At 35.5% G+C, this 59,526-nt stretch overlaps 5 protein-coding genes and 1 long non-coding RNA gene across 11 annotated transcripts; 4 read left to right on the top strand and 2 right to left on the bottom strand.

Annotated features, from left to right (window-relative positions):
- Window positions 1–2,219: 2,219 nt before the first annotated feature.
- On the bottom strand, window positions 2,220–5,169 carry LOC147389916 (transcription factor CPC-like). Its single transcript, XM_086418623.1, has 3 exons — window positions 4,807–5,169; window positions 4,576–4,663; window positions 2,220–2,609 (listed from the first exon to the last, which is right to left on the bottom strand). Exons 1-3 carry the CDS (start codon window positions 4,856–4,858, stop codon window positions 2,345–2,347), a joined length of 405 nt encoding a protein of 134 aa, XP_086274749.1. The 5' UTR covers window positions 4,859–5,169; the 3' UTR covers window positions 2,220–2,344.
- Window positions 5,170–10,776: 5,607 nt separating this feature from the next.
- On the top strand, window positions 10,777–14,315 carry SWEET3 (Nodulin MtN3 family protein). 2 transcript variants are annotated; one of them, XM_086419938.1, is made up of 7 exons: window positions 10,777–10,895; window positions 10,988–11,063; window positions 11,171–11,207; window positions 11,318–11,540; window positions 12,787–12,948; window positions 13,704–13,823; window positions 13,927–14,315. In XM_086419938.1, the coding sequence occupies exons 2-7, from the start codon at window positions 11,027–11,029 to the stop codon at window positions 14,098–14,100; spliced, it is 753 nt and encodes a 250-aa protein (XP_086276064.1). In that variant the 5' UTR covers window positions 10,777–10,895; window positions 10,988–11,026; the 3' UTR covers window positions 14,101–14,315. The 2 variants fall into 2 exon arrangements, with proteins under 2 accessions (XP_086276064.1, XP_086276063.1); XM_086419937.1 differs by having other exon boundaries at window positions 10,830–10,904.
- A 3,013-nt stretch (window positions 14,316–17,328) lies between these two features.
- LOC147389918 (uncharacterized) lies at window positions 17,329–21,717 on the top strand. Its single transcript, XR_015170903.1, has 3 exons — window positions 17,329–17,777; window positions 20,742–20,993; window positions 21,257–21,717. It is a non-coding gene; the product is annotated as an uncharacterized LOC147389918 (long non-coding RNA).
- A 177-nt stretch (window positions 21,718–21,894) lies between these two features.
- On the bottom strand, window positions 21,895–24,546 carry LOC147389919 (putative inactive receptor kinase At5g58300). Its single transcript, XM_086419469.1, has 2 exons — window positions 23,957–24,546; window positions 21,895–22,551 (listed from the first exon to the last, which is right to left on the bottom strand). The coding sequence occupies exons 1-2, from the start codon at window positions 24,423–24,425 to the stop codon at window positions 21,977–21,979; spliced, it is 1,044 nt and encodes a 347-aa protein (XP_086275595.1). The 5' UTR covers window positions 24,426–24,546; the 3' UTR covers window positions 21,895–21,976.
- Window positions 24,547–33,979: 9,433 nt separating this feature from the next.
- LOC147389920 (alpha/beta-Hydrolases superfamily protein) lies at window positions 33,980–41,038 on the top strand. 2 transcript variants are annotated; one of them, XM_086418550.1, is made up of 7 exons: window positions 33,980–34,284; window positions 34,784–35,044; window positions 35,175–35,868; window positions 37,474–37,998; window positions 38,604–38,663; window positions 39,411–39,827; window positions 40,392–41,038. In XM_086418550.1, exons 3-7 carry the CDS (start codon window positions 35,233–35,235, stop codon window positions 40,824–40,826), a joined length of 2,073 nt encoding a protein of 690 aa, XP_086274676.1. In that variant the 5' UTR covers window positions 33,980–34,284; window positions 34,784–35,044; window positions 35,175–35,232; the 3' UTR covers window positions 40,827–41,038. The 2 variants fall into 2 exon arrangements, with proteins under 2 accessions (XP_086274676.1, XP_086274675.1); XM_086418549.1 differs by lacking the exon at window positions 34,784–35,044 and having other exon boundaries at window positions 33,981–34,284.
- Window positions 41,039–44,512: 3,474 nt separating this feature from the next.
- Window positions 44,513–57,590, top strand: LOC147389921 (nucleotidyltransferase). Of its 4 annotated transcripts, none has more exons than XM_086417628.1 (10): window positions 44,514–45,006; window positions 45,150–45,602; window positions 47,869–48,057; window positions 51,139–51,231; window positions 51,350–51,532; window positions 51,638–51,752; window positions 51,844–52,032; window positions 52,497–54,979; window positions 55,823–56,427; window positions 56,992–57,590. In XM_086417628.1, the coding sequence occupies exons 2-10, from the start codon at window positions 45,387–45,389 to the stop codon at window positions 57,134–57,136; spliced, it is 4,218 nt and encodes a 1,405-aa protein (XP_086273754.1). In that variant the 5' UTR covers window positions 44,514–45,006; window positions 45,150–45,386; the 3' UTR covers window positions 57,137–57,590. The 4 variants fall into 4 exon arrangements, with proteins under 4 accessions (XP_086273757.1, XP_086273754.1, XP_086273755.1 ...); XM_086417629.1 differs by having other exon boundaries at window positions 44,514–44,811; XM_086417631.1 differs by having other exon boundaries at window positions 44,513–45,602; window positions 56,970–57,132.
- Window positions 57,591–59,526: the final 1,936 nt, after the last annotated feature.

Here is a 59,526-nt window from a genome sequence, read left to right on the forward strand (position 1 = left end):
TTTAAAAGGTCAATTATTATTTCCAAATTTATTTAACTAAATTTTACCTTAAAAGAGAAAATCAACTACTCCACTGTTGTTTATAGTTCAGTTGTGATTCTTCCTTCCTTATCCATATTGCATTTCTTCTTACCTTGACTGGAATCATCGATCAATGTACATAGCTTGAGCCGAAATTAAAGCTCCAGCCAAACATACCCATAAACGATGATCATAGAAGCCATTAGAGACCTGATAGTGACACCATAATCTTTGCTTATCTTATGCATCCCTATCATTCGGGTGAGACTAACCCCATGGTCACACGCACCGCCCCCTCGGAAAGTCTTATGTGCAACTGGTTGAGCCAAGGGTCAACCGGACTTGAGGGTGGCCCCAAAGAATTCACTGCTTCGTGGGGGTTTTGAACACTTGACCTACACTTCCTGAGGAGCTTATCAAGACTCGGCTTGCCACTAAGCCAACCCCTTGGGGTTTCGATCCAAATACATCTTGTTTAAGCTCATGTTTGACACAACATCAAGATCCAAATATACATCTTGTTTAAGTTCATGTTAGAGATGACATCAATAATATAGTGATCGCCATGATAGTATTGTGATCTTCTAATAGTTTAGTAGTATTGATATTTGCAAATTACCCCAAAAATATATATACAAAATGACATTCGGATCAAAAGTTATGTAATATTTAAGTTTAAGTTTGATACAACCTAAAACTTGAGGCAATTGCTTAGATTTTAAATTATCTTTGAGCAAGAAACATAATTTATCATTATTTAAAAGATGAAAAGATTGAGGATAACTCGGGATTCGGGGGAGAAGTATGAAAAATCAAAGATTAAAATTTAGACCTTTTTAGAAAGAAAAAAATACTGCTATTGGCACCCCAACTTTTACTATTTACACCTTACTTAAAATAAAGAAAACAAGTGAATGGAAGAGAATAATAAAAGCTGGGGTGCTTATAAAAACTCTCTCTCTTTCTTTCTGTTTTTTTTTTTCCTAATTGTAAACAACTGTTGAAATTGTATGAATGTGTCACAATGCTTACTAATATTGAAACAATAACTCGAACCGAAACTTTTGTAATGTTTGAATGGTGTGTTATAATCTTCAATTATGGTGTGAAAAATAATTTAAATCCCCAAGGTGTAACAAGTAAAAGTTGGGTGTCAATAGCAGAAGTTTAAATTTTAAGGAAGAAAACCGAAAAATTAAGAAAGTTAGACTGGACCAAAAAGGGTTATCACTCCCAAGTGGTCTCGTTCCTATAACAAACTATGATGTCTACATGGGCAAATGTTTATTGGCAAACAAAGACAGTAAGCTGCTTACCATTTTTGCAAAACGGCTTGGTCAAATGTGTCTTAAACTCCTACTAAAACATGCCATCTAGACACCGTTGCAATGCTACAGGAACGAGACACCATTCTTACTAGAGTGACCTCAAGATTGGATATCCTGACGTGAAAGTGTGTGGGAACCATAGGAACAATCTTGAATAATGGACCACAAATACATTAGGTCAGTCTTACATGTTTAACCATAGGAACAGTAGAATCCAAAAATCCAAACATGAAGACAACAATTCCTCACATTGTACGAATGGCCAACCAACACATATATGAAGATGAACCATTCCATCAGCTGCCCACCTGCGTGTATGTATGAAAAACATGTGCTAAATTGGACAATTGGATCTAGCCAGCATGATTTTTGGGATATTTGATATCGTGAATGATGGACCACAAATTTGTGGTGAATCATGATAATATAACTACCTCACGTGGCAAACTCAATCGACTACCCTGATGAGACAAGTTTGGGAATTGTAGATATCCCACATCCTCCCCTCCCTCCCTCCCTCCTCCCTCCCTCCCTCTTATCATTTCTCAAGCTTCTTCTTCTCTGTCCCAAGTCTCTCTCTCTCATCTCATCTTCTTTCTCCTCCTCATCTTCTTCTTCCTCAGATATTTTTCTCATAATTTTATTAAAGTAAAATCAAATAATGGAATTTGATTTTTCAATCTTACCTATTTTTACCATTAGTTTTTCATGGATTTTAAATTCCATGGAAAGTCACTTTCCACGCAATCAAACAAACCTTTAAGATACATATCCTACTATAAAAGAAAGAGAGAGAGAGAGGGAGTTTTACACTCCATTAATGTCTAGAGGGCTTAATTATTCAACCACCAGCATGAAGAGGCTAACATGTAAACATTGAACGGTGGAAGGGAAGGAAAATACCAATTTGTACAAAGATTCTAAAAGAGAAAAAACAAAGGATAATACATCAAATAATAGAGATTTTTTGCTAATGGGAAAGTCAATACCAACAATTAACCAATTGTATGAAACTTAACATTGGTAGTTTTGTAAATTGGGGATGGCCTTAATGCATAAGGTTTCATGGGATTAATCAACCCAGGCTTCTGTGAAATTTCAGATTGCTTTTCATGTGAACAAAACAAATTTCCCAAAGAACCATATTGACTTTGAATCCCTTTTTTTCTCTCGGCCAACCCTTCAATATGTCTCATTATCCAAAATCTCTCTATTTCTTCAGGTTTTCGCCCCGGTACCCGCCCTGCTATTAGAGCCCACCTGAAAATAATAATGATAATAATAATTGAAAATTGTTATTGGCACCTCAACTTGTATTTTTTACACCCCAATTAAAAATAAAGAAAATAAGTAAATGATTGAGAATAAATAAAATTGGAGTGCCAATAGAAGCTTTCCTTTTTAATTTTTTTGCTAGATTCTTGGGTTTAAGATTTTATATGAGCCCAATCATAATTGTAAACAACTACTGAAATTGCTTGAACGAGTATTATAATGTTATGTAATGTTGAGATAATAAGAGTAGTAAGATTGAAATTGACCTTGGACATTGGTGTACATAGAACCATAGATACTTCTCACTCATATCTCGATGAAAAACATCTATGATTCTAAAGACACATCCACATCATCAATGTCCGAAACGATGTCAATTTCAATGTTTTCAACCTTTTCTAGACAATAATTTCAGCCAAACTTTTGAAATATTTGAACGGTGTGTTTTAATCTTTAATTAGGGTGTGATAAATAATTTAGGAAATTGAGATGTAATAAGTAAAAATTGGAATGCCAATAGTAGGTCTATAATAATTTTGTCTTCTATTGAAAAAGATATATATATATATATATACACTAAAAACATTATCAGGAGCAGGTGAGCATGAATGGTTCAGGCTCAAGGAAATATACTGTGGCCCCCACTGTCAATTCGTGCAACCGTACTATTGGAGTCTTCTACGTAATGGGACCTTCGACTTTTGTCTTTTTCATTCTTATTAGAATATTTGGGACCCATTAGTTTTAAGGTTCGAAACTTAAAGCCTTTCCGATGGTGGGACCATGTGAGACTTTGTGGTAATGGTTTTTTTTTTTTTTTTTTCCTAAATCAAATGGTTAAGATAAGGGAAAATTATTTAAAAGACCCTACAGAAGGGCATCTTTCTAAATAGTTCTTAAATTTTCAACGGTTGCTTAATAGGACCATTTAATGAATTTTTTGTTTCTAAACGATCCCTAGACTTCATCTCCCACATTTCTCACGATTGACTATCCTAACCATTCGAACTCATTATTTTCATTCAAAAATTAAATTTTTGATATTTCAATCGAATTTCAAAGATTTTATTAATTAAAAAGGATCTAAGAAAGAAGAAGAAGTCATTAATTTTCAAGATTTTTTTAAGTATTTTAAAATTTTATATAAAAAATTAAGATTTTTTCATTTTTTTTTCTTAGTTTTTGAATGAAAATTAATTAAGAATAGTTCTTTTGGGTTGAAATTATCTAAGTAAATCGTTATCTCAAATTTTTAGTTGATCTTTCCATGTATTTTAATTGAAAAAACTCGAAAATTGAACATGGGTGGATTTTATCAGTGTCGAGCTCATTGCTTTTTATTTAGTAAGTGATGAACTCGACAGTAATTAAAAAACGTTAAGTTAGACAAAAAAAATAAAAAGTAGGAAAGTCGACAATAAATAATGGTGAGTTCAACAATACGAGGGTCCATTTAGAAAGAAAAAATTTACTAAATGTCCTGTTAAGCAGCCGTGCAAAACTTAGAGACTATTTAGAAAGAAATCCTTCCATGAGGGTAGTTTAAGTAATTTTCCATAATGGCATGGTTTTTAAACTCGGTATCGCGTCTTGTCTCGTTCAGCTCCGAGACCGAGTCATCTCGGATGAGTTTTCTGATACGTTTGAGACGTCTCGTGAGATAACTCAAAAAATTAAACATGAGATGTAAAACTCGATCAAAAAAATGACTTTGTGAGTTGATCTCGTTCAACTCTGATACCGAGTTAACTCGGACGATACGTCTTGGTCCCGGACGAGTTTAAAAACCATGGATAATGGTGTATCAATGATCCAACCCATGGACTTAACTGTGCGACCCATTGATCCTAATTCCCAACCACAGTGCACTCAACAGTTTCAACCTCAAAACACACTGAAAAATGATAATAATAAAAAAATAAGTTTTAGAATTTTGGTTATCAGTTCTTACTTGTCTCCAACAAGCTTATGCATCCTATAGATGAGATCTTCCTCTTCTTCGGTCATATTTATGATTTTCCATTCAACACTTGTCACCTCTGCAAAAGCAACAAAAGTAAAACCAAAAAAAAACACAGTAGATATTTAACCCATCAGAACAAAACCCAATAATTAAAATAAAATAAAAAAAAGAAATTGATATAGAAGGCCAAAAAGCAAGAAAAGTGGAGAAAGACTTGACCTTCAAAGTCATTAGTGGTAGCCTTGGCTAGCTTCTGGTGACGTTTATCCATAATTTGTGATGATAGAAGATGGAGAGGCAAGAGAGAATGAAAATGGGATTAAAGAAGTCACATGGACAGCTGGGATTTTGACTTTTAAGAGCAATTTTAAGGAAAACGTGGGTTGAGGCTCTCCATCAAACAGACGGATGAGATGTTATAGAAGACAAATATGTGTTTTTTCTCTTATCTCAACCGTCTGACATAGAGTTCGTATAAAATTGTAGTCAGACTTTGGTTGACCGAGGCCTCAACCCTGAGCCTAACCCAACATTCAATTGGGCCCTGAAATCCCAGTCCACCAAAAATCAGACTGGTTGGTGAGTCTATCTGTTGGTTCTAATCCCTTTTCTTCTGGGATGATTTCCTGCCATTATATCTGAGCATGTTTAAGGATAGAATAATGCTGAAGTAACATTGTGAGGGACATCGTGGGGGAACATTGGTGTGCACAGAATCATAGATGCTTTCATCGAGATCTTACTCGTATCTCAATGAAAAGTATCTATGGTTCTAAGACACATCCACATCAGTCGATGTCTCCCACAATGTTACTTAAGCACGACTCTTAAGGATACTGTGATTCAATGGCCAAAAATACCAAATCAAGTTGATTTTTGGTGTGTAGGTCCACTATGAGGTGGGCCAAACATTTATCTATCAATGAGACCGAAAAAATAATGTAAATGTGGCATTTTATGGACGTCTACATCAAAAATGTGTTGAAATAGAAGATAGAATTTTATTTTATTTTATTTTTGACAATTGGTATCAATTCCCTATCTTATAAAGAACAAATTCCATTTTGTACCTGATGAAGCCGATTCAATGGTGGAGGCTATGGCAAGCCTCATGAAAAGCACCTATGGCTCATACATACCACGTCAGCAAATTGCGAAATGAGGTCACTTCAGCATTATTCTTAGTTGAAACTTGAAAGGGAGATTATTTCGCGCCTACCATCAGAATTAGGATCTTAAAAAGAATTGATTATTTTCTATTTTATTGTTTAAAATAGAATTTAGTTTATTGTTACAAGTAGCAGACTTAATAAGACATTAAAGTTAGCAAAATGGAATTAGTAAGGTAATAGAGATGGTAAGTTGTTAAAAACTCAATTTATTTAGAGTGAGTACATTAATAAATATACAAATTGATGTTTGGTATAGGTCAAGTTCGGCTGTCTACCAATTATATATATATATATATATGAGGGGTCCCGTTCGGCACCCAACCATTTACCCAACAATTTGCCCCACATGTTTTGTCTTACATGGGTTAGAAGTTTTGGAATAGACTGATTTTTGGTGAGGATGATCTCTATGATGAGGAGATCGTCCTCACCAAAAATCAGCCCATTCCAAAACTTCTAACACCATCACAAATGATTTACAAAAAATGGACGGTCCACGATTTTTCAACTTGTAAACATAGGGTTAGAAGTTTTGGAATGGGCTGATTTTTGGTAAGATCATTCTTACCAAAAATCAGCCCATTCTAAACTTACCAAAAATCAGCCTATTTCAAAACTTCTAACCCATGTAGGACAAAACATGTTGGGCAAATTGTTGGGTGTTGAACATTTCCCATATATGAGTTATCAACTCTTACTTAATTAAACCCGAGGGGTAGGCTTAGTAGCAATTTTTGGTTGATAAGTAGTTAATTCCTGTAGATCATGAGTTCGATATCTAGTATGACCATTAATTCCTCAAGGGCCACCCGCAAGGGTGAGAGTCACAACTATCTGAAGTTGGGCATTTCAAAAACATGGATATAACAGCTTCTATGAGTTACGAACTGTCAACCCCCAACTCTCGCCTTCCAAATAGGCTAAGTGTTTTATTTTTTATTTTTCTTTCTGTTGGTGTTATATCATTTGTTTTCGTCCTTACCATCCCAAAAGAATGTGATTTGAGTGGTTGCGATCATTCTCTTGGATTAAGATTTTGTTTTGAGAACGCCCTATGATAAAATTCTTACATGTCTCGATTTTATTTTCTTTATTATTAGTTTTTAAACTCAGATCAACATAGATGGAGATAAATTTATGAATCCATTTATTTGATTGGTATTTAGGAATTCATTTTCAACAAAAATAAGACCTAACTTTGGAATAAGTGGGATGAAAGAATATGATTCTTTTAGCTTTGGTAAACGTTTGGTAAGCTGATCTTACTCATGATAATACTTGAAATATATGGGTCTTGTTAACTTTAAAGTGCAATAATTAAGTACACTTTGAAAATTGGATTTTGTACTGAAAATACCCTTATTATATGTTTTTTTCTGAAAAAAAATCAAATCTGCTTGTCGATGTAATCAACTTTATCGACATGGCTAATCCAATTATTTATTTCAAATGATACATCTCATCCAAATTTATTAAAGTCTCCGATAGATATACTTAAGGATAAGATGGTAGTCCCTCTCAATTAAGATTTTTTAGGCTCCTGCTGAGAAAATAACATCTTTGATCAATCTGAATGACACATGGCACATATAACCAGCCCTTAATCTTTAAGAATATATGCGTGGGGGAAGATTGTGTTTCGGAGCTCTAGTGATAAAGACAACTGTAAGGAAAAAAAACGATTTTGTGTTTCATGCTAGAGTGACTTCAGCGGGAATACATGGGGGGACACTTTGATGTGGTGGCGTGCACATATCCATAGATGCATTTTACTCTTAACTTAGAGAAAACACATCTATGAGCATGTGGGAGCCACCACGTCAAGATGCCCCTCGTGTTCCCCCACTAAAGTCACTCCAGCATTAATCTTTTTTTTTTTCTTTTTTCATTAACGCTTATTTAGCTATAAATGACAATTTGTTTCTAGGGAAAAAAAATCAGTGAACAATGGGTTGTGGAATCCGAAGTTTCAGTGGGCCAGGTTGGTCCACAGCCCATTAAAGTAACTCCAGCATGAGTCTCATGTAAGATATGTTAATGATTATATTATGCTTTTTTTATACTGAAAATACTTTATTTAATTAAATACTTAATGGGTGGAGTAAAACTATGATTTCGGCAATGATTTGAAATTGAACTGATTAGTTGACCTAAACTTCAAATTGGTCCATTCAATTTGATTAGACTTATTTACATGTTTTTTTTAAATCCTAAAAATATTAGAAAAATTGGTAGTTCACTTACGCTGTGTTTGGATTGAGAGAGATGGAGAGAAGATAAAAGAAAATAAATGAGTTTCTCTCTATTTCTTTTGTTTGGATTGTTAATTTGGGAGAGAAGAAGAGAGAAAAAAATGTGAGTTTTCTTACACTCTAAAAATAAAAAGAAGAGAAGAGAAATTGAGATAAATCCTTTTAAAATATTTTATAATTCTAACTCTGTCCCTAGATCTCTTTTAAGATATTTTAAATTTTCAAAGTTATTCCAACTTCTCTCCTACCGATCCAAACATGGAGGAGAGAAATTGAATTTATGTTCCCTTCTCTTCTCTTCTCTCTACTTCTCTCAATTCAAACATGATCTTACTGATCAGATTTTATTTCAAAATCTGATTGTCTGATTTTCAAACACTGATTTTCGGTTCAGGAATCGTCTTCACTAGAGAAAATTAGGAATTTCGTATAATTGCTAACCAAGCACCTAAGCCTAGCTATGTTATTATGCTCTTATTATAACAGTAGGACCAAAATGAGTCTTGATTAAGACTTAGGGGGCAAATCACGGTAACGAGTTGGGAAATTTGGATATTTATTGATGTTGGATTGAAGTACGTGTTTTTTTTTTAAACTAATAGTCCTATAATCTTTAATTTATATATATCAACTTCAGTAGTTGAGTTAGATTTTTAAATATATTATTTATTATGATAGTTCAAATCATCTTTCTATTGTAAGTGGGATAGGTAATATACGTTGAACATATCCTATTATATCCTAATAGAACAGTGGATTGTCACTTTCTTGAATTTAGTAGAGTACTCCAGAGATGTGGTAGTCTGTTTCGATAAATTTTTCATCATCAAATATTGAATTTTTGTTATATTTCTCATGCTGTATTTTTTAATTTCTTTTTCTGTTGATGTAATTAACTGTGTGATCGATTATAGATAATGATCTTGATGAATCAACGACAACCTTAGATTCAGACCATCAACAGCTTACTGGGATAATAGTTTTGGATATACTCCATGTCTCCCAGAAAAGATAAAACCAAAGGAGCAATAAGACTTGGACTAAATTTTTGTCGAAAAAAAAGTTAAAAGTGTAAAATTAAAAAGAGGGTAAACTTTTGGTGAAGAAGCCTTTTGTCATCAAGGAAGCATGAGTAGAAAACACAATCTTATTATTAATTAATAAAAAGGAAAGTATATGTTGAAGTTAACTTTACCATACATAATTAACCTTACCAACCATTAACGTACACCTAGCCTGCCAATAATATCATTCGAGATGATTCAATATGCAGACCAAAATTTGGATGGATCACGATCCAATAGTCATTTGAGTCAGATAATTTTTACCATTTGTTTTCGTCGTAGTCAGGAATAAAGTTAAGATATAAGAATTTTTTTTTTCTTTTTTACTAGCTAGGCAAGCAAAAGGTCGGTAGGTAATGGTGGTGAAGGTGAGTTCAACGGGATTTGAATCTAGGCCATGGGATATGCTCCCCTCAAGCGTTTATCACTTAGTTAAGTGGCACCTTCAATATTTAAGACATTGGGTAATCATGGTTGTCTGATTTTGATTATTTTTAAGAAGATTTGTCATTGAAGGATGGCCCTACTGTTGTGTATGTGAACATTTTAATAAAACTCACTTAATAATTTGATCAAACACCTATTGGATATTTCACTAAATACGTCTTATGTTACACCTTCAAATATTTTGTTTGATAAGGATATTGAAGGATAAACTCCAACAATACCAACAAATGCAAAGAAAAATCAAAATCACATAATAAAAAAAGGAGTAAAGGTGCAATCCACAAGACAAAAAATTTACACGATTTATTCTTTTATAAATCTACCTCTTTAGTTTTCTCTCTTTCTCTATTCTTTCCAATAGAAAATACCCTAGACTTACAAAAGAAAACAAACAAATTTTAGAAACACCACATAAGTAGGCAAGTTACATAAGTTTTAAAACCTAACTCAAATTACTTTGGACCAGTCTAAATCCAAACATACTTGGACTGAACCCAATACGTTTTGAGTCATACTTCAACACTTAAAATTTAATGGTCTGTTCAATGAGCTAGTAGACTAATCGTTAGGTGGTTGTTGGAATTACATGTGATGCAGCCATCCCCATCATATAATTTAACATTATCAACAAGAATGATATTTGGAGAACATTAAGTACATTAACTGTGACAGAAGCATGAAGCATCAGAGCCTAAAAGTTGGTTTGATCACATAGTATTTGTGGCCAATGAAAGAAAGGAAGGATGAATGGAAGCCAGCAAGAACAAAAAAAAAAGGAGAATGTTGAGATCACCAACAGTGGAAATGGTATTCTTCATTAGAACCCTACTTTTCCTTTAAATCAGGCCCCACTAAGAGAGATGCCTACCTTTAAGATTTGAGATACTTTTGACTGGTAACAACGTAACTTCCCTAGTTGTTCTTAGTTTCTATTTTTTCTTCATATTTTCATCCTCATTTTTGTCTATAAAACCTTGAAGAAAATCACACATATAAAGAGTTAGCTACTAAGTTAGAATAGATTTCATTTTTGTCTGTCATTAGTGTAGACCACTATTTCTAAGCATATATTTTGATTCCAAATGGTGAATTTTCACCTTTTATTCCATGAACACTAGTCATGTTGAAAGAGAATATAGGATTACAATTCTTATCACGGAGATGTATTTCAAGTGGATAGACTTAGTGGAAGTCTTGTGAGATGTTCCACTCTCTAGAGAACCAAAATAGAAAAAAATAAAAGAGCTCCGCATGTTCTTAGCCTCTTCCATCTTATTCTGTCTTATTATTAAAACCTAACACTTGGGTTTATAAGTGGAGGCTTTAAACAAAAATATCACAACGTCCCTGACTTGGGCCAATTACTGCCACAGGTTTGGAAGGTCTCTCTCAACCCTTTGCATTATTTATATCCCCAAGTGGTGTTAAGCAGTTGAACACAACAATAATATTTAATCATTTTCAGGGGCTGTATTCTTTGGGACCATTTTCTTGTAGCAAAAACATGGGAGATACCTTGCGATTGGCGATCGGAATAATGGGTATAGTCTCAGTTATTTATTTAGTCCGTAGTCTTTCGATCATCTTCTTTGAACCACATAGGGTGTAACAAAAGAGCAAACTAACATAATAAGTGTTGCATGTGCAGGGAATGCAGCTTCTTTACTACTTTATGCAGCACCCATGTAATTAAAAGACTGGGTTTTAGTGCACTTGTTGTCGTGTTTAATTTGAAACATTTGATCTTTTTTAAATTAATCTAAAAATCTTGAACTTATTTCCTGTTTTCTAACAGATTAACTTTCAAAAGGGTCTTGAGAAAGAGAAGCACAGAAGAGTTTTCATGTATCCCATACATTGTGGCTCTATTGAACTGTCTCCTTTATACTTGGTATGGGTTGCCTATAGTTAGCCACAAATGGGAAAACTTCCCTGTGGTCACCATTAATGGCATAGGGATCCTTCTAGAGTCCTCCTTTATTCTCATATATTTTGGATTTGCTTCACCAAAGAATAAGGTAAGCATTTTTTATACTTATATTTGACATGTTAGTATAGTTTTGAGTAAATTTCATCTATGCTCATGGGTGCATGCACATCTCCATTTTATTCGGTTTATATATATATATATGTAAAGATGCATTTCATATCTGCATACATCTCTCAATGCATACGTGGTTCATGGACATGCACACTATGTGACCTCTTGTACCATGGACATGCACACATGCAAGTATGTGAAGTTTTCCTTCTAAATATATATGAGCCATATGTAAGAATTGACATATGCACGTACATCCTTAAGCATTTTATGACGCAAGGACAACAAAGTTTGATGAGTCAACTCGACGAATCCACTCATGAGTCAAAAGTAACTGCTTTCTCTTAGTTTTTTTCTTTTGTTTTTTTTTCTTTCAATAGTTAAGAAGGGGGCCAAAGGGGCCATCATTAATTTTTAATTTTCAATATTTTTTTTTTCAAATTTATAATGCACATAAAAATTATTGTTATAATTTTAGTGATTGGCCTAGTTAATTATAGTCAACTCGGATTTGTAGTTACCAAGACACGAAAATTTTGAGATTTCTCTTTTTTCTTTGTGGTTGGGTGATGTGTTTCTTAAACTTCCGTGTACATATATAGGGGATGTTATATTTAATTGTGCATCTTTCGCAGTGTGTGTTTATATCACAGGTTTAAAACTCAAGAACTAGATACGACCGGGCTCGAATGACCAAAGTGTCAAATCAAGTAAATAACTAATTAGTAGACTCTATGTGTCAAATGAAAATTTATTAAATTTAAGAGTATTAAATTTAAAATAAATACAAATATTATATCTTTCTATGTACAGCCTAGTTTCTGATCAGACTTGGTGCATTTTCATAATATAATTGTCTCCAATAAATTTTAAAACTATGGTTTGCATACCGATTAATGTACATAGATGAAATATTCGTTCATGCATATTTCATTTTCTTTCTTTCTTTCTTCATAGAGGATGTATATATATCGAGTCCAGATCGTATGAACACAAGATGGTGGAACTAAGTACTCCTCCCACACCTCAATACATGCCTTGTAGGACACAATTCAAGGAAATTTTAATTTGTGTGGCTTACGTGGCATGTATTGAGATGTTGGAGGAGAGTTCCAATCGTCCAACCTAGGTGCATAAGATCCAGACTAACATATATCATTTGGATCTCCTATAGAGATGTTTATAAAGAGATTATTAATATTCAAATTATTATGGGATTGCAGAAGATGGTATCATTGATAACAATATCAGTGATCATGGTATTTTGCATCACGGCGTTTGTCTCAACATTTGCATTACACAGTCACCATCAACGAAAAATCTTGGTTGGGAGCGTCGGATTAGTGGCCTCTGTAGCAATGTATGGTTCACCATTGGTTGTTGTGGTGAGTACTCTTTATTGTCATTAATTTCACATATTTTTTTTCCCTTTAATTATCCATCGGTCGAGTATCAGACCCAACTTAATGTATTTTTGAGCTGACTGGATCGAGTTGACCTTTTGATTTTCCAACTTGGCTTGATGAGTTGGTTCCATCTAGTTTCGGGATTCAGCCACCTCAAAAAAACATAATCCAGTCGACTCAACAAAGTTTCCTATTTCAAAAACTTTTCACTTTGGCAGTTGAATTTAAAACTATTATAACAGCTTTATTTAAAAAAAAAAAGATAATTTGTTAAAATAATACTATTATTTCATTAAATTGTTACCCCGGACAATTATTGACATAATTTGATTATGTGCATCAAAGACCAGAGAACATGCAGATTAAAGGTTCTAAAACAAGAGAAAAATAAAAATTAAAAGGACATGGACATGGATTAAGTCATTGAAAGTAGATTTGAAAGCACCTGAATTAGCAGAATATATGACTTTATAAATGGAGGAACAGAATTTATGCACTAGACCCCCTAATTTTTGGGACAAGACTCTAATGATGACACAGAATAATAACATATAAATATTAAGCTTGACTTTTTAAATTGATCCTTCAATATATATATTAAATTATATAAGTTTTACTAACGCCCTTAGATTTTCTGTTCTTTTATTTTATTTTCCACTCAAAGAAGGAAATATTTTTGATACAAGAATACATTACTATGAAGGGTAATCCATGTTTGTAATTTATAATTGCAGAAACAAGTGATACACACCAAAAGCGTGGAATACATGCCGTTCTACTTATCCTTCTTCTCTTTCCTAGCCAGTTTACTCTGGATGGCATATGGGCTATTGGGGCATGATTTGTTCCTCGCGGTTCGTTTAATGATCTTAACCAGTAAAATAATTGTTTTTTAAAAATTAAATCTGTGTTTAATTTTTGTTCTAATTAGCAAGACATGGAATCCTTTGCATGCAGTCTCCTAATCTGGTGGGCAGCCCCTTAGGGTTCTTCCAGCTTGTGTTGTATTGCATCTACAGGAAACGAGGGATTATTGAAGAACCAAACAAAACTGATTTAGAGAAAAGTGAAGATAGTTTCAAAGTTCAGCAGCAGCTACCAGTTGTCAGCTATGTTAATGGCAACAAGTGAAATATATAATAATTCATTGAGAATGTTAGGTAGGCATGCAATAGGTAGGACATATATATACATGTATTGCTCTGTTTGGCCTCTTAAGAGGGAATCAGAGAAAAATAAAGGTATTAAGAAGTTCCTATTTCATAGCAATTTAAGGTTGAAGGACTTGGATAAATGTAATAATATTCTTGTTCTGTGAGAAATGAAGATTGCTCCTCTTTTTCTCATTTTGTCTTGCAATTGCCATCATGATACAGTATTCAAATCATTTTATTTATTTATTTATTTATTACTATTATTATTATTTGGGGGGGGGGGGGGGGGTGTTCTTTTACCAAAACAGGTTTGGTATGTGGCATGTGCTAGAACCATAGATTTTCCTCAAGATACACAATTGCGCATATTTATGGGTATGTGCATTGGTGTATCCCAAGGAAAAATCTATGGCATATGCTACATCAGGAGAGTATGGGGGAGTATGTCTAAGGGAGAGTCCAAAAATTATGACTCTTTGGGATTTGGGTATGTTCTCATTTCTCAATGCACATGACGGTGATCGAGTCCAAATTCTCTAAAATCTCAATTGGCTTTTATGTGAGAAAATGATGGATTGCCTGCATTTGACATTGTGTTTAACACTAAACTCACGTGGCAATATATAGAGACTTGTTAATTTTTTAACTTGTATCTCGAGAAAATAAATCTATTATTATCTATGTGCTGCCAAGTCAGTGCAGTGTTGAAAGGAGTCATTTTTTTTGCTCAGACTCTTTGGTGTTTGTTATGTCAAACATACAAAGGTTGTTTTGTAAGTTTTGTAACTAACAAGGGTACTTTTGTAAATTAAGAATCTCATTCAATACATATGGGTAGATGTGATTGGTGGATCCCAGATTTTGTGAGTAAATGTTTTTTTTTCATATTGGACCCAGTGTCCAACGTAGGCAATGTCTCATATAATTACAAAATTCTCTGGATTATTCAAAAAAAATTGTAAAATTCTTTGAATTAAGGGTAAGCTTATTAGTTTGACTAATTAATCGACGATCCCTCAAATAATCATGGAATATTATAAAATTTTTACTTTTTCTACATTCAAACATCAAGAAGAAGATAAGATTTAGAAAGAGATTGAAGATGGTAGATTTTGATAATAAAGCAAATAAAATATTTTATATAATTTCCCGATCTTTTTATGAAACTTTCCAGAAGTTATCCATTCAACCCTCACCCAATGATTACCGAAGCCGAACTCTGTTATTACGATGCTTCACGATTCATGAAAGAAAAAAAAAATTTCTTCAGAACTCACAGAAATATGAGATCCACGAATCACATGTACCCACGTGTGTATTGAATGCAAACCTATTTTACAAAGAGTAATGCTGGGGTGACACAGCCTGGACACTGTGATTCTCACAGTTCTAACGTGGATACTAAGTCACGTCACCCACTTAATGAGTCAGCTGCCATGTCATGTGAAATTAAAAAAAAAACAGCCTCTTCTCCGGTTCTCCTCTTCTCTCCCTGTTAAGTATTCTCCGCTTCTCTCCAGTTCTCCTCTTCTCTCCCTGTTATGTCATCTCCTCTTCTTTCTCTGTTTGAATAGAGTCAAAATAAATTTCCACAATATTTTCATCATTTCTAATGAAGTTGTGTTATTTTCATATTTGTAGAAATATTTCACTATATTTTCAATTTGGGGATGCTCCAAAAGTAAATTGGAATCAACATTTAATAAATTGATGTTGCGAGGTAGAATCAAAACTACTTTATTCTCTAGTCCAACTTGTAAGATGTTGAAGGAAACTTTAATCTAGTTACAAGACTACCCTTGTATGCTTGACGTGGCAAGCACTGTGAACGGAAAAAAAAAAAAACACTCTTCATGAAGGAGCAACATCAGCAACTACGGGCCTGTTTGGATACTAGGAGCAGAACTACTCTTCCAAAGAACAGGAGCTGAAGTACTCTATGGAGGAGCTGGAAAAGTAATTATGTGCAGAAATGGCGTTTGGCAATCAACTCTATGAAGTACTGGCAGAAGTACTTTTGTGCTGGAAGTTTGTTTGGGAACCATACTGACTTCTCATGACTTCTAGAAAAAAGACTAGAATACCCTTATATTATACCAGTTACTGTTTTTTATCTTTTAGTGTCATAATATGCCTTCAAACTATATTGTTTTTGACATTTTAACTATAAATATTAATATAATATAATATAATAAATATTAATATAATATAATATAAGATTTAAATATTAAATATTAATATAATATGTTTAAATCCATTATACTTAAAATTTTAAAAAAAAATTTGACTGACTGTTTTTGACATAATATGACATAATATTAAAAAAAAAAATTGACAGACTGTCTTTTAGTGTCATAAGATGCCTTCAAACTATACTGTTTTTTACATTTTAACTATAAATATTAATATAATATAAATAATAAATATTAATATAATATAGTATAATATTTTAAATATTAAATATTAAATATTAATATAATGTGTTTAAATCCATTATACTCAAAATTAAAAAAAAATTGACAGACTGTCTTTTAGTGTCATAATATGCCTTCAAACTATATTGTTTTTGACATTTTAACTATAAATATTAAACTATAATATATAAATATTAATATAATATAATATAATATTTTAAATATTAATATAATGTGTTTAACTATAAATATTAATATAATATAATATAATAAATATTAATATAATATAATATAATATAATATTTTAAATATTAAATATTAATATAATGTGTTTAAATCCATTATACTCAAAATTAAAAAAAAAAATTAATATTAATAAATGTTTCTTTTGTTTGATTTAAGGGCAAATGAATTAGAAATATTTTCATAGAAAATTAATAAAGTTAGGGGTATTTTGGTAAAACGAACCGTTAGATTTTGACTCCCTGCAAGAAGAGTTTTGAGAAATAGGTTTTCTTGACTTCTTCATAAAGAGTAATTTCTTGTTCTTGCGCGGAGTAACTCTTCGAAAGAGTAGTTCATACAAACGCATCCAAACGACTTCTAACTCCCCGCAAGAGTCAGAAGTAGCCAAGGAGTCCTATCCAAACGCCTACTACGTTTCACACGCAGAAAAACCTTTCGCCACGTAGTGGACTAACTCACACAAAGTCTCGTGGAACCCCATGCACAAAGACACGTGTATCTCATCTTCATCTTCCTTCTAAGACGGTTCACACGCTTTTTAGTTTTTTCTCTAAAAAATTCCTGTAATTCCGTCTTACTTTAACAGGCAAACTCGTTATAATTTTGAAGGTTTTCAAATTGAAATTGAACAATGGTGAAGCTTGCATCTGCAAGGGAGAGCAGATTATACGGACCATGGCTGACCCGAAATCGATGGGAGTATATAAACGCGGGTCTGTATGTGTTTGCAACAGTACTCCTGTTTAGTGGATTTCTATGTCAGCTCTTTGGTTACAAAAGTGCGAAATCGGGTATGGTTGTGTTGCTTATAAGTTCAGCCATTATAACATTGGTGAATGTTCATGATCTCTTAGCCCATTTCGCTGGAATCGACTATCGGTTGTCGATATTACGGTATGATACACAGCTTTTGTTGGTGGAGTTTGCCGTTCCAATGATGCTGGCTTAGGGATGGCTTCTTTTTTTCTTGGGCATTCTCTTCTTTTTCATCCAGGTATATATATATATGGCTCATCAGTAGTACTTCTGCTTCTGTGTACATGATGAAAAGGTGAACTTTATTGAAGATTTCTAGCCATTGGATTTCATGATGGGTTTGAAATCCACTATCTTACCTTCACGTAAAGTCCATGATAGAAATAAAATGCCCAAATGAAGTGGCTAGAAATCTTCAATCAGGTTAATTTGGATGTGCCAGTTAGGTACAATTTTGGAAATATTATTATTGTAAGTTTTAGGAATAACTATTTAAGACAAGTTTTTGTTAACCAATTTTACTACTTAAAAAGGGCCCAACATATTGTAATTAGAGCAACAACTATGGTTGGAATTCCATAAATGCAAGAATATTTTCTAGGGAAATTTACCAAAACATGGTCAACTTTTTATGAAATTCTGATTCCGGCTTACTTCTCATTTTAGTACCCAAAACGTGAATGATGATAATTTCGGAGGTTTTAAAGTGATGACCTTGCAGGTTTAAAGTGACAATCTTGCAGGTTCGCTAATTTTAACGACAACCTCACTGTATAAACGAGCCAGATTGTTTAGAGGGGAAAAGAAAACAGCCCTACCTCAAGGCTATATAACATGACATGGCATTGATGTCAACTGGTCATTGTTTCATCTTAATGGTAATCAATAATTATTTCGCCAAATGGGTGGGTGGAAATTGTGAAAAAACAAAATAGCAAAAGAGACAAACAAACGCATAAGAATTTACCTGATTTAAGTCATATTATTTCATCTTAATGATAATTGTAGAGGCAAATTTGGGCTTACCTCGATCTACGCTATTACTACTCCAAAGATGTTTCTCGTTCCAATTAGCACCAGTGTGGTACGTGCTAATGATTCTTCGATAATCAAATTAGAATTTTAAAAAAAAGATGTTTCTCTTCCTCCAAATTTTCAGAAATCCAAAAAAAAAAAATTACCCGCCTCCCTCAATCCCACTTCTATTATATATCTCGTCCTCAAGATCAAGGTTTCCCTTCTATTCGGGATTTGATCTTGTAAGGTCTCATGATCATGGGGATCTTACTCCATAAATGAAACCTTCCTTAATGTATTCCACAAATCAAAGGATTCTTCCTAGAATTTCGAATCTTGGTGGGGGAGGTAAAGAATTGTACGGAAATCTAGATTCAAAGACTTTGATCCATTCTGCCTTGCTAATTAGGATAGACTTCAATCCATGCCCTGCTTTTCTAATGGGCAGAGTTAGACTATTGGTTCATCATGTGTACCACTTATTCTTCGAAATCTCATCTACCTTTCAATTCTTGTTCTCAGTGAGACACGTGTAAGGTTTTGATGAGTTATCGATTTTACCCTCTATAGTAATCAATGATTATTTTACTAAATGGGAAGAAATTGTGAAAAAACAAAATAGCAAAAAAGACTAACAAACACACAAGAATTTATGTGGTTCAGTGGTGTGCCTACATTCATGGAACAAAACAAGAACAATAACTATTTTCTTATAAGTTTTATAGCCCTAAAAAACTTTATTTACAACACTGGGAGATACCAAAACATGTAAAACTCCCTAAAACAGAAACCTCCAAAAATAGAAAACCCTTAGGTCATTTACACAACAGAAACTACAGTTAATACTAACGTTACAAAGGGACATTAAAAAGGGACCCTTTTCTTAAATTCTTGAAACATGGCATCATTTGTCCATATGACCTCCCAAATGTTGTTGTTTCCTACAATGCTTTAGACATCAAGAATAAGGAGATGAAAATTTTATACACAAACTTAAAGCTCAATCATCATACGTCAGTAGTCTTATGCAGGCCCAAAGAAAATGGAGTGTGGCAGCAACCAACAAGAACGATAAGAGATCATTGAAAAAATTATGTTTAAGAAGGGGCAACCTATATTCTCTGCCTTATGGTATGAAAGATGTGTTCCCTAGATTATTGTTCCTTGTTACGGATTGATAACTACACTAAAGAAGAATTTCCCAAGTATACTATGAAAGGGTTGAGTTGAGGGTACGTATTCCAACCATGTAACTTTGTTCTCAAGAAGATACTCCCAAACTAATAAGATCCTAGAGGAAATTTATGGTCCAGTTACAAATGAAGTGCAAGTAACATAGTTTTGAAGAACTTCTAAAAAAGAAAGAAAAAAAAAAAAATTCTTTATAAGAGTGGGAGAAACCAAAGCACGTGAATGGCTAGTAAGGTTTAAGGGGGGGAAGGCGAAGACATGAGGTAAGACCATGCCTCAGGAAGCGAGGTCTTGTGTTCGAATCCCCCCTTAGGGGCCACCCTCAGGGATTAGCTGGGTGCTCTAAGAGACCCGGATACCTTGGTACTTAAAGAAATGTCTGAGAGTGTTGAGACCGTGACATAGGTTCAAAACCTTAACCTACTATTTACTAACCAATAAGCCGCTTGCTTATAAAAAGAAGTGTAAAAAATGTCCATAGAATTATGAAAATGCCCTCAACTACTGCATAGAGATTTGAGATACTAAAATAGCGTATTAATAATTGGGATCAGGACTGTTTTGGAAAAATGTGATTAAAAAATGGCAGTCGCAAAGAGTGCACTCTTGTTATCATCTAGAGAACCTTTGTCTCCTTTCTAATTTATTTTTTATAAGTAACCTTTTCTTCTATTATTTTTACTATACTTGGTGTAACTGATAAACTGATGTGTTCCCTATACCTGTTTTGAGCTGGAATCAATTATTCTATTTCCTGAACTATCTATTTCAATTCCGAAATCAAATAGGAACTAGTACCTCGATGACCAAATCAGATTCCACCCATTGGCATCCCTACTTTATAATCAAATTTAATTTATTTTTGTATTCATAGGTGAGCAGCAAAAATGTAAGCTTGATTTAGCAATTCAAACCACATGATCTAAGTTATGGTTATTGGAGTTTTACTTCATATGTTTGTTGTTACTAAATGTACTTTTGTGATGAATTGCAGGCAGAAAAAGGTCATGATTACTTTAGTCAGGAAAAACATGCTTTGAACATGCTTATTGCAGGGCCAATTTTATGGGTCATTGGTTCAATTCATAATGCGTGCCAAATTTACGAGAGAGCTGAGGGTCATGCTCAATTCTTGCAACAGTGTGTCCTCATTCCATTCTTAATAGGAAGCTTCATGTTCTTCGTGGGCGTGATTGTCAATATCCGTGAACATATTGGACTGGTCCAACATGGCTTAATGTTATTGGTAATTAGATCTTCAAACATAAAACCACTAGTCATTGGTACTCAACCTCCCACATGATATGAACAGATTAGGAAAGTTTACCACCATTTTGGGCACATTACATGTGGCAAACTTGCTTGATCGGGCATGTTCCCTCTAACGACGAGTGCAACGAGCTCTCAAATACCAAAACCAACATGATTGATACTCTTCATCAGAGTCAGTTATAGTTTTCGGGGAAAAAAATTAATTTTCTAAAGTAATTTCTTCATTCTTATGTGCAGGGGAATAGTTGGGCTTGGTTTGGAATATTTGGAAGTTTATTATTTTTATTTGGGGGATTGATGAATTTGGTGAAGGTTTTCAAGTTACAGAAAATGCATGGAATCAGACTCGAGAAACTGCGAGGAGGTGCTCAGGAGCAACTTATTCTGGTAAGGGAAGGCCAGGTTCCCCTTATACTAGAAGAGCAGAGTAGACGAAGGAAGCAGATGGAAGATCCGAGATCCCTACCCATTCCCATAACTCAGGCCTGATGCATAACATGGTAATAATCATGGTTGTTTAGTTAATTTCCTTGTAAAAGCTAGGAAGTTTTCTTCCTTCTCATTAACATGTGCATGTTAGAGACTTAGTTCATAAAACGTTGTCAATACTTCGACTTGTTTAGAGACATCAATCTTCTATTACAAATAACATTGGTTGAAGTTTGTTGTTAAAAAAAAAAAAAAACTTTTATTATGAACTTCATCTTCAAGTCTTTTTATAACAAAATAATAATAATAGTAAATATATTATCTTATTCATACAAGATTTGAATAATACAAAATGAGAGTTTTGTTTAGATTCGTGATGAATGCTCACGGTCTTGGTATGCAGCTGATGTGGCAAGGGCATAGAATTATAGATCGTTTTCATCAGGATACACAGGAAAAAGATGTGCGGTTGTGTGCCCTTGCCATGTCAGCCGTGTACTAAGACCGCGTGCATTCATCATTATTCTTTTATTTATTATTCAAAACATCTTCAAGAAATAACAATATCTTGTCAATTGGAGGTCTAGCCTCAGGAGACCTGTTTGTACAAGCCAAGGCTATGTCCAACACCTGCAAGGCTTGCTTCCTCTCTTTTCCCTCCACATGGAACTCAAAAAACTCAATCTCACCATCTTTTATCACTTCTTTCCTTTCCACTATACAGTGTATCTGAGGTGGAGCTTGGGGTCCCCCTAGTAAATCCAACACCATTAATCCAAAGCTGTATATGTCATTCTTTTGCGACAACTTCTCGGGCATGTTTATCATTTCTTGTGGTAGTTTCTGCTGCCATACACCGAGAGCTTCCGCTGGTTCTGCCAATTGAATGAAGCCGTATTCAGACAAGCATGCCGAGAAATCGATCTTTATTAAGACATTGGAAGCTTTGATGTTTCCATGAACGTTCAATTGGAGATTCTTCTCATGATGATGTGGAGAACACGAAGATTGTGCATGAATGAAAGTGATTGCTTTCGCGACATGGATAACTATTTTGAGCCTTTGAATCCAATCAAGAGGGGTGTGACCAAGGTCCCTAGCACCTGGAATAAAGATGTTAGATAACCATTTCATGATATTTGATTTAAATTGTTGTTGATCAAAACTTATCAGCACCAACTAAGTGTAGACCTGTAAAGAACAGAGTATAACAGAGTAGAGACAGACTAATAAAGAGTAAACTAAAAATTAATTGAATAGAACTGACTTGATACATAAACAACGAAACTGATCCTATTATATAGGATCTGATACAGACTCCTACTGTAACAAAACAGCTACAATTGTGACTAAAGATTACCACGTTATTCAAACGTTACTAGACTAGTTCAACTAGGACTCCTACTGACTTGTTATTCATGAATACTAGCTCAGCGACTCTAACAACTGAATACCATTCTAATACTAAGGTGTCAATTGAACCTGTTAACCCGGTTTAGCCGGCCTTGATCTTGAGCCCACAAAGGTAAGGTTGGGCTCAAATTATTTTTCAACGTGTTATATCCAGGTCAAGATTATGGCATAACAATACCCGACCCTACATGTATGGATGTATTTTTATTTAACAAAAAAAGAAAAACTAAGACATATTATAATAAAAAGTTTAATTTCTAAAAAAAAAATCAATTGGGATAGAGATATAGGACACCTATTATAATGGAAAAATACCAAATGTCTTCAAATGATTTTAAAAATATGCATGAATTTATTTTTATTTTTTTAACTAAATCAATCAGAGCCCGAGCCCATCAGAATTGGGTTCGAGGATGGCTAACTAAAAATTAAAAAAAAAGTATAATAATAAAAAATCTTTAATATTTACTTTTGCCTTTCAATTCACTAATAGTTAGAGCGATGTCAATGGGTACCCATCTAACCCAAATGATAGAATCGATAGGGTGGTTCTAGGTCCCTCTCTATTAAATTGATTAGAATCGGATGTCTTGGAATCAAAATTGATAGGAATCAATAGAAACCAAGAATTGGAATTGGTTTTTTTTTTTTTAAGATAACCGGCTATCCCTGTAGACAGTAGAACGGGCCTGTTTCTGGGCTTTCACGGTCCATAGACCATGGTCTTGTCCAAGACTAGTCCCGGGGCACGTGTTTATGATTCCCATTTTGATTCCATCGATTTGAGATTGGAGAATCCAAATTGATAGAAATCAAAAATCATAAAAATAATTAATGATCCTTATTTTGATTCTAATTCCTATTGGAATTGAATAGGAAACGACCCATTAACACGTATTAACATCCCTTGATGTGTGCACAACCCTCCCATCACCGTCCGTTCATCGGACCAATTCATATATCCTCGAGATATGTCAATATAATTCACATATCTCTAGAAAATATTTTCGGGCAGCAGTGATGATTATAGGTGGGGTGGCCAACAAGCAGCCATCCTGCAGCCCGTTGTAACTTAACTACATTACTTGCACTCACCAGCAAGCAAGTCAGCGAGACTTCCCATGGGATAGTAATCACAGAGAACGATTTTGATTCGTTTGGCGTATAAATAAGCTCTGACACTTGCAAGATACTCGCTTCCCTTGCTAACCTGCGTCAGACGATCAATTCTCCTCCCAAATTCTCTCTTACTTACCGTCAACTTTCGAAACCGCTTTGCCGCGAAAACCAATCCATCCAACAAAACCACCTTCTCAGAAATCCCTAAACCACTCTCACCCATAACTTGTACGGACGCCAACAAAACCTCTCTCAAACACAAACCCAGACCACCCCTAGTTACGTGGACCCCACCATCAACACCATCACAGAAGTTGAGAGGTAGATCTCCCATGAGACCCACAATGCATTCTTCGTCCTCGTGATGGGATTGTGATCTACTGTTACCTTCTTCATTTTTGGGACTCTTCTTTGTTTTTCTTCCATTAAAGGCTCTTGATAACATCTCAGAGCGGTTTTTTCAATGAAGAACTAGAGATAGTTTGCGAGGCATTGAAGAGTGGTTTTGAGATAGTTTGAGAATAGAGAGATAGATGATGGGTTTTGGGATCTTTGAATTGTTTTCGTGTAATTTTTGTTTGGTTTTGGTTGTTTTTTTTTTGTGAGAGTTCTTGGTTAGTATCGAATCCAGGGTGGTGTGTTTCGTTTTCTTTTGTTTTAGAAAAACCAAAGATGGAATCCATCGAAATCCTCTACGATTTGATTGGCCAAGTTCACTTTTAAAATTAAAAATTAAAATTTGAAGCTAGATTCAAGGATTCTTGTTCCATCTTGTCCCATCCACCTAAGGTGGAGGATTGATACCCTCCACCCACACCTCAACACATGCCACGTAAGGTACTTAAAATATGACTCGCCATGTGGCATACTCAATAGACTTCTTGACGTGACAAGTTCGAGAACGGTACGTCCATACTCCTTAGGATACACAATTGCACTTTCCCATAACAAAATGTATCCCAAGGCCTACAGATGTATAATTCTCAAACTTGTTCGTGTCACAAGTCAATTGAATATGCCACGTGACTAGTCATATTATTAGGACTCGTAAAATATCTTCTTTTTAATATAAATTGTGATAATATGACTCATCATATGGTATACTCAGTCGACTCCTTATGTGGACAAGTTCAAGAACCATAGATATGTATGCCTCAGGATACACGATTGCACTTCCCCATAAAAAAGTGTATCCTGAGGGAATCTTGTATCCCGAGATGTATAAATCTACGATTTTTGAATTTATCCGCATCGAGGAGTTGATTGAGTATGCGACCATGAGAGTCATATTATCACTACTCTTAAAATTTTCCTTAGATTGTGACTTGTGTGGCATGTGTTGAGGTGTGGGAGGATAGTTTCAATCCTCCACCCTACATGCATACAATCTTAACTCTATTTTTAATGGTTCAATTTTCTAGTTCTGGAAAGGATCTATGATTGGATCAATCTTACCCGTTGATATGCAATGAACTTTTGCTCGGGTAGGGTAGATTGTATGATTATCAGTTGATTCACCTGCATGGAAATAAAAATCACAAGAAAAATGAAAGAAATAATTCTACTGGTCCCAAAACTTGAATTAAAGTGTAAATTAAATCGTCATCTAAGCAATAAAATAAGAATAATGCTGAAGTGAACTAAGGCTGAACCACATATCCCAATTTTTTATGTGAAGATATATGAGAACCATAGATGCTTTTCATCAAGACACGAGTGAAAAAGTATTTTTGGTTCCTATCCTCTTTCACGTCAGGAAGTGCAATATGAGGTAGTGCGATATGAGATTCCAGCTTGAGGACACTCTAGTACAACTCATAAAATAAAGGATAGGGATCTAGAACAATATCTCGTTCCTAACCAACACAACATTGAAAAAGCTCATATTCGATGGTCCAAGATCGTCGAATCTCATAAATTTTGACAAATCATGGCATCAAATTTTTCATTGTCAAGTTTTTTCTTCTGATGGGTCAAAACCATCAAATTAATGGCCGATGGGAGAAATGCAATGGCTCTAAGCTATCGAATCTAGGGAACATCACAAGTTACGACGGCTCTAAACTGTCAAATTTTGGTTTCTAGAATTCATGGGCCTTGGCCCTTCGAATTTTACTATAGAATTTTCCAATTTTCATGTAGTGCAAGGTCACGTGGCATATTTTTGGTGACCCATTAACTGTATGGATATGTGGACCATCTGTTGGTGAACCTACACACAAAAGAACAGTGATGTGCATTCATTTGATAATAGCATTGTCTTAAAAATTTCTAATAGTTGGATTTAAACTATTTTTCAAGAGCTTAGATTTAGTGGATACGAGTTATCGAACGCTATCATAAGTTCATCAAGGGATGAACCACATATCCATACGATCAATGGGTCCCAAAAAAAAATGCCATGTGGCATAAAATGGGGTGCCAGCTGACTTTGGTAAGCAACGGGACACCATTCTAGATCCCCACTCTAAAATAAAATGAAGAAAAAGGAAAGGAATGCTAGAAGCATATTCCAAAATCACATGAAGTAGACTGAGTTCTTAGATTTAATCGATTTTTTGTTATAATTAGAGAAGAATCACTTTTTTTATCGGAACAAAAGCATAACAAGCAGATTCTAAAATTGGATTACAGACGAAAATAGGAATCTAGAATCTGAACCAAACGAATCAGTTTCCGTTTCATGGCCAGTGAGTGGTTAAAGGGTCATGGGCCAGTGGACCAAAAGAGTGCTCTAGCTGCGTAGCATGCAAATGAAACCTTCCAACCCAATTAGCCGTCTAATATATCGCAGATCTTTGTGGGTGAAGTAAAGCATGGAAAAGAAAACTTCAACTCCAATCCCAACTGAAAAAGAACACCAGCGTAGTTCACTTATATAACATCTCAGATGCTCGAAATCCAAAATATCTGAATCACTTACATGACAAACATAGAATGTATTTCTTCATCTACAAAAATCATGGAGAAAATCCAAGAATTATTCCCCAATATGTCCCTATTTTTTTATTTTCAATATCCGGTCTTTTCTTTTATAAGATTAAAAATACAACTCATTTCTTGTTCTTTTTTTCTTTTCTTCTTTTTTTTTCTTTTTTTAAAGTGCTGTCTACATAGTATGACAATCTGTTTTGAATGATCCAATATGGTCTCTACACGAATCAATCCTGAACTGCGAGCTGGTGTGAGAAATCAGACAATGGTTTGAGATTGCACTTGATCAGGGCATTAAATTAGCATGTCGATCTCATCTTTGGGGTTCCTGTCGGTAAAGCACACCCACTACAAACAACTCGATCACCAGTGTCCCTGGGCTTGCGTCAATGATCTCTAGACGGAGAGTGATAATTGGAGTGTAGTTCTGCAAAATTAAGGAAGAAAAATGAACAGGTTAATGATAAGTTTGGGGGCCAACTCAAAATATAAGGAGAGAGACAAGGCAATGAGTGTCTGCGATGTGGGACTAAACTCAACACGCCCCGCATGTGTGGGCCGGACGTGGAGATATGAACTAAGTGACGTGGAAGAGAGAAAGACCTGCTCTAATATCAGGACAAGTTTGAGTGTCCAACTTAAAATCAATTGGCAATGAGCTGAGAGGCCAAAGAGCTTATAAGGAGACAGACAAGGCAATGAGTGTCCGATGTGGGATTAAACTCAACAGTTAAAGACTGTTTTAGCGGGTGGTTGCGACTCTAAGAGGAAAGAACGATTATAGAAATCAGAATGAGAAATAAATAAAACTTTTGCCACTATAGCATAGGATAATGGGATATATCTTGAACCTTTGATCATGCGGGCAAATGATGATATACAAAAGTTTCATCATTACAGAATTTAGACTAATATCTGTTGAAGATTATCTCTGATGATTTGGTTGAACTAAAATATATATATATATATATATATAACATACTTTCCAGATAAATTTGTTAACCTTCTACGCATATAACATTATAAAACTTAAACAAATTCAGGATAAATATGGAAACAAATAACTTATATTTTCCCCAATTAACATACAGAAATTTCTCAGAACCAAGCAATTCCAATAATAAAATTTTAATAATATCCAAACGACTTATAAGTTATACATGCAGCACGATAACTTAAACAAATACAGTTAGAAATCATAATAGATGAAACAAACTAACTTCAAATCAAGCTGAACTACAAATCGACCAAATATAGAAAAATGAACCAAAAAAAAAATCTTCCAACTACTACACCCTGTAGAAGCCATGTGCCTAACTCATCCACACAGAACTGGTTTGTAAGGTAAGGATTGCCCCTTAGTTAATATATAGCCCAAGTTCTTGACACCTAGATGATGTGGGACTATCGCTCACATTCATCCTCATGTGTATCGTGTCTCTTACATACTTGTGATTACCCGCACTGATACCATGTAGAAGCCATAGGCCTAATTCATAGTCACAAAACCGACTTGTAAGGTGAGGATTGCCCCATGGTTAATATATAACCCAAGGTCATGATACCCAGAGTAAATCTTACTAGATTGGAGAAGAAATCGAGATAAAGAGGGAACGAACAGAGGAAATCTTACGAGATGAAGAGGAGCTTTAATATGTTTGACGAGAGCATCGATGCACTAGTTCTCCCTGATCTCGTGTTTGTGGTGTCTGAATACATACTCAGACTCTATCCTGTTACGTCCATTACAGTTATGATGATTTCTTCTTCTCTCTTTGACCATCAATCAAACCCAACCCAAGAAAAACCTCTCCCTCTCTCTCCATCTCTCTCACAAGAAAAACCGCTCGAACCACAAGAAATCCAGAAACCGGTTCCCTGATCCGGCCCCCAAAAATCTTTTTTTATTCATTTTAATCTTCTTAGCTTCACTTTGCAGCTTCTCTGTGGTTAATTCTGTCATTGAGACAGACCTCTTGTATTTTTTATTTTGTTTCAAATCTTCGTATTGATGTTAGATTGGCTTAGTGGAGTGACAAACTTGTACTCCCAAAAATCAGAATTGGAACTAAATCTGGTTTTAGCCCCTGTATTTTTTTTTCCTCTTTTTTTAATATACATTTTCCTTTGCTGGCTTAACAAAAAAAAAATAGAAATTAGGTTTTAGGTTTTTTGTTTTTCATTAAATAATCGTATTTCTTTGAAAGTTATTTTTTTTTTTTTACATTTAATCACCTATGAATATGAAAAAATCACTATTAAAATCTTTAAAATGAGGATTTTAAATTTTAAAACTTGAAGTTTTTTTTTAAATATAGATTTTGTTTGATAGATTCAGACTGAATTTATTTTAATAAATTCGATAGATACCTATTGAATATTACCAAACAAATTTAGTAGGTACCTACTAAACAAAATTTTATACCGAATATTTCAAAAATTCCATTTTATCTTTTATCTTAAGCTTTGATCTTGTTTTTGCGCTCATAGAATTTTACTTGTTTTTTATCGTACTTGTTTTTTTTTCTCCCATAACACCTCCTAGCCATTTTATCCTGAATATTAAAGTCCATTTTATCTTATAGGTGGATTTTGTGAGTAAATGGGTACAATGAGCCATTTTGATGTGTGCAAATAAAACTACGTACCCAAGAGTTATTATAACAACAACAACAAAAATTATTAGGATTTTTTTCAAGAAATTGAAAACTTGGTAAACTTGCAGAAAATATAAATATTTCACAAAAATTCCAATCCTTTTGTGTTTTTTCATAGATTCATGAAGGGTCGGATCATTTTTTTTTCCTTTTTATTTTTAAAATTTTATATATTAAAAATTAGTTAATAAATATAAATTGGTCCATCCATGTTGAACCTCGATCCAACCATTTGAAAAAAAAAATCTGTTTAATTTTCAATCTAATTTTTAAATATTGCGCAAAATTCTTAACACCAAAGAAAAATATTAAATTGACTTCCTACAACACTACACGGATGTGGTGGTGTGCACATAACTTGAGATAGGAGTGAAAAGCATCTATGCACACCCCCACTTCAGTTAGTGCAGTGCAGTGTTGAAGGTAGTATGGTGGGAAGTCAGTGAAGGATGGCTCTTCACCTTAGATAACAACTATAATAAAAATATACATATTTATTTAATTTAATATTGGACTTTTCTTGTCTCAATCCATAGTCGAGGTTCTCCACCTCCATTTTCTAGGGATTAACAACATTTCTTAGGGATGCATTTTTCAATTGAATCCCTAACATCCCAAAGGTCATGTTGATAGACATGTGCATTCATCTTTTTTTTCCTTTAATACTTGGGACTTTTATAACCTCATCCCATAGTTGAGGCTCACCGTCAACGTGACTGTTATGATTTGAGGAAGATTTTCTTTGAAATCAATTTCAATTTTACAGGGATTAACACACTTTTTCCAAGGACACATATTTCATGGGAATCCACAACATCAGAATGTCCATGTTGATGGAGAGGGACTCTACCCATAGGTCGAGACTATCATTTTTCTTTTTCGTTATATATATTTTTTTACAATGGTTTCGATAAGATGCCCTTACGGCACACTAAAGCACTAAATACACCTTGGGAATAAACATTTGGAGTATTTTTTTGGTACAAAATCAATTCTCAAATTGTATTTAATGCCCCTAAACACACATTATCAAAACCCTTTCTACAATTGCCTCTCATTAAACTTGGAGTATGGCTCTCCCACAGTCGTTCATGGGAGAGAAGCATACGAACGACCTTTATTGACGTCGAATTTTACCAACACACATCTTGAGGCTATGCCACATCACCCATTGCCATGTCAATCTCCTCTTCCCTGACACTCCAAATTAAGGGAAAAAACCAAATCGTTAGGGTTTCTCTGTCCCAAAATCATAGCAATAGTAGCCCTTATCTGAAACGTTGATCAAAATCCAATAAATGAAAAATCAAAATATGGTGGTATGACCGATGAAGCTTATGTTATCGCAAATCAAGATTCTCTTTTTCTCGCATAGTTTGAATACATGGTTTAGAACGAAAAACACTATTTGTAACTTGCAATCTTCTATTCACACCCTCTCTCTCTAGTTGCTTGTTGCGTAGAGCACTAGAGCTTGTAGTTCCATTAATTGCTTCATTTATCTCTCTGTGTATGGAAAGGGATTTATACCTTATTTTAAAATTAAATTGAAGCAAATTATTTCTATCATTCTTCAAAGATCAATCGTACAAGTAACTTTACCCAAGATTTTTCTATCTTTACTGGTTCATAGTTTCCTTAATTTTGGTTATATTTCTTTCATTAATTAGTTTCACTTGATGCAAAGAGAAAGGATTTTTTTTTTTTTGCTAGATTTTTAGAGAAACAGAGGATTTAGGATAAACAAAGAGAGAGAGAGAGAGAGGATTTGCTTAACCTGAGAGAACTTTTCGATTATTAGAGTTTCGTCATCTGAGCTTGATTAAATTTTAGAGAAGAAGGTCAGTGGTTTTGGGAGAGAGTAATCCTAATGATTTTGGGTCTTTTTTTCTTAATTTGGAGTACGTGGGAAAAAGAGATTGCATGAAAAATAGATGGCATGCCCATACTCTCAATATGTCTATTGAAGACATTCGATGGTAGAAAAGGTTGTTCGTATACTTCTCTCCCACAAACGATCGTGGGAGAGCTAGACTCTTAAACTTATTAGAGTTCACCAGTGATATAAGGTTAAAGGAGGAAAAATAATAAAGTTGGAGGAATATTATTAGAAAATTTTGAACTTAAGAGAAAAGAGGAAAAAATATTAAAATTAGATGGATATTATTAAAAAAAATTAAGGGAAAAAGAGATGAAAGACAATAAAATGAAGGGTGGAAAGAAAAAGCAATAAAGTTGGATGGATATTTATCCCATACAAAACTATATCATATATGACGTTTATCTCCCACATAACTATAGCAAGTAGGCCCTACAGTTTGTTTTATATAATAGATTGTAGGCTATCGAAGTCAATTAAAATTATTAGGGTCTTGTTAACGTGTTTCCTAAGAAGGGCATGCATTGAAGTGCAATAAATACACTTAGAAAATTTGAATTTGAGGGTCTTTGGGTACAAAATCATTTCCTAAAGTGCAATAAATAAACTTTTATAACTTACTTTCTAAGAGGTGACATGTCATCTTAATGGTAGATTTTTAACCACCCAATCCTCAAAAAGAAATCGCCTTAAGTTGACTTAGACCAAGTCTTCCACCTATTGAGTTTGGGCAGTTGGTCCCTGCAAAAAATAATTCTTTGACGCTCAAGTCAGAAGATTCAGTAAGGGACTCTTTTATGAGATTTTCAATTACCTCCCTTGTGTGACGGTGTGAGTTTATATACATATTATTGTCATGATCGTGATCCTCAACGTTTTCAATGCTTTCAATTTCTAACTTCCTTCATTATGTACTTCCACTTCACTTTTTATATGCCACTTTTGTTTTGTGGTAGTGGGTACTTGGAAAACGCTCAGGATCGTGTGGTTGTAGTTTTGTCCACGGACTTTGCCTCGAGGCCTCTTTGACTTTTCAATCTCCATTTTTGTCTTCTCGAGTTGTTCACCCACATGGATTGTTGTCATTGGCCGATATTTTATTGCACACACATCTAAGAGGAAAAACGTGGGACATGAGCTTTAAGGCCCAAGACATATATGATTTATTCCTTATTATAATGTTATTTATGGCGTATTCTTATTTTTCATGTACGGTGGTATTTCTTCTATGCTTACGTTACTCCAAAATAGAAAGATTAGAAATTGTATAGCGCCACATTGTGCTTTTTGTTAGTTCTTCTATCCCTCGGATTTGGGGTTGGTAAAATGAATCTTAGTCTTCTATTCAATTTTGTTTAAATCCGTATATTTTGTCATTGAAAGAGCGATCATATCCATTTTCATTATATCTCATTCCATGTTAATAATGAATCTCAATCTAGAAAGAAATCTATCATAATCTTAATGGAATGAGAGACATTCATAATGCTATAATGTACGCTAGATACATCTTATTTTAGTTGCATTCACCTTATCTCTAATCTTATTTGTAATTTAAAATAATAGTAAATATCATTATATACACATGTTTAAGCATAAAATGTTATTCATACAATTTAAATTACGTGAATCTTAATAAGATTTATATAGAAAATGATAAACAACAATCAATCTTACATAGAAAAAAAATATATAAAATTTTATAATTACATATACATCCCTAATGCTATATAGTTGCACTATTAGAAAGTAGTATTTACAAATTCTTCCCCTCAGTCCAGTCCAGAGAACTCTACCGAAACCCTAACTCGTCCACCTTTTTAGATTCCACTTGGAATCTTTAATCAGGAATCTTTTGATTTGTGGTCTTTTTTTCTTCTCTTTGCTTTTATTCCTCGCCGTTGGATTTCGAAAACAGGAGGTTCGCTTACCATTGGAATGGAGAGAAGTGGAGCCAAAACCCTTCGCCTTTGCATGCAATCGAACATTTGTCTACCAACTTCTGCGTCTTTTAGTGAGGACCATAAATTCTTTAAATGACTAAAATACCCTTTCACATGTTTTTTTTTTTTTTAATATAACAAATCAAGTTAATTCATTTTACGTTTTCTTCTCTCTTTTGTTTTTTTTCTCTTTTTCAGTTAGGCGGATGCATCGATTCAATGTAATCTGCATTACAGAATCGCATAAGTGGGTCCACCAATTCTATGAGCTGGGCCTGCTATGTTTGTAAGATAGTCCTTTAAAGCAACACCTGTACTAACGATGTGTACTGTAGTCATCACCAATCAGATTATTTATGGTGTGCAATATCTCAACCGTTAAAAAAAAGTCCTTTTATTTTTTAATATTAAGTGAAAATGAAAGGGCATATTCGACATTATATAAAATTAATAAGTCCATTTCGGTCAAATAAAATATGTTGCAGAAATGTGGCAAACCTCATTGTAAGAGAAACTGTGCAGCAAACACGTGCTTAGATTCGTTCACCTTTCTCTCTGATACCTCTCCCTATATAAAGTCCAGCCTCACAAGATCAGATCTCCGTATAAAACTTAGAGTAGAGATACAAACGCAGAGATTGAAGAAGTATTACGGAATCTTGTCTTAATTTAGAGAGATTTTTTTAATTTTTAAATCTCTCTTTCAGATCTCATTGATTTCTACTTCTCTCTTGCTGCACATTGTAATCTCGAAGATTTGTGTTGAAGTTTCAGCTCGGATTGATTTGATTCTCGAGTTTCGTACAGGAGTCCTGTTTTTAAGATCCTGTTACGTTCGAGGACATCTCCATTGTCCGATCTGTTCGCCATTAAAAAGATCTGAAAATCCAGGTCTACCTTCTTCTCTCTTTCTTTTAGATCTCTGTGACTGTAAGTGACAGTCATCGAGGACTTCGTTTTTTAATTTTTGAAATTTCAAGGGTTTAATAATAAATAGTAGTGAAAATTTCGTGAGACAGGGCTCATAGAACTTCAGTGAGTCTCTTCTAATACGTCACGTGGCGTACATGCAAGAGCTCCTCTGAATGGGCCAAACCTTGAATCTTTAATTTTCAAAGAATATTATAAAAAAAATATTATTCCATTAAAATGTCCGATCCGATAAGAATTAGAGAGTTTGACTGTTTGAGCTTTGAGGGAGCTTCAAAGTCTTCAATAACTCCAATGATGTGGGATTAATGAAGAGCTTTGAATATCGTGAAATCCTAAGGTCGTGATGTGGAAAGAGAAGAGATTAATATTTGTTTTCTTTTTTTAAATTCTTGATTTTTAATTATTTAATATTCGTTATTTTTTGTTTTTAATGTGTTTGGGGCTTTTTGTCTGGTAGTGCGGACGGAGATCCACAGGTGGTGGGAAGTTCTTGTTTGAAACGAAAATCAGATTATAGAGATAGTACACGACAAAACACTCGTTCCTCTCTTTCTTCCTGGCGTTTCTTCCAAATTTAGAACTCTTTAGTTAATTACTCAAGTACCCTTTCTTCCAATTCAAAATTACAAAACACCAACAGTCTTTAATCTTTCTATTTCTCTTCAATTGCTCATCTGAAGAAACAGTGACATTTTCGTAGTTTCAGAATATATGAGGGGTATTTCGCTCCCCAAACTTCTTTTAAAGAACTACTATTTTACGTAGCTTTGGTTTCTAGGACTTTCTGAATGCGAACAAAGAGAGAGATCTTCGATCTTCACTAACGAGAGTAGTGTTTTTATTCTCAGAACTATGGAGTGAGAAAGGAAAGAAAGAAACCCAGAGCGAGATCGTGTGAGACAATCCATGGCGTGCACTTCAGTGAGCATTTCCAGCTCCCCAATCTCTACTGTAACAAAAGACATTCTAGGAGAACATAACGGTCTTCGTCGATCACATTCAAATAAGAACCTATACGACCAAACCGATCTTCGAAGAACGAAATCTGATCCACATATCCGATGCTCGCTAAACCCGATCCATGCAGCATCAGCAGAGCCAAAACTGAAGAATAGTAATTCAGTAAGGAATTTTCCACTCCAATTCTCGGGTTCGGGTTCTGGTTCGGGTTCGATTCTCTCGAAATCAGTGGGATCGGTTCTTTTCAATCCAGAGATGGATAAAGAAATGACATTGTTGGAGAATTCGGAGGAGAGAGAGGAGATGGAGCAAGAGAAGAGAGCGAATTGGGTGGAAAGGCTTTTGGAGCTTCGAAGTCACTGGAGAAATCGGCAACAGAAAGAGTACACAGAAGGAGATGAAGATGAAGATGAAGATGGAGATGAAGATGGTTGTGAGGTGGATTATAATTCTGAAGTTGGAGTGATGTTTGATCGAGAATCGTTTTCTAAGTTGTTGGTGCGAGTCCCATGGTCTGATACTAAGCTATTCTCTCAGCTAGCTTTTCTCTGTAACATGGCCTACGCGATCCCACAGATCAAGGTATTTCTTCCTACCTTCTTTTTTTTTTTTAATCCTATTTAAAAATAAAAAATAAAAAATTGCCAAGTGAGTTGGGTCGATGACTCGGCCGAGGTTTCCAACTGACTCATCAAGTTGATGTTAGAACTTAGATGAGTCTTTTTACCGAATTGTATACTTCTTTTGAAGGCAAGACAACTCATCAAGCTTAGTAAAACTGTGATAAAGAAAAAAATTTGAGCACTCTTGATATGGCAGTGCACAAAATTATAGATCTTTTTTTTGGGATACACAGAAAAAGATCGCTGGGTTTGTACTGGTCAGTTTATCAATAGAAAAAAAAAATCGCTCATAGAAAAATCAATCTGAGATTTCAGAGAATTATAACCAATCACATGAATCCAAATGTACAGAACATTTATGATTCTGAACACACCTCCACGTGCAATAACGTTGAGTGTAGCATTGTAGGAAGTCACTTAAACATTTTTCTTACATGAATACCCATTAATAAGTAATTTTTTATTGAAAAATTGTAAAGTAATTTCTGGCGACATTAGCTTAACATTGCATTGGTGTGGGGGTGTGTATCGAACCATAAATGTTTTTCCTTGAGATATGAGTGAAGAGAATTAATGATTTCGTGCGCAACACCACGTTAGGTCAAACATTAAACGCAATGTCCTAAAAAGTCTATAGAAGGTCTCTTTTTTATTTTGTATTTTAGAAATACCAACCCTACTAAATTGGTTGATATTAGATTTACCTCTTGCAAAATGCAAAATTAGGTTTTCCCCTTTCAATGTAAGTCAACGTTACGTTTTCTTGATAATTTAAGACTAGTCGGACTCACAAGAAAAAGCAACATTTACTTATGGTCAAGGGGGTAAATTAAATCTTGCATTTTGCAAGGGGTTAACCTAATATCACTAATTTAACAAAAGATATTTTTGAATTACCCTTTTTTATTTCATAAGATAAGGGTATGAGTGCTAATAATATGAAATACTTTTGATGGACGGACTTGACTCACGTTGACATGGAAGCATATACTTTATTAAAAGATAAAAAAGAGAAAAAAAGAATTTCTCTCTCTTGTCCATAGTGGGAAAAAAAAACTTTCTGATCTGATCACCTTGTGACATTCAAAATCATAATTGGATGAAATGGGATTGTAGAAGATAAAATTATATGAACTTCAAAAAAAAAAAATAATAATAATAATAAAAACAGTTATTTTTCATTGTTGAATTTTATTTTAAAATGTAGGTGCTCGGTAACCGTCCGTTTTATACATCATAGATCAAGTTCGAAAAATAATTAATTTTTTTTAATATAAGTATTTTCATGAAATCTAGATATTTGTGTTGTTGGATTGTCAATGTGATCATCAATGTGGGTCTAAATTTTTTTTTCAAGATTTGAAATCTAAAAAAATAAATATATGAGTAGAGAACGGGAAAGAAAGAGAAATTTGATCTTTTATTTATTTTTAATAAGTTATGTGCTTTCACGTCAATGTGTGTCAAGTCTGTACATCAAAAATCTATCGTATTATCAAAATAATCTAAGAGATATGAGTAAAAAATAATAATAATAATAACAAAATCTTATTTTGCATGTTAGGCTGAAGACTTGAGGAAATATTACAACTTACGTTTCGTGACATCCTCCCTTGTGAAGAAAGCTGAGGCCTCAATCAAAGCAAATCTCGATTACGACTCGACAACCGTACCCGTATCCGCTTCAAATGAGCCCAATTCAGAGAAAACCTTGGATCACAAAAACAAGCGTCCCATCCGTCAATCTGTAGCTTATGAGATTGCAGCATCAGCCGCATCATTCATCCACTCTCGTGCAAAGGGTCTCCTCTCCCTTGGCTCCATGTCACACCATGAGGACCCCAATATGGACCCACGTGGCTGTGGGGACAACGGCCCTGAAGAGGATGGAGGAGGGTCCTCCCCTTCTCGAGTGTACAAATCTGAGGTGGCAGCTTACGTGGCAGCTTCAACAATGACAGCAGTTGTGGCTGCTGAGGAGACAGCCAAACAAGAGGCAGCCAGGGACCTACAATCTCTTCACTCCTCGCCATGCGAATGGTTTGTCTGTGACGACCCAAGCACATATACTCGCTGCTTCGTCGTTCAGGTATACATATTTCAATGCGCACGTTTTATTTTGAGAACTGTTATTGCCACACCAACTTTTACTAATGTAAATAACCAAAGAATTGCAGACAGTTGGTGAGGCAATAGTAACTCTCTTTATTTTTCCCAATTTATTATTGGAATCCCAAAGTTGTGAACTTAGAAAATCATCATCAACATGAGATTCTTATCCGAAAATTTTGGGACCCATCGAACAATTTATTGTTGTTCCACTAGATTCTACTTAGGGCCATGTCTTGTGTTGGTTAAAATTTCATTAAAAATCTTAGTTTACTTGATTAGGTTGATGATCCTCTTAATTTGATAACTAGCTTTATTTCCATATTATTTGTTATAATACTACTACAACCTTCCATACATCAAAACTTTCTCTTAGTTATGAGATACACTGATTATGATTAATTGTATCTCATGTATCATGTAATATAGCTTCATATACTCTTTAACACTATAGTGATTTTTTTAATACTGGGTACAGATGTCGATTATGGTTAGGGTCAGCCAACTAGAGCGAATTTAGTTTGTGAAATCTATTTAGATGGGGTTTCACTAGTTTACTAACCAAATTCCCCATTTGAATTGCAGGGTTCGGACTCGTTGGCATCGTGGCAGGCAAACCTCTTCTTTGAACCCTCCAAATTTGAGGTAAGCATGATTCTGTTATGGTGGTTGGTTAAAATATAGAATCAGGATCAGGAAAGGTTTCTTGTTCCTATAGAATAGGAACGGTGTCTATGTGCCTTGTTTTAAATATTAAAACACATGGGGCTCCTAACCAAGCCGTTTTCTACATGGCACATAATCTGATATATTTAATCTCCAACCAAAATGTGCCACGTAGACACCGTATGTTGGCATTGTATATTCTAAAGTCATTAAAAACATAGGTTGTGTCGACAAAGTTGAGGATAAAAAAGAAAGTTTTTTATGCATTAAAAAGTTGCCTTTGGTGCTCATATGTAACCACTAACGTTGGTAGAATGTCAAGAACCTAGTGCTTTATTGCTTATTGCCCATGCAGCACTTGAGCTGAACTCACCTATGTATTTCAAGTAAGCCTCTCCCAATGACTCTTAGGGATTAACTCAACTCTTTTAAGGCACTTACCCACTCAAGAGATAGACACACTTTGACTTGAGAATATGCTTTAACCCTTGAAGCTTGAAGAGTGGGACCACAACAAAAGCTCACACATGCCTTGTGTGTCATTTTCGCCATGCTAGCTTCGTGTGAGATGCCAGAATACACTGGGCTGTTTTTCTTTCTTGTTTCTTATTCAAAATACCTGAATCTTCTTCTTTCACACTGCAGCATATAAGCTAGTAATTCTCTCTAGGAGTTTTTCATCATCAAGTCGTACTTGTGAATTGAGGAAACTTGCTTATGTTGCAGGGGACAGAAGTACTTGTTCACAGAGGTATCTATGAAGCTGCGAAGGGAATATATGAGCAATTCATGCCAGAGATTCTAGACCATTTGAAAAGATATGGAGACCGGGCAAAGCTTCGTTTCGTCGGTCACTCTCTTGGGGGTAGTCTTTCCCTTCTAGTCAACCTTATGCTCTTGACTAGGGGGATAGTGAAGCCCTCCACTCTACTACCAGTCGTCACATTTGGATCCCCATTCATATTCTGTGGGGGGCGACATATCCTCGATGAATTAGGATTGGATGAGAATCACATCCATTCTGTGATGATGCATAGGGATATTGTCCCAAGAGCCTTCTCCTGTAATTACCCCAACCATGTGGCACAAGTCCTCAAGCGCCTCTCTGGTTCTTTCAAGTCTCATCCTTGCCTTAATACCAATGTAAGTTTCCTCTTCAACCAATTCCTCTTATCTAAAGCACTTGTTACTTGGAAGGAGCATTGGTTAGCCTGCACAAGTTCAAAATTATGATGTTTTGTGCCTTATAATTCAAGTCAGAAGACACATTGAACCAAATTAAACTTAGAATGTCCATACCCACATTTATGTCCTGCCCAGTGTACCTCAAGAAAATAAAAATCCAGCTTGAGATGACAAGATTCATCTAATGATTCTAACCTATGCCTTCTATTACACTTGGACAGAGTCTGATGGAGTGATGGCATAGAGCCCTTTATTATTTGAGTCCCAATCCAGAATGGTGTCCCATTCCTATAACGACCTATGGTGTCTACGTGGCATGATTTTATTTGAGATTAAACATATCGAACTGCATGCAATTAGAAAAATGGCTTGGTTAGGAGCCCAATGCATTTTGAACTTCAACCAAACACATGCCACATAGACACCTTTCCTATCCTATAGGATCCGGAAACCGTATCTGATCCTGATTCTTACCATTTTTAGAAATTGATCGTCATCTTTAACTTATGGGTGTTTATGCAGAAAACGCTGTATACTCCATTGGGTCGGTTATTCATTTTACAACCAGATGACCAGTCATCTCCTCCTCATCCTTTACTTCCTCAGGGGAATGCCCTTTATGTCTTGGATAACACCAACTCCAGTTGCCATGCAGAAATAACTAGGGCTCTTGGGGCTTTCTTAAATTCTCCTCACCCCCTAGAGACACTAAGCGATCCCACTGCCTATGGTTCTGAAGGAACAATTCTTAGGGACCATGATTCAAGTAACTATTTGAAGGCTGTAAATGGGATCCTGCGACAGCACACAAAGTTGGTGGTACGGAGGACAAGGAAAGAGAGGTTGCATCATCTGTGGCCAGTTTTGACTACTTCACAGTCCCCCCACTCATGGAGGCATCAGCAGAATTTGGAGAACAATGGGTTGGTTACTAAGGAAGTAGTTACTGGTGTTTGAAGAGGCCATTCTGTAAATTCTCTTCTCCATAAATTCCTTTGAGGTGTTTGGTTCTCTTCTATGTAATGTGCATTTACCTTAACTTATTTCTTATTTATCATCTTGTATTAATGATCTTTCATGGTACAGTGGCTACTTTGTTTATAAAATATTAATATTCCGAAAAGATAAATTTGTTTGGTAATGAAGTATTAGTTATGTCATTCTGATAAGGTGGATATGTACGAGTGACAAGGTAGAACCGTGGTGTGACGAAGGAGAAGATCATCGTCTTCCTCCTTAAATATATTATATGCTATAAGGCAAACTATGATAAATAATTCTGAAATTGATGATAATTGTGAATAAATTAATAGACATGTTAATAATTATTATTTGCAATGGTTTAAATAGATTCTAAGACTTGAATTGACTCTACTTTATATTCCAAGCATGTTTTTAAAACTCATTTTGACGTCTCGTCTCTTCCATGAGCAAGACCGAGTTGTCTCAGAAGAGTTTTTTGATATGTTTTGAGTCCTCTCGTTCAACATTGAGAAAAATGAACTTAGTTTTAAATTTCGTCCGATTTTGACTTGTCTATCCTTCTTGTTGGTGGACAATACTAGACATATCGGATGAGATTTAAAACCATGATTTCAAGGTATTGTCCTAAAATTATAACTTTTCAAAAATAGAAATTTCTCCAAAATAGTGAAAATTTTAATTCAATTAATATTAACCTTGAAATATCTGATAAAAAACTCCTAAAAGCTAAAATAAATAGAACTTAAAATACCTAAAAATTACTTTAAAAAACATTTTAAAAAAAACTTAATAAAAATAATATATTTTTTACTCGAATCCTTCAAATCATTTTTTCTTGATATGATCATTGTATTCAATCTTGTCGATGTTTATAATAGTCATTATAATTCACAATAGGTATTATAATAGTCATTATGATTCACAATCGTGAAGTTATGAATTTTTAAGGTAAAATGCAAGTTTATTCATTCACCCTGACCCTGTCTTACTTTAGGTTTTCTTTTTTAGATCTTGTCCTAAATCAATGAGATAGATCATTATATTACTAGTGTATCTTATCATATCTTAAAGAGATTAGATTTAATTTTTACATTTGGGATTAAGATTAGATGTTTCCTTATCACTTATTTATGAGCTTATATAAGCTCAATGAATTAAATAATTAATGTTATATGTGGGTCCTTTTTCCTTATTTGATCATTGTTGTATGGTCTTCTTCTTTGACTGGGGTGGTGGCCCTGTGAAATAAATCTGATGATCAAGTCAGTTGATAATTCAACAGAATTTCGGTTTAGAATCATGAAAATTATGCACCTTTTCCTCGAATCATGTTCTTTCATTGTCTTTGATGTTATCGATTTCGTGAATCAAATCATGACCTTAATTTGAGATCGTGTGTGACACATGTATCATCATGGCAGTTCCACAAAATATCATACTTGAATGGTTAATGAACATGTGCCAACTTCTTTTTTAACTTAACACACTCGTTCTATCGTGGGTGACGTTATCTATCGTATCATTAATGTGCTCCCGTCTTCTCAAGGAACTTATCAAAGTCTCAAATTTTAAGAGCCTGAACCATCTACTTCAACTCTCGAAGAGTTATCCCTTGGAAAGTGTCAACTTGCTTAGCTTCGTGATATGTGTTTGAAACGTATCTGTCTAACGTGGAGTCGGATCCTATAGATTTAATTTGACCCCGCATGAGCTATCATCTTAATAATCAATAAATTCTATTATTCAATATGGTATAGGCAATTGAACTTTTGATCAAGCACTACATCCTGGTTAAATTGTCTTCAAGTGGGGACCAAACTGTTGTGTAAATGCCTTGTATTTTGTTGTGCTATGCTGAGTTGCATGGGTGCAGGGACTACACCCTTAGCCCAAATTTTTAAGTAAATGAAAAGGGCAATGTGTAATATTTTTTGAAGGTTTTTTTTTTTTGGGGGAGGGGAGGGTGTCTTTGGGGAGAGTTACATGTTCTGGTAACTCCTAATTTTATAAGTAAAGATCTTTAGGACTGTAAAGCTTATGAGAAAATAATGATTGTTTTTGTTCTGTCTTGTGAACATAGACACACTATCGAACCACGTAAATCCTTGTGTTTTTTGTGCAATTTATGTTATCTTTGCTATTTTGTATTTTAACACAGACAACACAAAACACCTTTCAAATCAAGATCTCTTAGTGGTCGCTCATGCTTCAAACATTCACTATGCAACAAACAAGGGATTGTGATAAAGCTTACAGTTACAATCACCATGAAAAGCATCTTTGTAAACCTCGAGAAAAAGCATGAATCATCACTGCAAAACCTTTGATGATCTAGCATGGATGGTCACAACCAGGAACTCCTCAATTTATTTGATGACTTTTAATTCCTCATTTATACATAATATCTCCTTAAATGGTAATGGACAGTCCATGCCAAAGTGGCAAGGTAATTGATTTTGAATTCAAATTCATATCTATTCTTGTTCTACCTCTAACAATAAGGAAAAAAATCTGCCCGAGGCACTAATTGCCTAACAATGAGGAACAAACCAACGAAGACACTAAATGACAAGGGATTTTGTTAACATGTGTCTTAAGGGTACACATTAAGGTGTATTCAATACACCATGAAAATTTATTTTCCATCTAAAAGAGCCCCAAGAAAAAACTTTCTAACCAAAAATACTTTCAATTGATATTTCCAAGGTTTGTTTAATGCAGGTTAAAGTGTGCCTAGGGCACATGTTTACAAAACCCAATGAGTAATAATAAGGAAATAGACCCGTATGGAAAACAAATAGGAACTTCGAAATTTGGAAATTGGACATGTAATTTGTACAATAATTCTCATGTGGAATCTAATGGACAAGAACTTCGATAAGCACTGTACGTGCATAATTACACCTAGCAACATAGATCAATAGATTAGTGCTCACGTGGCCATCATTGCATGAATGAGCCGACTTGAGATCTTCATGTGTTAAACTGTCAACTATTATATATGTAGGAATTGACTTGGTTAATGAGTGAGTGGAGTCGAGACTTCCACGTGTCAACTCTTTCAAATATATAAACAGACTCACCTGACCTAACCTAACAAGTGACAAGAGAGGATCACTTAGTTGAAGCCAACTTCAGTCGAGTAAACAATCTAATAATGAAAAAAACACGAATACTTCAAAATGGATCAAGATAAACCATAAGAAAAGATCTCTCATTGAATATTTTCATATTTCAACAAGAGAAAAGTACATTAGAGAAAAAAAAAATCAAACTAGTAAGATATTTGGATGAACACGAAATAATTGAACTTCAGCTTAGTAATTTTTGTAATCGATAGTGATTTTGAAATTAGGGAATGATTTGGAGAATCTTCAGAAGGAAAATAAACTCGTATTTCGACTGAGCAACATGCATAAACTTCACTAAATGACATCAAAATTTTATTTATTAGAACTAACCAAGTTTCAAGATGACTCATGGAATTTTAAAATTAAGCTAAACACGATATAATGTATTATATCGTAATCATGAAAATGTCCCTCATTCATCCCATTTACTTAGTTGAAGATCACATTAATTTCTTAATCAAATCCTCTCATTTAGATGGAGAGTATCCAACATGTTTTGAAGCTTATATTTTTCAAACTCATATGCACACATAAAAATTGCTCTATTAGATTGGAAATTTAATTGCCCTTGTCTTAAGCATTCTTCCATTATTCACATTTATTGCTCATTTTGTCCATTAAATCCCAACAGAATACCGTAATCAAATGTCCTCTCTTTCTCAATATTTTTCACCAATGCACCCCTTCGTTCTTTTGGATTCTCACACCACCTTCACACATCTCTTCAAAAACCCTTCTGTGAACTTCTAATTGAAACCCTAATATCAACCAATCTCTCTCGATCGAAATCTTAAAATCGACAGACCTAACTGGTCTCCGAAATCGAGGTTTATTTTTGAAGATTAACTTCTCTCTTCTCTAGGGTTTTTCTTTCTTTCCCCACCTTTTGTCGTCGATTTTTTTTTTTTTTTTTGTTCAACTGTTCTTGATCGAACTTTGACCCGGTGTCATTTGACCCAAAACTTGTTGATTCCGTCACCATTCGTCAAGATTGAAGTATTAATGAGATCGAAAGGCGTCAAGTATAATCCTTTTTCTGAAATTTTCGGGGATTTTTTTTTCAGGGTTTGATCATTTAGGCTCGATTAGGTTATCCAACTCGTTATCATTTCATCAAAGTCAGGCGTTGATCTTGTTAATGGTTTTGTTTTGGTTGCTTTGATAGGTTTAGGGCTTTCAGAATTTGGTGCAAGTTCGCTTCGGCAAAGATTTTTCCTCCCAATTGTTGTGATAGGTTTAGATTTTAATCGAATTTAGATTATATTGTAGTCACTAAGTGCTGTTCAGACTGAAGACCTGTGCTACATTGGGTTCATGAATTTGGGGACTTTTAAAAATCAAATTTTTTTCTCGAAGTTTGGGTTTGGGAGGAGGTTTTAAGGAAGTACGGGGTTAGCCTTGCATGGGCGATCATGAGGGCTGGGCACAGCCCAGTGGCCTCCTACCCAATGAAGCATCTTCTGTGACTCGTGTCCTTGATCCTGAGAGATGGTTGAAAGCCGAAGAGAGAACCACGGGGCTGATTGCTCGCATCCAGCCTAACCAACCCTCCGAAGAACTCAGAAATGCTGTGGCAGATTACGTTCAGAGGCTCATCATGAAGTGTTTCTCTTGTCAGGTGAGTTCATCTGCTCGCATATTTAGATGTTGTTAATTGGATGAACTTTTTTTAGCTGTTATGATTGTTCCAATTTCCAATAGTGTCTTCATAGTTGTAGGGTTCACATAGTAACAATTGAAGAATGACATGATGTATATAAATAGAATAACGTTGAATGCACGGGGTTGGTATGCGGCTGACATGGCAAGGGCACAGAACCACAGATCTTTTTCCTGTGTATCCCGATGAAAAAAAAATCTATGGTTCTCTGCCCTTGCCACATCAGCCGCATACCAACTGCATACCAAAAACCGCTTGCATTCATCACGACTCATATAAATAGCTTATGGATACCTGTAATTGGATTTCACAAATATTTTTCAGCCATTGCCGGTACATCTGAACAATGCCTCTCGTCTAATATGGATATTTGTATTCATTGTTGTGGGTGTATTTGTTGGGGAAAAAAACTTGGGCTATGTAATACTAATCTGCTCTACTGAGGATTGTAGGCTAAAAATGGTGTCAGTAATTTTACTTGGCTTCATGGAAACAATAGCATCATTGTGAATTCTTTTTAGGCAAAAAATGGCCCTATCTTTTGTGAAGAAGCAAATGTAAGGGTACTTTAATTTCAAAATACTTGTGGCCTGTTTGGGAATATTTCCGGATTCTGCCATTGGGGAGAGCAAAAGCTGAAGTGTTGTTAATAGAAGCTGAGAAGAATGTTGTTGGTCTAGATTGGCATTTGGAAACCATGTTGGAAAAAGTGCTGTTGTGGGTGCAAAAGATTGGATTTTTATTTGGTAAGACAACTTCAAGCTACTGGATTAGGTCACTATGAGCAGAATGCCCTTATGAGTAAAATGAAGCAACAGTTCATCTTTTTTATCCTCCTAAGCCACATCCTATATCCTGAACAGTATTTTGTGGGATCTACTAATGAAATAATATAAAAAACATGACTCTACATACGAAATGAGAAATAACAAAAAAACAAAACTGAACATCTAAATTAAACTAAAAAAAAATCCAAATGATTGGGGTGCTTATTTTGAGGAATTCCATAATGGTAGGAGTACAATGTGAACTTAGAAAATGCAACCATACATTTGATGGTCTTTTACTTCCTGTGAAAGCTGGTAGCCGAGAAGTGATCCGTGGCTGCTTCTCGAGGATGCTCTTCCGGCTTCTATAAGAAGTGAACATGGGATCCAAACGACAAGTTTTCAACTGCAAGCTCTTCAAGCTTTTGTGGGTAGCGGGAAGCGGAATCTGGAAGTGTTCCCAAACACCTACTTCTTATTCCTTGATTATTTATTCTATATTCTTGCTTCTTTGACAATTCATGATACCTACCACTCATCCTCCACTGTCACCCTGCCTTTCTCCATGTCTCACTCTTCTAGCAATACTCTTTCAATTTCTAGATTTTAAACTTCATTTCATTAGAAAACTCCATAGGAATGTTTGAACCAGTTCAAATACATTGGGAAACCCACCAGAAAATAGTCAATGTCTTCAGTCATAAGACTTCATATTAACTTACTACCATCAACCTTGTCGAAATGCTAGAGAACGTTGTGGAACTAGCCTTTAGAAAGAAATGTTGTCATTATACTTTTCAGGATCGGAAGTTGAAACTTGAAACTGCATCTCCCAAGTCCGTGATCACCCCATCTGTTTTTCCCATTTCAGCCATTGGGAAACACCGAATTTGAGTCCATATATGTTTGCTTTGGCGGGACATAAAGCTAAGATACTGATAAGGCTCTAAAATGTGATTGGTGACATGCAAGCCTCCAAGGAGCATCGAGCTTCCGTGAAATCCAAAAAATAATATTTTATTTGCCTTCTACTATTAATTGATTGGTGAATGCATCTGGAAAAGATGGAAGCCTTGCAAAAGCACATTAACTGTCGCTTCTTGGGCATCCTTAGTGCTAGGTGGATCTATAAACTTTTGAGGTTTTTTTTTTCATAGGTAGAAACTATAATATTTTTCTGTTTGATCCTTAAAATATATGCCTTTTCTGATCAGAACCCAGAGGCCTGAATGAACTACCTTCTAATCCCACAACTCTCTGGTTTACTTCAATTGAGGGGGAGACTGTTCATTAGATTCCCAGCAACCAGTATTCTTCTAATTTCCTTTGATATTCTAAAGTTTATTAAATGTCCTCCAGCATGTTGCACTTCTTCAATTTCCATTGGTGTATATGGTTTGTTTCCCTCTCCCGATCTTTGGTTAGTATCATTTTCTAATTGTCTTGATTGTTTGCAGGTGTTCACTTTTGGATCTGTACCTTTGAAAACCTACTTACCAGATGGGGACATTGACTTGACGGCTTTCAGCAACAACCAAAATTTGAAGGATACATGGGCTAATGAGGTTCGCATTATGCTTGAGAAAGAAGAGAAGTCTGAGAATGCTGAGTTCCGTGTGAAAGAGGTTCAGTACATTCAGGCAGAAGTATGTCCTTTTCACTCGAATGTTTCAAAATTTTCCAAGCTTACAGTCATAACATCGGTCATTTAATACGCAAATTGATAATATATAATATGATAATGCCCCACACAATTATTTTCATAGTTTATGGTGGTCCATTTGTTGTTTATTTATGCTGGTGTTTCCTGTGTACACTATTTTGCTGGGAGGATTGAGAACAAGGTTCATAGTAACCTTGTCAGGGTCATACCCTTTATACATGTACCGCTTGTGTGGATGCAGAGTTCAAATTATATGAAGGACGTTTCTTTGGTTCTAGTTCTGTTTTCTTCTTTTAAAATATTGTAGCATGTATTATTACCTTGCAAAGTTTACAATGTTTGCGTTGGTATTGTCATACGTGAAACCATCACCATATGATCTTAAGGTTCTGCCTATCTTCATCTCTGATGTAGCTTCTTTCACTTGTGATGCCTTAATTCTACAGAAGTTTGTGTGCTCTTTGAACTCCCATGTGTCTCCTCCTAGTCTTAAGCTTCACATTAGTCATCATTTAGCATTTTCGGAGATAACCCTTCCACCTTTCTTTAATCTCTTCATCTTCTCTCTTAGTGCATCTAACATGACAAAGCCTATATATTTCTTTTTTCTATTTTGTGTCAGCTTGTATAAATCTTTGTTACCCACTCTAGTCTCCAACCTATTATATGGACTACTACTATATTCCGTATGTTTGTTATGGCTTTGAGCTGGAAAAGCACGTTTGTTGGTAACGGCTTCTACTTCAATAGCTTTTGCAGGAAAGTCCAAAACTGCATTTTTGAGAAGCCTTGCTGGGGCTACTTTCGCACGAGAGACACTATGAGAAGCCAACACCGAAAAACATATGGGGGTGAAATCGTCATTTCACCTCTCATTCTTCTTAACTCATCGATCAAACAACAAAATCAATTCAACCTCTCTTTACTACTTTTTCGTCAGCTTTTGTAACAAACAAGATTCTCCTAGACGCAGTTCCCAGACTTTAAGCTTCTGCTTCTCCTAGACACAAAATTCTGAAGTAGAAGCTAGAGTCTGTTACAAACAGACCCTTAGCTTCATAGACCACTATTTGCTTCATTTAAACATTTTTTTTTAATATCTAAGTTTTTGTTGGTAGTAGTCTTTTGCCAAGAGTTGTAATAGATCTTTTATTTTCTAATGACCTTCTAAACCTCATTATTCCACCACCAAGTTTCCTTCTATGCATGACTTTTCTCATTGATTCCCTAAGAATCTTTTTTTTTTACTCTTTTATTATACTTGGCTACTTCATCCCTCATCATTATAGCTTCCATTTATAAGTTCTACCTTTTCTGATATATTTATAAAAGGATTTTTTTCCCTTTTAAATTCGGTCACCTTACTCTTTTCTTTCCACATCAATTGTCCATTTCTCTAAGTAGAAGAAAGTCTATTGGGCATTCATTTGTTTTACTCTACCTAAATGTCATCCCTAGTTTTGAAATACATATTTGCTACTGCCATGTCATGTGCCATAAAAAAAAAATCCAAGGATCTTATTTCTCATTTCATTTATTTCTTCAATCAAGTCTGCTCCCTTTCATGTCCTTACTTTCCTTCCCTCCATGACCATGTAAAGTCTCCTCCCTTAAATGTCCTTACTTCATCAGGAATTTTTTGAATGAGTTTATCTTATGTCTCCAAGAATTATCCCGTAATGCTTTCTTCTAATCCAACTTGGGATGCATAAGCCCTAATTATTTTTGTTCTCTTTCCTTGTTGTAAGTTTCCTAGCGAACTCAACCTTATTTTGAGTAACATAAACTAAAATATATAGATGTTATACAAAAGAAGCTGGCAAATCACTTTATGACTTTGGAGAGTAGGGAAAGAATTTAAGTCATATATTTGGTAGCAGAGATACCAAAGTTTGAAGTGACCAATGATGGAGTTTACTTTTCTAAGATTGTCCAAGTTAATCTTCTAGATTCTTCCCCTTTTTTGTTTTATCATTAACATATGATTGTATTGTGTCATTTTTTTTTTTTTGGTATGGCCTTAATTGTGTTGGAATTTTTCTCAATGTCTGAGACCTAAACTACATAGGAGTTTGGGATGGATCTACTATTGGATACCATATTGGCTATCCGACAACTGATCTCACAGAATATTTCCAAATCCAATTTGGATTCCAACACCATACATGCATCAAATGCAAGTCTTGGAGGTACCTAAGTTTGTTTTAGAATGTTCTTGAAGATTTACAATTTGTATTGATGTGAAAGTTTGAATTTTAATCTAATTTTCATTTCTAAGGTGTTAGGACCTTAAGAAATGTGGTTATAAGCCTCATGCTCCCATGTTATTTACGTAAAAGGTGATTTTATATAGAATATTTTTCAGTATTTAAAATTTGTAATTAGATGATAAGTATTTGGGTTACAAGTCAACTCCAGACATGATGCATTGTGTTCCTACATTTCCTTCTTAGAAAATAAATTTTATATAGAACGGTTAAAACATTTAATTAAAAATAGGTATTTGTGTGATGGTCACCTCTACGTATGAAGCATACTCCTCTTATGAGTCATGAGTCTCAATGGTGGAGGCGTACGCCTCACATCTTTTGAAACGCGGATTGGAAGGATTTTTGAAAGTTTTCTGGGCTTTACTAAAAGGGTTCCAGAGGGGTTCTAGAGTGAACAAATGGCTTTTGAGGGTTTGGAGAAAAATAGTCTCTCTTGTATTTGGTCAATTTACACGGGAAGTTCCCTATTGTCAGTGCAATGTATCTTTGGTGGTAAACCATGTAAATTTATGTGGTCTTGTGTTACTGGTTTTTTTCTCTGTTTCTGTTATTGTTTTCCTAGTACTCTTTATGGATTTCTGGTATTATCTGGTTGTGTTGCGCACTGTATTTCCAACAGCTTGTATTAGAATTCAGGTGAGCTGGAACACTTTAATCATGCATCCTTTTGATAGATTTAATTGTAGATGCTTATATTTCAGACGTAAATCCGAGTGTTCTTACTTTTTTCCATATTTTCTTATGCTCAATGATAGCCTGCTGAATTTTATCCTTTTATTTTCATCCGTTTACAGGTAAAGATAATAAAATGCCTCGTAGAGAACATAGTGGTTGACATATCTTTTAACCAGCTAGGTGGGCTATGTACCCTTTGTTTCCTTGAGGAGGTGAGCTACTGATATTCTGAGCGTGTGGTGCCAACAAAATTTATCTTAAGTAAAAAAAATCTTGAGACCCTGGTTTTTAATTGCTACTTCTGCTAATGAATAATCCTCGTGTCTGTAGGTTGACCATTTGATAAACCAAGATCATCTATTCAAGCGCAGCATTATATTGATTAAGGCCTGGTGTTATTATGAAAGTCGTATATTGGGTGCTCATCATGGTCTTATTTCAACTTATGCCCTTGAGACATTGGTACTATACATTTTTCATGTCTTTAACAGGTCCTTTACTGGACCACTCGAGGTAATTACAGTTCTATATTTTCTCTCTTTGTTTTCCTTGACAGTCTACATTATTGACCTTGCCTCAAGGTCGCCTTATTTCATTTTTCCCTTCCGTTCTTTGCAGGTTCTTTATCGTTTTCTAGAGTTCTTCAGTAATTTTGACTGGGACAACTTTTGTGTTAGCCTCTGGGGCCCTGTCCCCATTAGTTCACTTCCAGAAATGTCAGGTATACATAGAGGTATAATTTGCTCTTCATTGTATTTCATGGTTGAGTGGCGTACTTTAGAAAATCAATTAACCATATCTAATTTTTATTTGGAATGTCTTAGCTGCGGAATCTCCTCGAAAGGATAGTGGAGAGTTACTGCTTAGCAAACTGTTTCTTGATGCTTGTAGCTCAGTGTACGCTGTTTTCCCTGGTGGCCAAGAAAACCAGGGCCAACCCTTCGTTTCTAAACATTTCAATGTTATCGATCCATTACGTACAAACAACAACCTCGGACGCAGTGTTAGTAAAGGTATTCAAATTCTAAATTCAAGCAAGATCCCTCTCACCTGAGTGTCTTATTTTTTGCATTGCGGAATGTTGTTTGCAAGATGGCTGATCATTTGATCATATTTGCTGACTTACTGATCTTAGACGTTGAGTTAATCATTCTATGTCAACCAGGTATATTTGTGTTTAGCTTATTTCCTGTGGTGCATCCTGTCCATGTCATTGACCATTATTACTTCTTTAAATCACAACATCATTAAGGTCCATATAATTTGAATTATTGTTATTGTTGAGACCAAGAACCTGAATCATGGAAATCATTTACCTTTGACAAATCCATGCTTAGATTAACTCATTTTCTGTGTGTGTGCTTGTGTGAGCGAATAATGCTTTTCCTGTGGCTAGTGATTTTATTTGCGTGCTTTTCTATGGTTCCATCTATATGCTCATACCATTGTTAAACTGTTTTCTTTATTTTTTGTTTAGGTAATTTCTTTAGGATACGCAGTGCCTTTGCATTTGGGGCAAAAAGGCTAGCCAGGTTGCTCGATTGTCCAAAAGAGGACATAATTGCTGAAGTCGATCAGTTCTTCATGAACACGTGGGAAAGACATGGCAGTGGCCATCGCCCTGATGCACCTAATACTGATTTGTGGTGCTTGCGACAGTTAAATTCAGATCTTTCTGATGGGTTTGAGAATCTAAAGAACTATTCAAGCGCCAGAAGAACGAATGAGAATCCTGCAAGTCATGAATCTGAGTCTGAGGGGAATCATGCTCTCTCCTATCAACATGGTAACCATCCATCAGAAAACATGTCTAGGACCAGTAGTGTGTCTGCAGTTTCTCGTACTCACAGCCAGAAAACTTATGGCAACCCAACCAGCTCAAGGATCTCTGATCAAGTTGCGCAGAATATTGGCTCTAGTGGAACTGTACATACTGAGAAGGTTCAGAGAAGTTCTAGAGCAGATAACTTGGTGAATGAAGTGCAAGGAAGGTATCCATTTGGGAGGACCCATTCTAGCCCTGAGCTTTCCGACACATCCAGTGAGGCTTCATCAAGAGGAAGGCGTAACAGGACATCAGAAATGGGAAAAAGCCAGATTTCTGCTGTAAGGCCCGATTATAGCAGGAGGAAGAACTTGGGCTCTGAAGTTTCAGGCAGTCATAGTACAAGGTCTTCAACTGATGGTCCATCATCTTTAAGGCACAGCTCATCTCATCAAAGTCTTGATGCTGCTGCTGAATCAAATAGCGCTTCAAATAATCATCACGATGAAGCTGCCTTGAATGCCATGGTGGAAGAGCTTGCTTCTGTTACTGAGACCAATGTGATGGATCAGGAAGAGAAAGACCTGGTTAACATGATGGCATCTTCCGGGGTTCATGGTTTCAGTGGACAGGTTCAGATGCCAATGAATTTAGCTTCCCCTCATGGACCTATTCCAGTGTCACCTTCTGTTCTTGCTTCAATGGGTTATTCTCATAGAAATTGGTCGGGGATGGTTCCCACAAATATCCCCTTGATCGAGCCTCCTTGGAGCTCAAATATGCAGTTTCCCCAAGGTCTAGTTTCTTCTTCATTATCCCATTACTTCCCTGGTGGAGTAGCCTCAAATCCTGAAGAAATGATTGAATCGGGTAATGAGAGCTCAAGTTTTGGAGAAATGAACCCGGAGGATGGTGATCATGGTTTCTGGCACGAACAGGATGCAGGTTATGCCAGAGGTTTTGATCCAGATGATGGAAATTTCCAGATGCTACAGTTGGATGGCAAGCAACAGTCAACTTCAATAGGGTTTAACTTTGTCTCATCTTCGCGACCAAGCAGTTCAGGCAGTTCTTTTAGGACATATCAACACAAGTTTGTCAAAGAAAACAGAGAATTGGTAAGAGAAGATCATACTGATACTATTCTGCATCAAAACAATAGAGGGAATGAGGTTTACCCTACAGAAAGAAGTGCGAGTTTGAGAGGCTTACCTACGTCACATGCTAGTTCTTCAAGAAGCAAAGCATCTTCTGAAAGTTCCTGGGACGGATCATCTGGAAAGATCTCCAAGTCAGCAAGGGACAAACGGGAAAGGAAAACAGCTCCCACTGCAGTTCCATCATCTGTTTATGGGGAAGGTCAGAATGGGTGGCACTATGATGGTTTATCGGTTGATTATAGTTCACAGGTGGATGACGACAGCAGAGACTGGATTCCTCTTTCGACCGTGGGCACCGAAGTGGCACAAAGAAATACAGGACCCACATCTGTGGCTTCCTCACATGCTAAAAGCCATCAAATACCTAGCTATGAATCCTCACAGATGAGTGGGTCAGATTCAATGATACCCGTTGCTCCTATACTCTTGGGTTCTGGTTCACGACAGAGGGCGATAGATAATTCTAGAGTTGTACCCTTTTATCCCACTGGGCCACCGGTTCCATTCCTAATGATGCTTCCAGTATACAACTACCCAACTGAGACAGGAAATCTGCAAGGATCCACAAGCCATTTTGACGGAGAGGAGGGGCTGGATAATAGCCGCGTAAACCTGTCTGATCAGAATGCAGCAGAGACCCTTGATCAGTCTGAGCTTTTCACTAGATCTAATTCTATTAAGGGTGTTGTTCCTGTGGAGCGATTGGAGGCATGCAAATCTGACATTCTTAACAGCGATTTTGCTAGCCATTGGCAAAATCTGCAATATGGCCGGTTCTGTCAAAATCCTAGGTATTCTGGTTCTCAAGTTGCGGTACCACCAGTATATGTGCAGGGAAATTTCCCGTGGGATGGTCCAGGAAGACCTCTTTCGGCTAATATGAACTTCTTCACTCAACTCATGGGTTATGGTCCTTGTCTTGTTCCTGTTGCACCACTCCAGCCTAGTTCTTATCGGCCTGCCGGTGTTTATCAACGTTATGGTGATGAAGTCCCTAGATATCGTGGTGGGACTGGGACCTACCTTCCAAATCCCGTAAGATCACAAAAACTTGTTACTATGTGCCCTGTTTTAGTTTCCACTTTTCTTTAAGTAGCTTGTTGCCCGATAATTTTATCATAAGAGAATGAGTGTAATATGCTTGATGTGGGGAAGGCTCCCATACTTACATCACATGTTCGGTGTGCAATGGAATATCTTTCGTTCTCCCAATCAGCATGAAATTTAGCAGGGGTTGGTATCAACAAGCTTTCTCTTAGTTAAATGTGTTGGTACTATAGTTGCTTCTTTCCAGATCACGCATTCTATACCTCGGAATCATGCATTCTATTACCAGTTTTCCCTCCACATGGCAGCCAGAAGCCTTAGTAAGGCTTCTAACCTGCAGGCTAGAATTTTTCCTTGTGTCATAAAATAGCGTAGTGTTTATTCTCTCACATTGTTCCAAGTCTGATCTGTTAGTTATCAAGAGATGCTGTTACTTGCCAAAGCTTTTTAAGTTGTATATTCTTCACTTATGCATGGGATTCAAACTGGTGGACTGGCTTGGGTGTGAGGTTGTATGAATATTTTTCAATGTCTCACCAACTTGGGGTCCTGGGTCATTCTTTTATTAAGTGTAGCCCATGGATTTTGGGGTTTCTTAGTATTTTATTCAACAGTTTAAGTTTGGTAACAATATTTTAGTCTAGCATGCATATTCTGGGGCTCTGGGCCTTCTAGCTGGTACTTTAACCAAAATTAAACTCGTCAGTTTTTATATGGATACTCATCATTGAACTTTGACTATTTGTTATGTTTTTTAGTATTTAGACGCTTGTATTACTAGCTTAAGCAGACAGATGGATAGAGCTGATTTATTTTTAAAAATGTTTTCAGAAGGTTTCTTTCAGGGACCGACAATCTTCTGGTACCAAAAACCACAGAGGGAATTTCAACTACGGCCGGAATGATCACCATGGTGACAGAGAAGGGAACTGGAATATCAATTCGAAACAGCGAGCTGACGGGCGCAGCCACAGTCGTAACCAAGCCGAGAAACTAAGCTCAAGGTTGGACCGGATGGCATTCAATGACAGCCGAGCCAACAGACCAGTGGATTCATATAGGCATGAGTCCATCCCCTCGCACCATTCCCAAAATGGTCCATTTGGCTCCCCAAACTCCATGCACAGTGGCTCTACTAATGTGGCACATGGCATGTATCCCATTCCATCATCAAACTCCAATGGTGTCACATCAACTGGACCTGATGTTCCATCTGTTGTGATGCTTTGCTCCTATGATCACAATGTTGGTTATGGTTCATCTGCAGAGCAGCTTGAGTTTGGCTCTGTTGGGCCAGTGCATTTCACAGATTTTAATGAAGCTTCACAAGTTGGTGAAGGAGGTCCATCAAGGGATGTTTACGAGCAGCAGAGGTTCCAAGCAGGTTCCCCAGCACGCTCTTCACCGGATCAGCCCTCTTCTCCTCAACTTCAAAGGTAATACTCTGCCAGTTTCCAGTAGGAAGATGCTACTTACATTCTAGTCAATCCACAGTAGCCATTAGCTTACCACCTTTTGTAGTATTGTACACATGGAAATGATCCTGACCAAGGTTTTTTAGAGGCAATTTTGGGTCAAGATAAAAACCAAGACGTCCTCAACCAAAACATTCCAAGTGTATGTTTCGGGGTCAATGTTTCATTCTGGTCTTGGTTGAAACCAGAATGTTTCTCTAAAACATATTCAGAAGGGAACACTTTTAATTTTGTCCTATCTGATCTAGATATCTTTCTTGGACGATTATCCATTGCATAGTTGACTAATTGGATGGTTAGGACATTTCATCAGCATGAGAGTTTTGTCCTCAGCGTTAGCTGGATGCTTGTGGCACCAGAGCTGTAACGTGATTCCTTTTTTGTTTGTTTGCTTGTCATTTTTATTAGTATGATTTCATTTTTTATTTTATTTTAATATTTCCAGTAATTTGTTCCTCTTCATTGGGTTTGCTTGTGATGCTGTCGATGTATTATCATAACAGGGGGATTTGATTATTTTGCCAGATTGGCTGGCCGGAGGAATTATCAAATGAAAGATGAGGATTTCCCACCTCTGTCGTGTCCAAGCCTAGAAGGGAATGGTGGTGGGAATGGCTATATTCACAAGCAGTCCCACTACCAGACCTTATCGACATCTCACTCAAAGTGATCAGGGTCTGTTGCTCCAGTGGTTTCTGTATATTTCACTCATGCTAGTGGAGGGCCTTTTCATGCTAGCTTATTGCTTGTATGTACATTACAGAATCAATCTTTAACAATGGTGTAGAATAGGGGATGGTGGAGATGGTGAAAGGAGATTTCTTGTCGATCAGTTTTCTTAATGGGTTCTACACTTCATAGCTCCATGGCTGACGTAGGATCTCTGCAGGTTCGGAACCGGGAATTTGACTTTCTTGCATAATTGTTTTTTTTTTGTATTTTTTTGGCATATATAGTCGTAGGGTTTTTGATTCATCAGTTCTTTCTTAGGTCTGATGACTCACTTCCTTTTTCTCTTTACTGTCTTCTGAATGTTATAATGTAGTATATTTTGGTCAAAGAAAAATTGGATAACAAATATTTCCATTTTTTTATTAGTGATGAAATGCGCTAATTAGCTTTCATTTTCTCTAGTGTAGCCACTAATTTTCTTGACCGACTGTTAGAAGCTTCCCATCTTCTTAGCTATGTAACTCAACCCGTCGTGGATCTTGGATCCATTTATAACAAAAAAAATTTATTATTTAAATGCTGCAAGGTGATAGTTTGAAGTGTTGAAGTGCCCCTTTTAAGAGCATCCAAATAGTTGGATTATAGTCTTTTTGCCTTTGCTAGATGAAGATAGATTTCTGCAACCAGTTACGCTGCATCCCAATGTTCTATTCACTTCTGATGTATATTTATACAAAATGTAGAGATGAAACTCAGTAATTTGCTTTGCAACATATGTGGCGATTTTGAAGCTGTGGAGATCAACTTTCATAGGGCAGGTAAGGATATTCAGAAACTTCAAAGGACCAAGTGACTTGAGATGGTAAGGCGACTGGGTTTTCTCCCCCCGTCACACCTTCAAATTTCTATATGCCTCTCCACATAAAAGTGGTTACATTTAAATGTTGAACATGTGTGTTAGGGTGGTTGGAACGGGCGGCCTGCCAAAGCAAAAAAAAAAAAAAACAAACAAAGAAAAAAGAAACTTTAATGGACCCCTCCCTTGGTTTCATTAATCATTATTATGACCACATAGGTGAGGGAATCAGGGAAAATGAATTACAGCGAAAGACAGCTCACAGGGACATTGGCCATTTTCCACCATTTGAAAGGGTATTTTGGTATTTATTGAATGGTATTTTTGTATTTAATGAGGTAATTCTTGATCATTTAATTACATGTTATTCATTTGGATATATTCTTTTAAGCATTTAAAATCATATCTTTAGCCTTCCATGTTTTGAAACTGTTTCGCTTGGTGGCACATAAATTTGCAACCTACAACCAACAGTCCAGTAGAGTTAGAAAATATACAAACACTTTCCTTACTACGTTAGTCAGGCTAGTCTTACCTTAGGAAATATCATTGATCACTAGACACGAGGGAGCGCCAAAATTCACCCTAAGAGCACTACATTAATATGTTTGTGTACTCCCACCCCCCTTTCTCACGTGTTTGAAATTGAATTCTAATGTGGCCGTTGACTTACTGTATGACTGTGTGTCACCTTGACCGAACCCAAGGAGCAAATATCAGGTTATTGTACACCAATTGAAATTTGAAAGCGTTTGGTCCAAATTAAGGTACTGGAAACCATCTTCCTAATGATCCAACCCATTTAGATCTCTTGAGTCTGAAGTGCCTTTCTTACGTTGGAATAGTAAGCACCACATAAAACCAGTTCATTGACTTATGTTAAAGGTTGGATTAAAACGTCATCATTTATGAGCCGGACCTGACCCGTTACTAGAGCAAGAATTTGCTACTTCCCTAAGTACAAAAACTTGATGTTATAATTTGTAATATCTTATATGATGCAACAATTATTAGACCTACTAGTCTGTTGGATGATAGTTTAAAAGTTTAAAATGGCAAGGGAAAACTTCAGGAAAAACTATTGAACATGAGAAAAAATAAAAAATATATATATAAGAAACGTTCAGAGGCCCTAAAGAAAGTCAAACATTGTACTAAATATTTTTCAAAATAAGGGTTAGAAGTTTTAGAATGAACTGATTTTTGGTGAGGATGATCTCTAAATCAGTTCATTCTGAAACTTCTTACCCTAGTTTACAAGTTGAACAATTGTGGGCCGTCTAATTTTTGTAAATCATTTTTTATGGGATTAGAAATTTCAGAATGGGTGATTTTTTGCGAGGATGATCTTCTCATCATAGAGATCACCCTCACAAAAAATCAGTTCATTCCAAAATTTCTAATCCTTATTTTAAAAAATGTTTGGCTCTCTTTAAGGCCTTCGAACGCTTCCCATATATATGTAATGGGAAATGTTCAGCAATAAATATTTTGGCAAAACATTTTTCAAAACATGGGTTAGAGGTTTTGGA

This window comes from Akebia trifoliata, chromosome 12 (genome assembly GCF_017979445.1).
Source record: "Akebia trifoliata isolate Shusen 1 chromosome 12, ASM1797944v1, whole genome shotgun sequence".
NCBI classification, from domain to species: Eukaryota; Viridiplantae; Streptophyta; class Magnoliopsida; order Ranunculales; family Lardizabalaceae; genus Akebia; species Akebia trifoliata.

Excerpts from the sequence above, each read along its gene's own strand:
- LOC147389919 (XM_086419469.1), bottom strand. The coding sequence starts at position 24,425 with ATGTTATCAAGAGCCTTTAATGGAAGAAAAACAAAGAAGAGTCCCAAA. Across the intron at positions 22,552-23,956 it reads TCTCGCTGACTTGCTTGCTG|GTGCTAGGGACCTTGGTCAC; the intron begins GTGAGTGCAAGT and ends TCTTTATTCCAG.
- LOC147389921 (XM_086417628.1), top strand. The coding sequence starts at position 45,387 with ATGGGCGATCATGAGGGCTGGGCACAGCCCAGTGGCCTCCTACCCAAT. Across the intron at positions 51,533-51,637 it reads CCTTTACTGGACCACTCGAG|GTTCTTTATCGTTTTCTAGA; the intron begins GTAATTACAGTT and ends CGTTCTTTGCAG. Across the intron at positions 52,033-52,496 it reads CGGACGCAGTGTTAGTAAAG|GTAATTTCTTTAGGATACGC; the intron begins GTATTCAAATTC and ends TTTTTTGTTTAG.
- SWEET3 (XM_086419938.1), top strand. The coding sequence starts at position 11,027 with ATGGGAGATACCTTGCGATTGGCGATCGGAATAATGG. Across the intron at positions 12,949-13,703 it reads GTTCACCATTGGTTGTTGTG|AAACAAGTGATACACACCAA; the intron begins GTGAGTACTCTT and ends TTATAATTGCAG. Across the intron at positions 13,824-13,926 it reads GGCATGATTTGTTCCTCGCG|TCTCCTAATCTGGTGGGCAG; the intron begins GTTCGTTTAATG and ends CTTTGCATGCAG.
- LOC147389916 (XM_086418623.1), bottom strand. The coding sequence starts at position 4,858 with ATGGATAAACGTCACCAGAAGCTAGCCAAGGCTACCACTAATGACTTT. Across the intron at positions 4,664-4,806 it reads TACCACTAATGACTTTGAAG|AGGTGACAAGTGTTGAATGG; the intron begins GTCAAGTCTTTC and ends TTGCTTTTGCAG. Across the intron at positions 2,610-4,575 it reads CATAAGCTTGTTGGAGACAA|GTGGGCTCTAATAGCAGGGC; the intron begins GTAAGAACTGAT and ends TATTATTTTCAG.
- LOC147389920 (XM_086418550.1), top strand. The coding sequence starts at position 35,233 with ATGGCGTGCACTTCAGTGAGCATTTCCAGCTCCCCAATCTCTACTGTA. Across the intron at positions 35,869-37,473 it reads ACGCGATCCCACAGATCAAG|GCTGAAGACTTGAGGAAATA; the intron begins GTATTTCTTCCT and ends TTTGCATGTTAG. Across the intron at positions 38,664-39,410 it reads TTGAACCCTCCAAATTTGAG|GGGACAGAAGTACTTGTTCA; the intron begins GTAAGCATGATT and ends CTTATGTTGCAG.